The 61,863-nt window shown below is 34.6% G+C and overlaps 1 protein-coding gene and 1 non-coding gene across 2 annotated transcripts; one reads left to right on the top strand and one right to left on the bottom strand.

Moving 5' to 3' along the window:
• Window positions 1-22,215: 22,215 nt before the first annotated feature.
• LOC121210206 (small nucleolar RNA R71) lies at window positions 22,216-22,321 on the top strand. Its single transcript, XR_005905330.1, has one exon. It is a non-coding gene; the product is annotated as a small nucleolar RNA R71 (small nucleolar RNA).
• Window positions 22,322-25,092: 2,771 nt separating this feature from the next.
• Window positions 25,093-35,166, bottom strand: LOC107889910 (uncharacterized). The gene is made up of 6 exons (XM_041082085.1): window positions 35,057-35,166; window positions 34,233-34,570; window positions 33,955-34,100; window positions 33,721-33,847; window positions 33,374-33,573; window positions 25,093-25,266 (listed from the first exon to the last, which is right to left on the bottom strand). The coding sequence occupies exons 1-6, from the start codon at window positions 35,164-35,166 to the stop codon at window positions 25,093-25,095; spliced, it is 1,095 nt and encodes a 364-aa protein (XP_040938019.1).
• Between the last annotated feature and the right edge of the window lie 26,697 nt (window positions 35,167-61,863).

Genomic DNA, 61,863 nt, shown 5'->3' with positions numbered 1-61,863 from the left:
AATCTATAAAACAGAATCAAAGAACGGAGTAAGCATTAGTGCATAGTAAGTTTGAGCGAAGAATTTAAGCACAATTGAAGTATAGCATTCATATAACTAAACGGATAATTTCATATGCACAAATTCTCAATATCATAATTACTTCACATTACCAACCCTTATATTCACACACAAAAGATCAACTTAGCCAAGGCCGAAAACTCATAAATTTACTGAGCGAATATTATTCTAAGGGAATCAACTATTCCAATCCACACACGAAACATACCTCATTGTTGGGATTTTACAAGCGTATTAACTAAAATTTTTACAGTAAGATCGCTCATTCCCGAATCACGTACCTTTGGAATTTAACCGGATATAGCTACTCGTTCAAATGCCTTTGGGACATAGCCCGGTTATAGTAACTCGCACAAATGCCTTCGGGACTTAACCCGGATTTAGTAACTCGCACCAATGCCTTCGGGCTTAGCCCGGAATTACTAACTCGCACAAATGCCTTCGGATCTTAGTCCGGATATGGTCACTTAGCACAAGCCTTCGGGACTTAGCCCGGACATCATTCGAATAACCATGCACATTTATCAATAAATCATGACACATTCGTATTTCATTTTCATTAGCAAAACTCAAACACAAGACACTTATCACTCTTGCAATTTCGGCTCAATAGCCACACACAAAGAGCATGATTTTGATTTGCTTAAAACATGATCTAATCAAATCATAATTTAAGCTCTATTACTCAAGAACTTACCTCGGATGTTGTCGAACGATTTCGATGGCTATTCGACCACTTTTTCCTTCCCTTTATCGGATTTAGTTCCCCTTTGCTCTTGAGCTTAATTTAACAAATAAATTGATTTAATCATTTGAGCATCGAAAAGAGGAACTCAAGGTACTTAGCCCATATATAATTCATTAGACATCAAAGTCACATATGTACGGAATCATGAATCAAACTCAACACATTAGTTAGTATTCTCCTTAGCCGAATTTTCTAAGTCAAGATAAATCCTTCAATATGCTTACCTATGGCCGAACAAACAAATCAACCTATGTACTCATTCATGTGGCCGAATATGCATGTTTATGTTGAGGCCAATTATATACTTAATACCACACACAAATGGCATACATTTTACTAACTAATGTATTACATATTATAACTCAATACGCATCCATCATTTACTCCATAACCGAAACACCATCATATGAAAATATATACCTTGAGATATTATATATGTCATGCCAATACATCATGTGCAAACATATATATATATATGTGTGTAAGAGCCGAATCACAAGGTTGATTATAACCAAACATAAACATAAATCCAAAACACAAATCTTACCTACCATGCAATAAGCATAAATCATACTTATGGATATACCATGGCCGAATACATCACAACACCTTACCATTTCAATTTTGATCATGGTTAAACAAAGAACTTAATGTCTCACTCAAAAATGCTAAAAAGAAAATCCAAGAGTTCATCAATCCACCATCACATGTATCATTAACAAGCTTCACATTTAGCATGCAATGACATTAACACAAATCCACCTTGGCCGAATATCATCCCCATGACATAGCAAAGATTTGAACTATGGCTAATTAGAACTCAAGCTAGCAACTAAAAACATGCATGAATCTCATGGCACAACATCAACATACCTTAATCTAGATACAAGTATGGCCGAACCTCCTCCTAATCCTCTTCCAAACCAAACATGAAGCAAGAACTCCTTCCTTCTTCCTTAGAATTTTCGGCCAAGGATGAACCAAAGGATGAACACTTTTTTTTTGTTTTCTTTTCTTCCACTCACCGCAATGGGGGGGGAGACAATCACACACATTCTTTCCTTTTTTTTCCATTTCTTTATTTCCCATACTCCTTATTTTAATTTTCCTAACATACATCACTAACATAACATGTTTGTGACATGTTTCCACTCATAGCATGGCCGGCCACTAAGCTTAAATTTAGGTAAATTGACATGCAAACCCATCATTTTCACAACATGCATTAATAGGCCATTTCACATTTGCCTAGCACATTTCTAAATTTTCTCACATAAGTCCTATTTGATAAAATTCACTTACAATTGACAAAATTCAAACATGAAATTTTCACACATGCATATATACATATAATAAGCATCAAATATGACAGCTAATTATTTTTATGACTCGGTTTTGTGGCCCCGAAACCACTTCCCGACTAGGGTCACTTTAGGGCTGTCACATGTTAGGCTTAGTTAACTGATAAAGATGAGGCTCAAACAATGAAGAAAAGTTTATGATGATATAGCCAGTATCAGCTTTCAGGTATATTCTAGGTGAGTTTCTGAACTTAAATCCTCAATGATGGTGTAACACCCTATACTGGATCCTATCCATGGGTCCAGGTGCCAAATGTCACAATTAACTCGAATAATTTGACAAAACTTCTAGTCTAACTTTTTAAAAATATTTTGGCTCTATTAAATTACAAGATTTAACTTCAACTATAATCCTCATCATTCGAACTTTTAAATTCCTACAAGTTCATTACATTAGCAAATCTGACAGTATTTACAATTATGGCTTAAGTGTATAACACTAATACATCTGATTTAATCCCTGAGTCCCTAAGGTGTAGCCTCCAGGAATGCCCCTTTATATGCATGTCACGGCTACCACGACTTTTACACAAATATGGCATCGTTTGGCTTGGTCCTCTCCCACAACAATTATGCTAACTTTGATCCTACATCCAAGGTGGCATAATTGTAAATTTAGATGAACTTAGTAAGAATCTCTAAAATAGTGTACAAAAATTATTTTGAAATCTTCAAGATATAAAATTTTTAAAATTATAGATTTCAAACTCCTTGTTTATCCTTGGCCTTTTGCAGGTTTCACTGGCGTGGTCGATGCCTTTCCCGTTTTCCATAACTCACTGCTCGCGAATTACCTGCCGTAAATTACACCATTATTTATACCATTTTTACTCATAACTTTAGCTTGTTTGATAGTTAAATCAAAACATCTTAGTATATATTTAGGTTTTCATACCTAAAGTAGTAATTTAGGCTTTTTAGTAGTTTTTATTACATTCTATATATCCAAATAAGGTTACATGGTCTTGTAGATTAAACAGGAGCTAATTGGGCCAAAACTGATGCCTATGCCGCGTCACCAAGATACTAATGTCTCAATGTCGAAGACAAAAGCTAAAAAAATTCTAGAGAGAAACTGCCCTCGATGCCGTGATACGACCCTCCTGTGTTGTGACATACCCCCTATGGTTGGTCACAAAATTGCAAGCCTATTTTGCAACGAAGCCCCTATGCAGACCAAAAATTCTTGCAGGTTTTAATTCCATTTTTTTCGGGAAATTAGGAGTATTATGTCCTAGTCGAACTGTAAGGGTTTCAAGAATATTTTAGGCACTTTAATATTCCGAGTTTAGCCTATTAAAGGCCATTGTAATCAGTTTAAACACACAATTGGAGGGTTTTGATTCTTAGGTATTTCTTTCATTCTTATTTCTTACTTAGGTTATTTTATGTTCTTATAACCAAAAGATCTTATTCCAAATTGAGACTAACGCGAGTGGAGATTATTTTCGAGCCACACCTTTATCGATAAATCCATAGGCATCTTTTTTCCTTATTCTATTTTTTATATCTCTTTCTTTAACATTGTTAGACAAATGTTTATATAACGATTAGAAGTAATATATGCTTTATACATATTTTGCATGTTTTAATCGCTTTAACTTAATGAATTGGTTGAACGATAGAGTTTCTTAGCGAATCAACTGTTTGGGAAAGGAAGAACTTAAACCCTAGGCTTGACGACCCTAGGAAGTCACTTTAGTTGAATGGCCTATCTGTGAACACCTTAACCCCAAAACTAGTTGACATTTAACTAAATCGATTCCCCATCAACCTGGTGGGTTTGTACTTTACAACCTAGGGTTAAGCTACTTGTTTAATAGATATTTCAACCCTCTACTACTAGTTTAAGCAACTAGATAGTTTAATAGATAGTTTAAGCTACTCGTTTAATAAATCTTTACCCTCTGCTACTTTCAAATGGACTGTCTGCCCAAGGTAACCCTTGGCGGTCTTCTTTTTTTGTAAGCCTTATGTGGCCTATCTAGTGTTACCTAGTCCTGGTCAAACACCCTTCCTCTCTGTTTATTCCTAATAAACTCTACCAGTTAGATTGTTCAAGCAATCATTATCTGCAAGTTAACCTCGGTTGACTCTCCCGGTTCTAGCTACCTGTTTTTCTCGTGGATCTTTAGATTTAGGTTTTCCTTGAGCATCTCATTATCACCTAAATTCTGGTTTATTAGCCAAAATCTATGGACTCATACAAATAGATATTTCATACCTCAGTATAGTTTTTCCCTCCTAATTCCTTCTCATCATTAAAGGTTGCATATTCTAGCAGCAATTTGGCTGATTCTTGACTATCTTGTTTACCTGCAATCTCACATGCACTGCATTCATCCAAGTAAACTACTCTCCGTGTGAGACATAAACGTTCTTCTCTCCTTATCCTATCATCTACCTAGTTCACTGTCTTGGTAGACCTTTATCTATTTCCATAGTTGACCTATAGTCTTACACCTCGTAATCCCCAAGTTTAATGTCTTGGTAGAGTATATTGGTTGCCACAGCTGAGTTATGGTCTTCCACCGTATAATGCCCATGTCTAATGTCTTAGTAGACTCTATTGGTTGACATAGCCGAGCTACGATCTTACACCCTGTACCTCTATTGTGGAGTCACCCCAAAAGACCTTACTGTCATTATGGTGTCACACTATAGATTCAATGGACCATTGTTACAATGTCGCTCTATCGAGCCAGTTGATAATATTCTACGGTGCTGCCATGCTCCCATACCATCCCTTATAAATCCACCCATTCTTCCATTCTGCCAATTATTCCTAACTTCATCTACCCTGTCAAGGTAAAATACCTTCGTACTTCACATACACTTTATTCATGCATTTCATACAACTGATTGTGCTAGTTACTATCACATACATTACATGATGCATCTATTCATCAATTCGCAACCATACAACAATCAACAAATACACTTGCAACCATATGGATTCACGGCCTACTTATCCTCTATTTTCTTACACGACCAAGGTTTTAGACACAACTCAAGTAGACATAAAGGTGGTTCAAGCTAGTAACACAGTAACAGCAATTAGCCAATAGTCGAATGTAGAGACTCACCTTGCTTCCTTTATCCTCGATAGCTTAGCTTGTGTAAACACCGAAGTCTTTCTCGTTCTAGCAGCTAAGCATGACAGCTGCATATATCAGTTGAATTGAAGTCACACAAACCTTAACCCAGAATCCATAACTATACAGAAACTTTTCAAGAATTTTTTCTTCTCTTTCCTCTAACCCACAAGTACAGGGCGTTTAGGACTTACCAACTTACTTTCCTAAATTTGAACCACACATTTACCACCTCATGCAAAGCTTTCTTAAATCTCCTCTTCTTCTTCTAACCAACTGAAGAAGACATTGCAGATGAAAAGGAGATCTTTAACTAAATTTCCCTCTTCACTACTCCTATATATCTTTATATATATACAACCAAATTTTGCATGATCTCCTAGTCTATCTTAGCAAATCATTACTAATTATTTTGTCTCCCACTAGAGAGATAGTTGGTTCCAATCAAACTAGAAAAGAATTGAGACCCAACTAATCACAGCTCAGCTGTTAAAATTCTTGAATTTTCAGATAAAGCCCGTTAATTTGCCAATCCATTCAATTTAAACTTAACTTTCCTTAAATTTTAGGAAAGAAAATCGGAAGTGAAAACTCTCCCATCCTTCACAAAAATATCATCCTTGAAATTTCCTCTCGACAGTAGCTCTAAAAGTGAACTCTGAGTAATTATTGCTTTCACCACTCAAGGGAGTTCACCACTATACTTCCCTGTTTCCTGAGCACTAACCACTGGTTCAATGTTTTCTTTAAATCCATCCCGCTTAAATAACAAGTTCGCCCATATTCCATCTGTAGTGGTTAACGGAGTTAAGGATAATCTTACCATTATCCTGGTGGAACCTCTAGCCTACTCCTAATGCTAGACGTCCCAGAGTAGAAGTTACTTAACTAATCCTATGTAAGTGCACCATAATATGGAGGATACTTGATGGACAACTTAATCTGGCAGATCTTCCCATTATTTGGTTATCATGGGCTTTAGGAAAATCCCTTCCCTTGATCAACAAGTGTCAAAAGTAAGTTCAGGGAGTTGAATAGTTGGTTACCTTGTGAATCCAACCTTCTCCTAGACTTTTGGTTATTTAAATTAAGGCACAAGGGAAAAGAAATCATGTCTTCTGAACTCAACTTTTCACCCAAATTATTTCGTCGACTGAGTTTTTTCTAAACCTTAATTGTTCTTTCTTCAACTTAGTTCTATCATTTATTTCTCCCTTCTTTATTCCCTACAATGAAGTTACTCGTCCCTTGTGACCACTTCTTAGTTTTAAGTAATTTTTCACTTTTATTTTCCTTCATTACACACTATATTGTTATGTCAAGGGTTGCACTCGTGTTTGGAGGAAAGGCTAGGGACTCTACTCTTCGGAGCGAAAGGGCATACCAAAGGAATGCAAATGTTAAAAACAAAAATGTTCTATAGTTTCAAGAGAGTGATACTTCAACGAGAACGACACTGTACTATTGCTTAACCACTCCAGAGGAGATGGTACATTACTTGGTAGCCCAAGGTATCCAATTTCCCAACTTCTTGTATCACTTTGAGTTCGTCATGAGGGAGAAATATCGAAGTGATTCCTATGAAGGCCCCATTCTACCCCTCTACTTGTTGGAAGCTAGCTTTTATATGCCCTTACATCCCTTCTTCTTCACAGTACTCTAGGAATACAGAATTGCAACAAGGTAACTAATTGGTTTATCCTAGTAGACTTTGGTGGCATACTTCTTACAATGCAATAGTCAGAATGAGCCACCATTGCTTGGAGTCTTCCAATGCCTCTACAGATTAAAGGTTCTGACTCAAGAGCCTTCAACTGGAATGGTCTACTTCAGTGATCGTTAGGGTCGCGAACCCGTTCTCATTGGGTCTCGAACCTTCATCTAAACTGCAATAAATATATTTTGGTGAAAAAGAAACCTTCCAACGGTTTTAATTTTCCCATGAAGTGTTCAACTCCTAAATATTCTACTTACCACAAATCCCAGCCCTTGGACACAAAAATTGCGATAGGATAAGTTAAAAGATTAAATAAAAGTCAGACTTTGGAGTTAAAAAGGCTTATTACTGTTAGAAATATCTTTCGTTATTGCTTCAAGGAAAGGAGCCCAAATGGTTGGTGCGCCTGAGATTATTATCTTGGTGTGAATCCTAGAATGGTTCAATCCATCAAAAAGGCGTAGTCGTTTGGGGCTGATGGCAAGTTAGCTTGGGCTCTTATTAGAAAATGGAGGGAGCTGTTTGATTTCTTCTACACCGTCTGTAATATTCTTCCCTACCGCTGACTTTCCTCAACTTTGGGGTTTTTGGGTGAGTCACGTAGAGACTTAGTTGAAAGTGTTACTAACTCCACTATTCCTCCTGCAGGTCCAACCCAACTCTTACCTTCGACACCCCTTCCTTAACCTAGAGTCATGGATATAAAGGATTTGTTTGAGAGTGTACAACAAGACATGGATGCTGTTACTTCGAGTGTGCGAGCTAGTAGTAGTAGACACAAGAGATTGCGACTTGAAAGGGGTCCTTCAGTGCTAGGGAGAGTAGTGAAAATAGGTTGTCCCGCCATAAATCTAGCAAGTAAATATCTTCCTAAAGGGTGAATCCCAGCTTCGCCCTCAGTGCCCATGAGTGAAAGTCCTTGCATGTAGGTCACATATAGTTGAAACGTTTCTAAAATAATTGTAAATGGGGATTCTAATAGAAATTCCATAATTTTTTAAGTAGTTGCTAATGCTGGATTAGGAAGGACAATTGAAATGGAAACTCTAGGTCGAGGTAATGGTAGGTTTCTAGTAAGTCTCTAAACTTGACTTCTACATGATATATTATTATGATTCCTTGTACAGTCGATGTTCATATAGATGTGCATATCTTCTTGTATGTATGTATGCTTATGTGTGTTCTCTGTGAAGCATTCGTATGTATGTACTGAAGTGTATGATGCACTGGATGAAAATGACGATATGTGGTAAGCATGCATGGAAAATTATGGGCTATGAAGTATGATTTTGTTAAGATTATTAGTGAAATCTATGTAAATGCATCCATTATGTTATTGGAGTGATGCATGACCAAGTATGGTTAGTGATAAAGGGGTTCAGGTGTAGTGTCGGGAAGTATATGATATGATAATAGACTATAAACACGAGGTCCATTAGGACGGTAAAAATGAGAAAAGCCCATTGTGGTAGATATCTGGAAGATCATGGCCATGGCACATTCTGGGAATGGAGGATGAGTTGTATTTGTCTACTAGGGTTTCTGCGTGTCTTAGGGACAATAATGAACAAACCTCAAGTGATGCTGAGTTTAGGAAAATCCATATTGTCCAACACAACAATTTATGTGGTGCCTTTATGGAAAATCAATCCAAGCCTTTGTGGCAAGTTATCTGTAAAGCCTTTGTGGCGAATTATCATAAAAGCCTTTGTGGCAAGTTATTTGTAAAGCTTTTGTGACGAATTATCAGAAAAGCCTTTTTGGTGATTTATATGTAACGTCATTAAGGTGAATTATCTAAAAAGTCCTTGTCGTGTGTTGTATGGAAACCTTTATGAAAAATTTTGTAACGCCTTTATGGTAAATTGTCTAAAAAATACTGGTAGTGTATTATAGGGAAAGCCTGTATAATAAATTATGTAACACCTAAGTTGTGAGTGGTTAGACTGCCCTTGCAGTGAAATTTGGATATGGCTTTAAATCATTTTCTAAAAGAATTCTCAGCAGTGTATCCAACAGAGGAATCCAAATTAGTAATGCACTAGGACGGAGAACTTGGTATATCCAGAGCTACAGTAGGGTAAAAGTCTGCCAAACCTGGATATTTTCACATTATGTATCAAAGTTGTTGGAATTCTATTGGATGATCTAAAATATTAAATTCATCTGAGTAAGTACGTTTGTTTGGATTCATTTGAAGATTCGGTGTGAACAGCGTTTTGCTATCCGCCAATGTCAATAGGAGAAACAGTCAATAGTAGTATCTATATAAATATCATCTTGAGAAATGTACCCAACTACTATATTCAAAAAGATTATGTTGTAGGATTTGAACTATGAGGTGAAGTTTGTGATTTGCTAGTTAAATGGACTGTCTATAAGGTGTTCACGTGTAAAGATTAAAATATAGTTACCGCCAACCAGAAATCAAAAAACAATCAGTGAAGGTTTGAAATAAAGTACAGGATCTTAAAGTTGAGGATTTTTTTAGTGACGTTAAAAGGTAAAACTAGTTGAGACTCATTAAGTTCCATTGATCTTATGGGTGTTCATTTGTAGTGTAGGTTTTCTAGTTGAACCATTTCATCGGAAGGGACCAAGCCCAAAATGCACCAAGGTGGTTGATCCTAGTGCAATATTATGCATACAGAGGGACACTTTTAGCAATATGTTTCCAAATAAAACATAGTATTATACATCACAAATATGCATGACTTATCAAAGATTCAAGTTGTAATGATTTATACCACTTTTAAGAGTCTGTTATAAATGATAAATGCTTCATTCAAATCTTTTGACATAGAAAAGATTTTAAATAAATAAGAAGTACATCTAGTATGTTTTTCGACAGTCTTGAAATTTTGCTAAGTATACAAATATTGTGGCGTCCTATATCAAGGTTCGATATATTCAACTTGGGTATAAGGTGTCCCAAGTTAATTTGTACCAGAGCTTTTGGTTTAACCAATCCTCTGAAAGTTGAGTTAGATTCAACCATGTATTCATAATACATCAGACCTAACATAGTACTTTGGTTAAGTTAAAAACTTCTGTTAGACGAATGCTCAAGCACACTATTAGTATTTTAGTAAGTGAGACAGTTGGAAAGAAGGATGATAGTTTTATTGCTAAAAGAAGAAAAATAATACAAACTGAACAATGAAATCAATAAAGAAAAGAAAAAGGTCTTCAGTTTTCCTCCTATGTAGGGTGATCAATTAGGTCAGCAAGCGCTTCTTCTGTTTAGGGGCATTCTCTGCATACTTCTTCAAGATCAATTGAATTTTCCAACTTCTCCTCCTCTATTTCTAATTCACTTGGAATAAAGAAGTTGGTCGATTGCTTCCATTCCCTCTGGAACTTCTCCCAATATTCGACCTCAGGATTGTAGACATTGAAGTTCAGAGATTTAATTGTGACCTTCTATATGCATTTGAAGTTCACCTAACCAAGTTTAAGAGGAGGTTCTATAGCCAGGGCAGGAGCAGAGTAGTGATGGTTGTTATGGGTGCAAACCCTCTCCTAAGCTTACGATGAGTCAACTGTCGGGAGTCACTGCCCTCCATCCTTAGCCTTTTCTGAATCCTAATAGCTGTTAGTGCGGTGACAACTCTTTCATTCTTGGGAACCATATCTAATAATGCTAAGGCGTTCATATTGGCTATTAGAGTTCGCAAAGATGTACTAGATGCACGAGAAGAAAAACACCCTGCAACAACAACAAGAGAGTTAACCAGGTTAAAACAATGAGTGAAAAATGTATCGTAACTAAATATATTCCAATGGCATGGGTGTAGTCCATATGTATCATAGAAGGAGAAGGAAGGCTCCCTCATCCTCCTCACTAGAATTCATGTCAAATAATCATTGGCATTGTAAGGCCAAGCCACATCTACAAAAGAGACATTGTGAGAATCCGTCTAAGGTGAAAGATCATTCACCTTATGACAGTTTGGACTGAACTTTGGAGGCAGTATTGGAAAACATTTCAGACAGTAAAATCCCCTTCAATTTCAAGATATGCCCCTTCCTTAATCGTTTAAATTGTTTCCAAGAAACCTCCAAATCAACGTGTTGGCTTTGTAGGCAAATGTCCTCCTAGGTATGGATCATAAAATAAGAAAGCCAAAACCAGCTCCGAACTTACATGTGACTCTTACGAAGTTGCCTTTTTTGATATGGAGGTTTGAAGCCCAATTCTAGATGATAGGATTGTAACCCTGGTGTGTACTAAAATGGGTCAACCAAGCCAACGCACCTACCTTTTGATCTTTAATTGAAAGATCTTTTGGAAATGAACAACTTCTTTTTAGTCAAATTAGAACTGTGTTATTGGGACCACAAATCTGAAGTCAAAATAATTATTTTATTATTATTTTAGTGTCTATAGCATGAGAGTATGATTGTGTGAAAATTTCGTTAGGAAATTTTATCATTTGAATGCTTAATTCGGTAAAAAGGACTAAATTGCGTAAAATGCAAAAGTGATGTTCTATTAGCTAAAGGTGTCTAATAGCTATGGAACTTTAAAGTAGAGGTCCTTAAGTGGTAAATAAACCATTTTTAGTGTTAGTGAACAAAGATGGACATGCATAAATGAATTTTAATGGTTTATATTAAAGGTTAATATTGTAATTTAGTTATTTAAGTAAAATAAATAAAACAAAAATCAAAATTTTGAAGGCTATCATCTTCCTAGTCGATTTTTAGCAAAGAAGAAAGCCATTTTTAGGGCTTGAAGCATTTGGTCATTTCCTAGCTCAATTGTAAGTCCATTTTTATTCGGTTTTTAATTATTTCTACGTTTTTTAAATCGTTACAACTACATCTAGCTAGCCTAGGGACTATTTTGCGAAAATGTTAATGATTTTGAATGATGCCATTGATGAATACATGTGTGTTTTGATGTCTGATGATAGATTATGAATGTTGGTTGTGAATTATACAAGTTTTATAAAGTGATTTTTATTGAAAATACAAATTAGAGATTAAATTATGAAATATGGAAACTTTGTGGTTAAAATGTGAAGTAAATGAAAAATATGGGCTGCTAGGGGCATAATAGTAATTTGTCTAGCATGGGTTAGAATTGAATTGCAAAATTTTTGATTTTATGAAATAAGGACTAAATTGTAAAATATGTGAAACATTAGAGGCTATTGTGTAAAAATGCCTTAAAGTGAATTTTGGACTAAATTGAATAGAGAGATGATTAAATAAGTTAATTTTGATTATATTTCGATCAAGGAAGGCGTAATACGGATTTAAATCGGAGAAAGAATAAGGTTACACAATAGTTGATTTGTTTCGTCGTTTTATCATCCGAGGTAAGTTCGTACGTGATAAATTTCATTATAAATGTATTTTAAATGCTTTGATATTGTATAAACTATAATTATGAGACTATAGATATGTTTGAAAATGATTCAAAAACAATTCGGCATTCGAAATCCTTATTGAACCTTAGGAATAGATTTGGATACTAGTGACATGTCAATAGGGAATTAATGTGATTATGTGATTCGGGTGCTGGTCCTGTACGTCCTACCGGTGGCTAAGTATACTGGTATGTGTTGTGAATACTTGATAGCTTGTGTGAGCAGCACCATGTAGATACATCTTGACCCACAACTTGTGTGAGGAGGCCTGTTTATAGCTCTAGTGTGAGCAGTATATGTGATATGAGATTGAGATAGCTTCGGCTATATGTGTGGAACTTCGAGAGTGAGTTTCCCATGTATCCAATAGTATTCCGAATTGTTCAATGGGTAAATGAAAGATGTGGTTGTGTACGAATTTAATATGATATAGTACAGGTATGTACATGAACTGTATAAGCTTAATCAAAGAAGTTGTGAAGTTCATATATACGATTATGATTGAAAATGTGAAAGGTTTGTTAGTTAAATGAATTACATGTTGATATGTTCAAATTGATTATTTTTATATTCATGTTAAGATTGAGTTTATTTCATACGAGCTTACTAAGCTATATACCTTACTTTGTTTAAATTTTCTATGTTTTATAGTGACTTTAAAGCTAGCTCAGACTCGGGGATCGTCGAAGACATCGTGTAACACCCCTATCCCGTATACGTCGTCGGAATAGGTAAGGGGTATTACCAGACAAACAAAACATTTCAAACTAATTCAGAATCACAGATATCATATAACATCATTTCATAAGCAATCATCTCCTAAGTTGTTCTACAAGACCTAAAATGTACTTTTAAGAAAAGTCTGGACTAAAACGAACACATTCAAAATTTTCAGAACTTAACCAAGTCTTTCAAAACTGTTAAAGTCACACGCCCGTGTGACTAAGCCGGGTGACACACACGGGCACTAGACACGCCCATATGATCCAACCGTGCTAAAAAGAGGCCCTATACTGACTTTTTCACACGGCCAATAGACACGGCTGTGTGCCATGGCCATGTAGTACTTAGCTAGCTACTAATTTCAGCCCACAGCCATATGACACGCCCGTGTGTCTTAACCATGTGGCACAATGTAGGCTTGGTTTAAGCCAACTTACCACCCTTATATGAGTCTTTCCTACTAGCAATGTTAAACAACATTCATAGAAAAATTTTCAGCCAATTTCATAGTCAAAATATGCTTCATTACAACTAAATCATCATCATTCAATAACCCATTCAAAACCATATCAAAACTTAACACATTTATACCATTTGCTAGCCAACTCTCATGGCATAACATATAATTACAAATCAAAACTTAATACATAGACTTTCTAGCCTATACATGCCATACTTTAAAATATTTACACTTTCAAAAGTACCAAAATAAGATCGATAGTGTGGTGACAATCCTCGACTATCCTCGAACTGTAAAAAAAATAGTAATCACACAGAGTAAGCTACAAAGAGCTTAGTAAGCCAAATACAATTCGTCTAACTACTAAAGCATATAAATACAATTCACCCATATAGATTCATAACCATTTCATAGAATAATTCATAAACTTAACCATGCTCCTTTGTTTGCATATATGTCATGCTTCATTTCCATACATATTTCACAGAGACAGAGTTTTTCATATTCAGAAATTTAGTACAATACAAACATACCTGCATAGTTATACATTTCATATACTTAATCTCAGATTTTGTACACTATCATCAGACGGGTCAGAAACAATATAGATGCTCCTAAACAAGTACAATGCCGATGTCCTGGACATGGTTTTACATGTAATTCAATATCGATGCCTCTGTCCCAGACAGGGTCTTACACAAAATCAGATACGATGCCGATGTCCCAGACATGGTCTTATACGTAAATCTCAATCGAGGCCTGTGTCCGAGACACGGTCTTACACAATGTCTCAGACAGATGTCAACTTTTCTTAGAAATATACAGAGCTTTTCAGATATTAACATATTATCATACTTTACTCCAAAGATATTCATCAGCCACTCAAGGCCATCCAATACAGATTACAGTTTATATGTGCAAAATTTATTTCAATTAACACGTAATTGTAATTTGACTTACCTCGAACGGATTTCAGATAAAACGAGTTCTCTATTCAACTATTTTAGACTTCCCCCGATCTAAGTTCGATTTTCTTTATTCTTGGTCTAATACAATACAAATTCAACCATTCAAGCATTCATTTCATTCAATATAATCCATATACACATATTTAGGGCACTTTGCATTCTAGCCCTTACATTTACACACTTTGACAATTTAGTCCATTTTTCTCAAAATCACCAATATGCAAAATTTCTTTGCAACAAGGGCTAGCTGAATTTTCATGGCTTCTATATAAGCCCATACAACATGTTCAATTCACAATTTTGTCCTTCAAAACCTCATTTTCAAAATTTAACCCAAATAGCTCAATTTAATCAAAAACTCAAAGACAAAACTTATGAACCATCTACCAAGCCTTTATAATTCATTCAAAAACATCACAAAACTCATGATATCAACAATGGCATTTCATGAAATCTTTAACAGAAATAGAAATTCAGACATGGGTTTTGAAGAACACGAAGCAACAATCACAGAAACGTAGAAATTATCAAAAACGGACCAAAGTACATACCTTAATCAACCAAATCAATAACCGAACCCTAGGATGGTCTTCTTCTTTCTATTTCTTTGTATTTTTGGCCATACATGCGTGAAATGGCTTCATTTTTATGTTTATTTTCATTTAATAATTTTAATAATCATTTTCCCATTTTGCCCTTGTCATATATCATCAAATTTTCAACCACTAATGTCCATTATTTTCTACCATTAATATAAATGGTAAATTTTACATGCAAGGACCTTTATTTTAAAAGTCAAGCCAATTAGGTGCTTTAACATTTAGCACTCAACTTTTATACTTTACGCAATTTAATCCTTTTTCATAATTAAACACAGAAAAGCACAAATTAAATCACAGAAATTTCACAGACATAAATTCACATATCACAGACACAGAAACTAATATTAAAATATTCTTCAGACTCAAATTTATAGTCTCGAAACCACTATTCTGACTAGGGTCAAAACTGGGCTGTTACACATCGTCACACTATACTACTATCACTTTGGTACATTTGAACTTATGTTTTGGTTATATGGCATGTATAGATATTTTGAGTCATTGTGGTTATGAGTTGATAATGATTTTGGCCATTTGAATTGGCTTGTAAATGTTTATATTTTGGTTTGTATAGATAGCCATAAGTGATGGTTCATTTTGGGTTATTTTGGTATGTTTGATTATGTATATAAATGTGTACATTTGGCTTATATTATGAAGCTTGTGGATATAAGAATGGTGGATTTTAAGTAGATGAAATTAGAGAACATATATGTTTGTGAAATTGAGTACAATGATGCATATTTGGAAGTGTTTAATTAGTTGAATTGATATGTGATTTTACTCTAAATAGTGTGGCCTATTTTTGTGACTTATGTGTGTGGAAGATGGTGATATAGAATATGCATGATATAGGCTTGAATTGGTTGGTTTAAATGTCTATTTTAATGCCATGAGTTGTGCAATTTTTTTTGTATAGGTTTGTGCAAGTAGGGTGGAAAAATGGCTTGGTAAATAGCCTATTTTTGTCCACACAAGCAGAGACACGGGCGTGTGTCTCAGCTGCGTGTGATACACGGTCATGTACACGGCCGTGTGTCCCCTGGTGTTGAAATTAAAAGAAAGTTAGTATGCTCCACACAGCCTCACACACGGGCGTGTGAGTGTGGCATAAGTTAGTATACCCTACAGGTTTGGCACATGGTCTATTTGGCATTACCTAGTCCTGGTCAAACACCCTTCCTCTCTGTTATTTTTGATAGACTCTATTAGTCAGACCATTTGAGCGATCATCATCTCCGAGTGAACTTCGGCTAACTTTCTCACCTCTGGTTGTGCTTTTTACTTGCGGATCCTTAGATTTAGGTCCTACTTAAGCATCTCATTATCACCTAAATTCTAGTTTATTAGTTGAAATTTACGGGCTCATACCAACGAACATTTCATACCTCAGTATAGCGTTTCCCTACTAATTCCTCATCATCATTAAGTCTTACATATTTTGGTTTCCTTTTTGTAACAATTTGCAAATTATTGACTATTCTACTTACTCATGATCTCAAGCAAGCTGCATTCATCCAATTAGATTACTCTCCGTGTGAGTCATACAATGTTCTTGTCTCCTTATCATGTCATCTTCCTGGTTCATGATATTGGCATACATTTATCTATTTCTATAGTCGAGCTATGATCTTACACCTCGTAATCGCCATGTTTAATGTCTCGATGGACTCTATTGGTTGCTATAGATGAGCTATAGTCTTACCCATTGTAATTTCCATGTTTAATGTCCTAACAGACTCTATTGGTTTTCATAGCCAAGCCAGGATCTTACACCCTTTATCTCTATTGAGGTGTCACCCCGAATGGCCTTACAATCATCATAGTGTCACTCCATAGAGTCGATAGACTGTCATCATGGTGTTGTTCTAACGAGCTAGTCGATAACATTCCACGATGCTGTCATGATCCCTTGTTGTCCCTTATCAACCCGCACATTCTTCCATTTCGCCAATTACTCCTAACTTCGTTTATTTGTCAAGGTAAAATACCTTTGTACTCTGCATACACTTTATTCATGCATTTCATACAATTTGTTGTGCTAGTTACTATTTCAAACATTACATGATGCATCTATTCATAAATTTCCAACCATACAGCATTCAACAAATACACTTGCAACCCTATGCATACACGACTTATCCTTCATATTCTTACACAACATAGATTTTAGACCGAACTCAAGCAAAAATAGAAGTGGTTCAAGCAAGCAACATAACAACAGCAATCACCCAAGAGTCGAGTGTAGAGATTCACCTTGCTTCCTTTATCCTTGACAACTTAGCTTGTTCAAATTCACGTTATTTGTGAGTTGTGCAAGTATACATGTCAAATCAAGTAATAAAGTGATGAGTGAGTATCGTTCCCACAAGGATCGAATTGAGGCACAGAAGTGGTCAAGTTGTTATAGTAAAGTGTTATTAATGCTATGGCAAAAACAACTATAAGTATGCAGTGGCAATTAAAGGAATAACGATGTATGCAATATGTGGAATTAATGAATACTTGGAAATGCTATGACAAGTCAAGAGTGAAAATGCAATGACAATTACGAGGATAATTATGTGAATAATATGTGAATGAATAAATAAAAAACTAAGAATTGTATGGAAAGATACTACGGCAAAGGATAAATGGTCTACGATGTTGTTTTGGAAGGTTGGGATTACTAAGAATCTGCCCTTACTTTCAATAATGCCTCAGCAAAATCGTATTAAATCTACAGCTTATAAGATACCTAAAGTGACCTGCTTCTTTCGAGAGCTAGATCTCAAGTTACCAGGTCTGTGCCTATAAGCCTTAGCACGTTACCCTGCACTATTTTGTCTTCATTCTATATGAAAGTTGCTTTATTTCTAAAGTCTACTACAAGTATCTGTTGAGTACTTGCTCATATCATTTAATTAAGGTCCAACTAATCCAACCTTTTTAGGATTAGATTACTTTATTGGCATGTTGCACAGTCATCTATGTCTAGGGATTGCACGCATACAATTTACAAATAATGACAATTGAATGAAACAGTAAATTAATTCAAATTTACGCTTCAACCATTAAAGAAAATAAAGGTTTCATCATGTAATCCCAACCCTATTAGATTTAGCTCATGGGTTGGCACATAATATTGAAAACCAAAATAACATCCAACACCATTTTCATCATTCAATTCACGAAAGAAAAAAGTAAAAAAAAAATATGGAAGACTTTGGGAAGATAGCTTTCGTGTGTCTTCACACTCCAACAGCATAGTGTCCTACGATGGCTAAGAATGACTACTTTCATCTTCCTATTTTTGTCTCTACTCAGCATCTCTTCCTCTCTTTTTTTTTGTTTAAGGTTTTCTCCTTTGGCTTTTTATAACTTTTTCCCTAGGTTAAACCCAATAAGCCATGTTTATCTTCTCTTTTTAAATTCATTTTTCAACAACCTAACATTATATTCTCCTCTTTTTTAGGCAGATTTTTTTGGTATGAGTACAGTTGGGCTAAAACTAGTATGCGTTGAGTGTTGACTCTGTCTTCTTGGAATTGTCACGGTAGTCTTATTTCTCCAGAAACTTGTTCAAAAGTCAAATGTTGATTTCAACAAAGGTAGTGCAGAAAATTTGTCCCTAAAAACAAAATTTCCTAAGTACTCATGTATGCTTTCTAGCCATCACAAATATCTCCTAATGCACTCAATTCATTAGTTACCTAAACTCAAGTTACTCTGTAACCTTTGCTCACAGCTTTTTCAACATATTTATTCGTACTTGCTTTTTCTCTTCTTTTTATTGTTATTAAGGGATTTAACATTCCACAAAATTTTTTAACTTGATAATCACAAAGGAGCATACATCGGATTACCTAGTACTCATCCATCATGTCACAATTTAAATATAAATCACTTTTAAAGCTAAGGCTTTTGACTAAAAAGATGGATGGAGCAAAAAATTACCATTTTAGCTACTCAACCTATTGCTACAGTGGAATGCCTTTTTCTTTATTACACACTCTTAATCAGACTCACTTTTCTAGTCAACAGCACGATGGAGCAAACAAAGCGATGTTGACTTACTCGACAATTCTAAGCATTGGAGTGTCTATTGTCCTTTATTTAAGTAATGTCCTAGAAAAATAATTGAGTTTGGCTTCAAAAACCCTAAGTTCATCAGATAACACCCGCTATAATCAAAAAGGAAAAGAATTGAGCATAGGACATCTCATTTTTAAGAATTATTTTTCACATAATCTAACTTAATCTAAAATTGACTCATCCACTGTCACATGTTCTAGATATACTGAAGAATATAAGCTCATCATCGAACATTACAAGTAAATATTGAACTTCTCATAGATAAAACAGTACTTAATAGTCACATGGCATTGGCAAACAACTTAACTATACTACGATGTACGTAATGCAACCTAAATGCACAATACAGACCCCAACTTAAGGGATGCATTGTCCTCAATGCATGAATAAATCTATGCAAACTATCTATGTACAGACAAAGTCATGGCAAAATATATGCAATGTAATATGTATGATAGAAAAAGAAAACTTTCCTTGCTTGGACTATATTGTAGATACTTCATTTTGTCTGACGGGTTGATTTATAAGCAGCAACCTTGTACCTCTACTTCCTTTTCATCCTCACAATCAGTCTCAATGCTGACAAACTCTGTTTTCTCTGGTTCTTCCTCTGGTGCTTTGGGTACATTCATTTCATTGGAAAGATTTGTCGCAACGAGCTCTGCGTCACCGACCCTGTCCCCTCCTGAAGTTTATGAAACAAAGGAAATGAAAGAACTAAAAGAAATTTAAATCGAAAAGAAGAAATAAAAATAAAAAGAATTTTCAAGATGTTGAAGTTAAACATTTCGAAGATCAATGGACTGTTTTTCTCGCCCTACATGAGCATCCAAGCAGTGCTTCAAGCGTTGCCCATTAACTTTAAATGTGTCCCCCATTTCCACGTCTTTAACATCAATAGCTCCATGCGGATATACATGAGCTACCAAGCATTGTCCATCAAAATTGAAAGGTCTATTTTGCTCCAGCAAAGTGCACAAGGGTCTTTGCTCAAATGAATCTTCATCATTATCAGAATTGTTGTGGAAAAATCTTCTGAATTCTTCCCCCACTACTGTTTCTATCAAGTCCATGGCTCGGCATCATTTATTCTCTTTTCTTTTCTTTTCTTTTCTTTTTTTGATAAAAAGACCTAAAAGGTCAAAACTTCAATTAATAGCATCATTAATTACAAGGTCATGAATATCCTTTAGGTAATCCATTCTAAAATTCCAATTGTACCTATTTTTAATAGCAAAATCACAAAGAAAGTCAGCCACCTTGTTGCAGGTGCGACTAACCCATACAACATTAGCTGAATCAAAGTTATCCATTTTTTTACAAGCCTCATTAATGCAACTACCCAAAATAGTAATATCATTACCACGCTTTTTCACCTTGTTGACAAAACCTGCATAGTCAGATTCAAACAAAACTTGCGAAATGTTGAAAGCACTTGCCACCTTCAGAATTTCAGGGCATTAAATACATTAAATGTGATCTACTGATCATTCATCCTCATGGTCAATTCAAATTTCTACACATCAACTGAAGTTCTGCCAGTAGCATGAAAAGGCATTCCAAGAATAATTGGCACATCATGATCAGCTTCACATTCTAAAATATGGAAATTCGCATGAAAGATAAATTTATCTACCCTTACCAGTATGTCTTCAATTTTACATTCCAGATGGGCATAGGATCGATTAGCAAGTTATTACGTAACCGTAGCAGGTCTTATTTTCCCCATTCCCAATTTCTTGAAAATAAACAAAGGCATTAGATTTATACTCACTCCTAAATCACATAATACCTCACCAATACAATAATTTCTAATGAAACATGTGATAGTGAAACTCCTTGGTCCTTCAACTTTAGAGGTAGCTTATTCATCAACATTGTTATGCTCCTTTCAATGAGAGCAACTGTCTCAAATCCTCCCAATCTATGCTTTTTCGACAGTATATCTTTCATGAATTTCATGTAATTGCGCATTTGCTCTAAAGTCTTTGCTAGTGGTATGTTAATATGCAATTGCCTCAAGACCTCCAAAAACCTATTGAATTAGGGATCCTGTTTAGAATTATGGGATTGCTAAGAAAAAGGTAAAGGTGGTCATCCTTCATGTTGTTGATATTGTTTTGCCATAGCATTTTTGTTGACAACCTGATCAAATTCTTCCATAGTGTTTTGTTGCTTACCTAGTTGTTGTTCGAGTTATCCTCTCTTACCGTGACATTGTGAACAACGTCATTCAACTGAGTCCCACTTCTAAGAGTGATGGTTTTGCACTGCTTCTTGCCTTGTGTTATTGAATTCTTGATATCACTTGGCAATGCTCCTAGTGGTCTTGAATTTAAAACATTCACTATCTGCCCCACTTGATTCTCAAGTGCTCAGAAAGAAGCAACCTAACTCTGGATTACAGCATCATTTCAGGCAATATATTCCTTTAATAAAGCTTCAATGGAAGTAGAATATGATGCTTGACCGCACTGAATCTTTTGCCTTGACGTAGGTTGAATGTAACTAGGTAGTGCATTGCTGGCATCCTGTCTTGTGGCATTGTTAAAATTCCCCACACCATAATTACTTCAACTAAAAATTGGATGTTGCTTTCACCTTGAATTGTAGGTGTTGGAATAGGGGCTATTATTCTAGTTAAAATTACCCATGTAGTACATTAACCTAGGTTTGATGGGCATTCGTCAAACACATGATTTTCATCGCAATAAACACATGACAGCTCAGCTGATTTCATCTCCTAGACTACAATTGGATTTTTCATTGTTCTATTCATATTAGCTAGAGAAGATACATGGGCTGCCAATAAAGCGATTGCATCAAGCTCTATGGTATCAACAACTCTCTTACCCATCTCAACTCTCGTGATCGGATACTGATAATCATTATTGGCAATCTTTTCCAAAATCTCATATGCTTCATTATAAGTTTTATCCAATAAAGTACCATTGGCAGGCACATCAACAACCACCCTCGTATGTGCATTCAACCCATTATAAAACATCTCCATTTGAGTTTAGTGCTGGAATCCATGCATCAGACATTTCCCAATTAATTCCTTAAATCGTTCCCAAGCTTCATATAGTGTTTTATCCTCCAATTATTGAAAAGACGTAATGTCATTTCTTAGCTGGGCATTCATAGTTGCTCAAATATACAGTAAAAAATTCTTTAATAAAGATGATTCCATAATCCCACTGTTCCCGATGGCAAAGCATTCAACAATGCTCTCACATGATTTCTTAAAGAATATGGGTATAGATTAAGCGTCAGATTGTCTTCAGGAACACTCTATTGTATATGTAACACCCCCTAACCCTTTTTCCATCACCGAAATAGGTTTACGGAGCATTACCGGTCAATACAGTTCAAACATGAATAATACAAAAATATTAACATTCAAATATGCTCAAAAGTTTCTGATTTAAACATTTTATATACCTATCTAATGTTCATTCCTATTACTTCACATGTACTACCAAAACAATCTATTTACATGCTAAATAAACTTTTCTTACTACTTGTGTAACAGTCTGGTTTTGACCCTAGTTGGAATAGTGGTTTCGGGACCACATATCCGAGTCAAAAAATATTTTAATATTATTTTTCACACCTATTATAAGTGAATTGACATATGTGAAAGACTCGTGTGAAAATTTAATTTTTTGTATGCCTAATTTTTAAAAAGGACCTAATCGCGTAAAAGGTAAAAGTTGTGTGCTAGATGTTAAAGTACCTATTTGAGTTGGCTTTCTAAAATAAAGGTCCTTATGTGATTATTTGACCATTGGAAGTTTGAATGGACATAAAAAGGCATGTGTTAGGTGAACTTATATTGGTTTAATGAAAGGGCAAAATGGTCATTTAGATTTTTATGTTAATATTAATAAAACAAAGCTTAAAATAAACTCATTTTCATGCTCATTCAGTGAAATTGAAAAGTAAATAAAAGAGAAAAGCTACGCTAGGGTTCGGCTACTATTTTTGGTGATTAAGGTATGCTTTTGACTCGATTTTTGATAATTTCTACGTCTTTGTGATCATTGTTTACTACACTACAAAGCCCATGCTTCAATTTCTGATTTGGGTGATGATTTTTAAATATTCCATGGATGAAATCATGAGTTTTGTGTTGTTAAATGGTGAATTATGGAAGGTATGTTTTGGGTTGACATATGTTGTCTTCGAATTTTTTATGAAATTGAGTAAATTGGGCTAATTTATAAAAATGTTATTTTAAGGGGCTAAAATATGAAATAAATGAAATGTGTGAACTAATATGAGTACAGGAGAATCTGGCTAAGCTTGTGTATATGCAAATTATGTGTATTTTGTGATTTTGTGAAATAAGGACTAAAGTGTCAAAATGTGAAAATGTGAGGGCTAGTTTGCAAATTGCCCTAAATATGTGTTTATGGATTGAATTGAATTATTTGGTGAATAAAAGGATTAATTTTAAATACTTATAGATCAAGAAAAGAGGAGTTCGGATTTAGATCGGGGAAAATCAAAGATTAGAGAATAAACGTTCGAGTCGACACCTTCAAGTACAAGGTAAGTTCGTACTTAAAATATGATGTTAAGTAAGCTTTGATGCCTTTATTATACATGGGTTGTATATAATTGAATTGGATAATATGATGATGAATCGGGAGTTTTGGCACTAAGTGTGCGATTTAAACTAGCTTTGGCACTAAGTGTGCGATTTAAACTAGCTTCAGCTACTTGAGGCACTAAGTGTGCGATTTCGACTTATTCTCGGTTATTTGAGATGGCACTAAGTGTGAAGAAATATTTAGCTTTGGCTAATCGTATTGCACTAAGAGTGCAGATGTCTAAAATATGAATAAGTTATAGAAAGTCTTATAACATTCAACAAGAGTAAATACGAAAGTGAATAAGTACGGGAAGATTCAGGTATGTATAATACCTAAGTGGTAGATGATGTTATATATGTGAATTTCATTGAGTTGATAGGGTTTTATGGATTGAAATTGGGCAAATATCCATATGTTGTCATTTTATGCTTCATATACTGGTGATGAGTTAAGTACGAGCTTACTAAGCTCAGGGATCGTCAAGGATCGTTGCCACACTATCGAACCTTATTTTGGTATTTTTGAAAATGTATATATATTTAAAGTATGGCATGTATAGGCTAGTAGCTGTGGAAGTATGTTTTGTGATGTATATATGTTTAGCTATGTGAATTGGCTAATTTGTGTTTGAACTCATAGTTGATAATGGTTTATGATATGTGATGTTAATTTGAAATTGTAGTATGCTTAGTTGGATAAAAAAAATGGTAAGTATGGTGAATTTTTGGAATGAGATTGTATGATGATTTGATATAATCTTACACTATGTTCATTGTAAATAGGTAAGGTTTATAAGTATATAAATGGTTAATAATATTATGGTATGAGTGATATGTGTTTTAGCATAAAAAAAGGGTGGCAATTTGGCTTAAAACAAGCCTGCATTGTGCTACACGGCTATAGCACACGGGCGTGTCTATTTGCCGTGGGGGGAAGTCAGTATGTAAACTCTGTTTTGGCACGGCCTGGTTACACGGGCATGTGACCTTAACAGAATTGAGAAATTTTGCTAAGTTCTAAAAATTTTAAATGTGTTCAGTTTAGTCCTAACCTATTCTTAATGCATGTTTAAGGTCTCGTTGACTTAAGAAAGGGACTTTATGTTGATGTTTAACTATGAAGCTATGATGTTTGTGAAATGAATGGAAAGTGTTTCGATATGTTTGGTAATACCGCTTAACCCTAGCCCGGTGATGGATACGGGTTAAGGGTGTTACATTTAGTTGGTATCAAAGCTATGGTTTAGTCGGTTCTAGGACTACCATAAAGTATGTGAGTCTGGCTATACATGCCATATATCTGAAATTACGATAGTGTGAGGAATCCTAACATGGAAATGTGCTTTTCTATAGCAATGGATCCCGATATAGTTGTAGCTGATGATACTGAAAGCAATGTGCCTGCTCCCGCGAAAGGGACGGTGCAAGCTGATTCCTGACCAGCTACAAGTAGCAGCGATGGTGAGGCTAAGCAAGCCTTCTATCAGATGATGAACGATTGGTTCACTCAGTATATTAGAACCAATCCAGCTATACAACAACCTCCTCCCCCGGTTGATTCTCCTCAAACTCCTGTTATGTCACGAGTGAATCCAGTACAGTTCAGTAGACCACCAGTTGACAAGATTAAAAAATATGGAGCTGAAGAATTCTGAGCTACAACAAGTGACGATGCTGAAAAAGCCAAATTTTGGTTAGAGAACACAATAAGAGTGTTTGATGAGTTGTCATTGACTCCAGAAGAATGTATAAAATATGCCATTTCCCTGCTGAGAGACACGGCGTATCATTGGTGGAAAACTATGACATCTATAGTTTCGAATGAACGAGTTACATGGGAGTTCGTCCAAGCTGAATTTTGGAAGAAATATATCAGCCAAAGATTTATTGATCAGAAACGCAAAGAGTTTCTTGAGCTTAAACAAGGTCGTATGTCTATCACAGAATACGAGTGATAATTTGTAAGGTTGAGTCAATATGCCCGTGAATGTGTATCTTCAGAAGCAATAATGTACAAGATATTTGAAGACGGTTTGAATGAGGATATTCGTCTGCTTCTTGGTATTCTAGAAATCAAAGAATTTGTGGTGCTTGTTGAATGAGCATGTAAAGTGGAAGATCTTAGGAAAGAGAAAAGAAAAGCTAATTTTAAAGCTAGAGAGATACGAAAGAGATCACCGGGTAAATCATTTCAATCTGGCTCCAAAAAGTTTAGAGATGATAGCAGTCGTTCAAAGGTTAGTCCGGGGCTTTTGAACAGAGATCGTGTTAGATCACAATCAAATTACAAATCTTCAGCCACATCTGTTGCTAGTGTTGATAATGTAAATAATGAAAGGCCTGAATGTGATCAATGTGGAAGATGACATTTTGGTGAATGCTGCGGAAAGACTAATAATGAAGCTTGTTATAGCTGTGGTTCAAGAAACCATTTTTTTAAAGATTGCCCAGATTTAGCTGAAAAAGATAATGTTCAAAATCCAAAGCAGAGTGGTAATGTTTCTCGTTGTAGACATCCTAGAAATTCAAGAAATGTAAGTGGTAGTCAGAGAGGAACAAAAGACACAGCTATTAGATCTGAGGCTCGTGCACCTGCGAGAGCGTATGCTATCAGAGCTTGCGAGGAACCTTCAACACCAGATGTGATTACGGGTACATTTACTCTCTATGATACTTCTATAATTGCTTTGATAGATTCTGGATCAACACATTCATATATATGCATGAACTTAGTGAACAGTAAGACTTTGCTTGTAGAGTCTACTGAATTTGTGATTAGAGTTTCGAACCCCCTAGGCAGAAGTGTTCTTGTTGATAAAGTCTACAAGAATGGTTTGTTAATGTTTAGAGACAATTGTTTTCTGGCTGATTTGATGCTATTACCTTTTGATGAGTTTGATATAATTCTGGGTATGGATTGGTTAACCTTGCATGATGCTGTGGTGAACTGTAAACGGAAAACTATGGATTTGAGATGCAAGAATGATGAAATAGTCGGAGTTGAATCTAGTGACTTTGAGTATTGTGACAATGGGTTGTGAAGCCTACTTTGCTTATGTGATTGGCTCGAAAGTGTCAGAAAAGAAAGTTGAATCTGTACTGTTGTTCGTGAGTTCCCTAATGTGTTTCCTGAAGAACTTTCGGGATTACCTCCCGTTAGAGAAGTAGAATTTGTCATTGAATTGGTACCTAGTACTAATCCGATTTTGATAGCTCTGTATAGAATGGCTCTAATCGAGATAAAAGAATTAAAGTCTCAATTGCAAGACCTGACTGATCGAGGATTTGCTAGACCGTGTTTCTCACCCTGGGGTGCTCCTGTTCTATTTGTCAAAAAGAAAGACGGTACAATGAGAATGTGTATAGATTATCGCCAGTTGAATAAAGTGACTGTCAAGAATAAGTATCATTTGCCCAGAATTGATGATTTTTTTGATCAGTTGAAAGGAGCTACTGTGTTTTCAAAAATAGATTTGAGATCAGGCTACTATCAGCTACGAGTGAAAGATTTAGATATTCCGAAGACTGGTTTTCGGACGAGGTACGGCCATTATGAATTTTTAGTTATGCCTTTCGGATTGACTAATGCGCCTACTATTTTTATGGATTTGATGAATAGAATTTTCAAACAGTATTCAGATCAACTTCTTGTGGTATACATTGATGACATATTGATTTATTCACGTGACAAATCTGAACATGCCAAGCATCTGATAATAGTGTTACAGAATTTGCGAGATAAACAGTTATATGCAAAGTTTAGTAAATGTGAGTTTTGGTTGCGAGAAGTGGGTTTTTTGGGTCATATTGCATCAGCCTCTGGTATCCGAGTTGATCCGAGTAAAATCTCAGCTATTTTGGATTGGAAACCACCGAGAAATGTTTCTAAAGTCCATAGTTTTCTAGGACTTGCTGGTTACTATAGAAGATTCGTAAAAGGTTTTTCGATGATTGTGACTCCGTTAACAAAATTGCTCCAAAAAGATGTGAAGTTTGAGTGGTCTGAAATGTGTCTGAACAGCTTTGATCAGTTGAAAGCTTTATTGACTGAAGCTCCAATTTTGGTACAACTTGAATTGGGTAAAGAATTTGTGATTTATAGTAATGCTTCGTTAATTGGTTTGGGATGTGTTCTAATGCAAGAAGGAAAAGTAGCTGCTTATGCTTCGAGACAGTTGAAGCCACATGAAAACAATTATCCAACTCACGATCTCGAGTTAGCTGCTATTGTGTTTTCCTTGAAGATTTAGCATCACTATCTGTATAGTGACAAATGTCACGTGTTTTTTGATGATAAAAGCTTGAAGTATTTGATGACTCAGAAAGATTTGAAACTACGACAAAGAAGGTAGTTAGAACTATTAAAAGACTACGAACTTGTAATTGATTATCATCCGGGAAAAGCAAATGTTGTTGCTGATGCCTTAAGACGGAAAATATTGTTTGCTTTGAGTGCAATGAATGCTCATTTGGTTCTGTCGGATGATGGTTCAGTTTTAGCTAAATTAAAAGTAAGACCCTTGTTCTTACAGCAGATTATCGAAGCTCAGAAGATTGATAATGAGATTTAGGTTAAATGAGCTCAGTGTGATGTAGAGACAAATTCAGAATTCAGAGTTGATAAAGATAATTGCTTAAGATTTCGAGATAGGATTTGTGTTTCGATAAATCCAAAGTTAATTAAAATGATTTTGAGTGAAGCCCACAGTAGTCGGTTATCTGTGCATCCGGGCAGTACGAAAATGTTTTATAATCTGAAGCAGCATTATTAGTGGTCCGGAATAAAAGAGATATCTCTGATTTTGTTTCTAAATGTTTGATCTGTCAGCTAGTCAAAGCTGAACATCAGGTGCCATCTAGATTATTACAATCAATTATGATTTTGGAGTGGAAATGGGATCGAGTAACTATAGACTTTGTGTTGGGTTTGCCCCTATCTCTAGGAAAGAAAGACCCAATTTGGGTTGTAGTTGATCGATTGACGAAATCGGCTCATTTTATTCCAGTTCGATCTGATTATTCGCTTGATAAATTAGTTGAATTATACATTTCTGATATAGTGAGATTGCATGGTGGGCCATTGTCTATATTGTCAGACAGAGATCCGAGATTCACTTCACGATTTTGGAAGAAGTTGCAAGATGCTCTGGGTACCAAATTGAATTTTAGCATTGCTTATCATCCGCAAACAGATGGTCAATCTGAATGGATTATTCAGATACTCGAGGATATGTTGAGATGTTGCATTCTTGAGTTTGAACGTATGTGAGAACAATATTTACCTTTGATTGAATTTTCTTATAATATCGATTTTCAGTTGAGCATTAAAATGGCACCATACGAAGTTTTATATGGTCGCAAATGCCGTACACCTTTATATTGGTCAGAGCTCAGTGAACATAAAATTTATGGGGTTGATTTGATAAAAGAAACTGGTCAGGAAGTGAAAGTGATCCGAGATAGTTTGAAAGCAGCTTCTAATCGTCAGAAATCATATGCAGATTTGAAAAGAAAAGACATTGAGTTTGAGGTCGGCGATAAAGTGTTTCTGAAAGTGTCTCCATGGAAGATAGTGATTCAGTTTGGTAGAAAAGGCAAGTTAAGTCCAAGGTTCATTGGACCGTATGAAATCATCGAGCGAGTTTGGCCGGTTGCTTATAGATTGAGGCTACCGTCTGAGTTAGAAAAGATACATAATGTGTTTCATGTGTGGATGCTTCGACGGTACAGATCTGATCCTTCGCATGTAATTCCTCCATCTGAGATTGAAATTCAGTCTGATATGACTTATAAAGAAAAGCCGATCCGAATCTTAGCTCGAGTGGTTAAAGAGTTATATAATAAGAAGATTCCATTAGTGAAAGTGATGTGGCATTGACACGGTATTGAAGAGGCCACGTGAGAATCTAAAGATGCTATGAAACAACAATATCCAAATCTTTTTAACGGTAAGATTTTTAGGGACGAAAATCCCTAAGAGGGGGAGAATTGTAACAGTCCGGTTTTGATCCTAGTTGGAATAGTGGTGAATTTTTGGAATGAGATTGTATATGATTTGATATAATCTTACATTATTTTCATTATAAATAGGTAAGGTTTATAAGTATGTAAATGGTTGATAATATTATGGCATGAGTGATATGTGTTTTGGCATTAAAAAAAAGGGTGGCAATTTGGCTTAAACCAAGCCTGCATTGTGCCACACGGCCATAGCACACGGGCGTGTCTGTTGGCCATGGGCTTAAGTCAGTAGCTAGCTAAGAACCACAAGACCATAGCACACGGGCATGTCTATTTTTCGTGGGGAAAAGTCAGTATGTAGACTTTGTTTTGGCATGGCCTGGTTATACGGGCGTGTGACCTCAACAAAATTGAGAAATTTTTCTAAGTTCTAAAAATTTTGAATGTGTTCGATTTAGCCCCGACCTATTCCTAATTCATGTTTAAGGTCCCGTTGACCTAAGAAAGAGACTTTATGTTGATGTTTGACTATGATGCTATGATGTTTGTGAAATGAATGCAAAGTGTTTCGATATGTTTAGTAATACCACTTAACCCTCGTCCAGCGATGGATATTGGTTAGGGGTGTTACAACCTGCTAATACTATCTCCCAAACTTATCTATTTCATACTCATTTGAGCACCAAATTAAATACCATATTAAACTTCAACAAACACATGCATTATATATTAATCGTTTCCTTCAAATAACATAGTTTACAATCATATCCCAAAATATCAACATTTGTCATCCTAGGTACATGCCATTTATCAAAAAGAAGTATACATCACCACATTGAGTTTGGGATCGGCTCTGGATGCTGATTCAACAACTTGACTTTACCTAACCTACGCACGGAAACAAACCATAAGCTGAGTATGCACTCAGTGGTATTTCTATAACTGAACACTTAAATAATTATAGAATATATATAATAAAACTATTCAAATTCAATAAATATTCAAGCATCAAGTTCTCAACCAATGTTCTATTTTATTCCAGACTCAGTATCAGACAATATTGTTCGATATTCAGCAACAATCAGTCATTCAGTAACAATCAATTATTCAGTAACAATTAGTCATTCAGTGCATTTATCTACCCTATTAACATGATTCAGATAACGAAGGATACACGAATTCAACCAACACACCAGTACAGCACTCAGTGCCTCATCGGCTCTGCCAAAGTAAAACAATACTAGTACGGTACTTAGTACCTCATCAGATTAAACCGCAGTAACAGCACGACACTTATAGTGCCTCATCGACTCAAGGTCGAAATATCCCTGAACGCTTCCAATCCCATTGCATGCAACCTATATCTGACTTAGACCGATACTGTTAAGAAGGTTTTTCAATCACTTTTCAATTCAACATCAACAATTAATATCCATTTTAATTCAAATATTCACAAGTCAACACAATAACCACACATAATAATAATAATAATAATAATATATCAAAAAACTATTGAGTTCGATTATAGAAATACAAATCGAAATTCTTGGATCACTCCTCGTTGACTTTCTCTTTTCCTTTCTTAGTTGAAATATCTGATTCAACGTTATCTACGGAATTAAAACAATTAAAATTATCAATACACTACAATTTCATATTGAATTTTTTCAATTTACATTCAACATTCATCCTAATCAAAACTAACGTTGTTTTATTTACAATTTGTTCATTATTTTTCACTCAATTAACACTTACACTAAATTTAATTCTCTAATTTTCATCATAATTCCCTAATTTTGAATTTTTTTCAATTTAGTCCCTACTATTCAAAACTTATGGTTTATTTAACAATTCAATCTCATTTCTATTTCTAACTTAAAATTCTATCAATTTAACCCGTAATTCTTCAACTTGTTCAACATGAACAATATCTAAAAATCTACTAACTTTCAAAATTTCCACATAAATCGAGTAATATTGTTTCTAAGATTCCAAAAACATCAAAATTACAAGAAAATGGACTAAATTGACTTACCAATTAAGCTTCAAACTTCAAAACCCTAATTTTCCCTTTTTCTTTTCTTTCTGTTTTTCTTTTCCCTGTTTCGTTCTTCAATTCTGTTCCTTTCTCATTCTTTTGTTTCTTTATTCTTACTTTATTCTTTTATTTACTTTTTATTAATTGTTTATTATATTATTATAATATTATATTAACTTAATAATTATTATTTCTTATATTATAAGTAAATCCATGTGTATAATACAAATGTATGTATATTAATATTACACATGTATTTCTTTATTACCATACAATTTTCATAATTTGATTTATTTATTTACTTTATTTAATTAATATAATATAATAATAATAAAATAATATTTACTTAAAGTATAAGTAAATATAATAATTACTAATATATGTATATTATTTATACCCATGGAAATTATTTTTACCACACATATGTCAATTTATAGTTTAATTGCTTATTTAGTCCTTAAAGTTTTCTTCATTTTACAATTCAACTTTTACTCTATATTCAATCTAGTCTTTATATCAAATTAACCTTATTTTAAGCTAATTTACCTAACTAAAATCTAATTAACCACTCAATTAACTTTGAGTCCTTATATCTAATTAACCTTATTTTAAGCTAATTTACCTAACTAAAATCAAATAAACCACTCAATTAACTTCGTAAATATTTCTAATAAATATTTACAAATCCGTTTTATGAAAACAATGACCCATAAATACACTTTTCCTATAACCACAAATTTTGGGTCGTTACATTTCTCCCCCCTTAATAAGTTGCGTCCTAGAAATTTACCTGAAAAGGGGTGAGGGTACTAAGATCTCATTGTTTCTTCCGGCTCACAGGTTGCTTCTTCCATATTATGGCTTCTCCATAACACTTTCACTAAGGGAACTCATTTATTACACAATTCTTTCACCTCTCGAGCCAGTATTCTAACCAATTCTTCTTCGTATGACAAATCAGGTTGAATCTCAATATCTTCTACTGAAATCACATGAGGGGGATCAGATCTATATCTTCTTAACATAGAAACATGAAAAACATCATGAATCTTCTGTAATTCTAGAGGCAAAGCTAAATGATATGCTACCAGTCCAATTCTTTCCACAATTTCATATGGCCCAACAAAACGAGGACTTAATTTTCCTTTCCGACCAAATCTCAAGATTTTCTTTCAAGGTGATACCTTTAGAAATACCTTATCACCTACTGAATACTCAATGTTCCAATGTTTCAAATCTGCATACGACTTCTGTCTGTCAAAAGCTGCCTTCAGTCTTTCTCGAATCTTCTTCACAGTATCCTCTGTTTCTTAGATTAATTTTGGTCCAATTATTTTTCTTTCATTCAATTTCATCCAACACACAGGTGACTGACATCTCCGACCATATAATGCTTCATACGGCGCCATTTGAATACTTGATTGAAAACTATTATTATATACAAATTCAGCCAATGATAAATAACGTTCCCAACCAGATTCAAAGTCAATGATACAAGCTCGAAGCATGTCTTCTAAAATTTGAATACCACGTTCATATTGCCAATTAGTTTGTGGATGAAAAGCTGTACTAAAACTAAGTCGAGTACCAGCCTCGATGTAAACCGTGGATCCCGATCAGAAATTATCGATACTGAAATACCACGCAATCTCACAATTTCCCGAATGTAAGTTTCAGCCAGTGTTCGAAGTGACCAATTAGTCCTGACAGTTATAAAATGAGCTGACTTTGTAAGCCGATCGACAATCACCCATATAGCATTTTTCGTACTCGCTGGTAATGGCAAACCTGTCACAAACTCCATTGTAATACAATCTCATTTCCATTCAGGAATATTAATAGGTTGAAGTAATCCTGTCGGAACTTGATGTTCGGCCTTAACTCGTTAATAAGTCAGACATTTTGCAACATATTCCACTATATCTCTTTTCATACCTGGCCACCAATAAGATTCCCGTAAATTACGGTACATTTTTTTTCCTCCTAGATGCATTGCAAAAGGACTGTCATGTATTTCACGAAGTATCAATTCTTTTACTTCTGAAACAGCTAGAACACAAATCTGATTACGAAATCTCAGAAAATTATGCTCATCAATACTAAAATTTTCTAGCATATTGTTCTAAACCATCTCTCTTTCTTTATCAACTTGCTATCTTTTAATTGTACTGACTTAATCTGATCAAACATCGTTGGTTTAACTCTCAATTCAGCCACTAAACTTCCATATCCACTGATACTAAGTTGTGCAAAAATTGCTCGTAATTCAATCACTGTTTTTTTACTTAATGCATCAATTACAACATTTGCCTTCCCTGGATGATAATCAATAACACAGTCATAATCTTTCAGAAGTTCTATCCACCGACGTTGTCTCAAATTTAACTCTTTTCGTGACAAAAGATACTTCGAAATTTTATGGTCTGTGTAGATGTAACATTTTTTACCATACAAATAGTGTCTCCATATTTTCAAAGCAAAGATCACAGCAGCTAACTCCAAATCATGTGTCGGATAATTACTTTCATGTGGTTTCCATTGCCAAGAGGCATATGGTATTACCTTCCCATTTTGCATCAGAACACACACAAGTCCATTTAAGGAAGCATCATTATATACAACAAAATCTTTATTCGTTTCCGGTAAAGTCAGAACAGATGCCTCAGTGAACATCTGCTTCAAATTCTCAAAGCTTTCTTGGCACTGATCATCCCAAACAGATGGAACATTCTTTTGCAACAACTTTGTTATCAGTAAGGTTATCTTTGAAAATCCATTCGCGAACCTTCAGTAATACCACATTTTTGGGAGCTTTCCACTGGAAAATTGCTTCAATCTTCTTTGAATCAACTCTAATTCCATCTGCTAATACCACATGACCAAGAAATACAACCTTTGATAATCAAAATTCACATTTACTCAATTTCCCATACAATTGCTTCTCCCGTAATACTTGCAAAACTATTCAGAGATGCTATGCATGTTCAGATTCATACTTTGAATAAACTAAAATATCATCAATAAAGACAACCACAAACATGAGATTAGCCGGAAAACAATGACCTCTAATCATTAAAGGGCAATTCTTACATACTTTGTCAACTATCAGATGCTTGCCTAAAGGGTTTGACACTTTTATCACAAATTCTGTAGACTCAATGGGCATATTCATGCTAGACACCAATTTTACACAAACATAAGAATGGGTAGATCCCGGATCAAACAAAGAAATAACAGAAGTATCATAGAGAGAAAAAGTACTCGTAATCACATCAGGGGATGAAGCCTCTTTGCGAACGCGAATAGCGTAAGTCCTTGTAGGTGCTCTACCCTCAGGTCTCCCAGCTGGATCTCTAGGTGCACTCTTTCTACTCCCTCCATTTCCCGAATTCCTTTATGGTCTCCCTTTAGAAGTAGTATTGCCCGATCTTACACTCTGAAATTTTTTTTTCAACCATCTCAGGACAATCCTTGATAAAATGATCATGTAAACCACAATTGAAACATGTTCAGCTATTCATCCAGTATTCACTGGGGTACGTCTACCACAATGTTGGCACTCAGGTCTAATAGGTCGAGCATTACTCACACTCGCTATAGAAATAGTTTAAGCCTTATGACCCGAATACTTTTACCCATGGTTTCTATTTGAAAAGCTAGCTGAAACACTCAATCGAGTATTAAACTCTATCGGTTTCTTAGTTGTGGGCTGAAATGATTTACCCATCTGTCTCTTCTTCGAATCTCGAGACTCTAACTCAACTTTTCTCTTCTCTTTAGCTAATTCCTCTACCTTACAAGCTCTCTCTACGAGCACAACAAATTATCTCAGTTCAAGGAAACCCACCAACAATCGGATGTCTTCGTTTAACTCATATTCAAATCTTTTACACATGATGGCCTCAGTCGATACACATTCTCGAGCGTATTTGCTCAGTCTCACAAACTCATGTTCATATTCCATTACCGTCATTCGGCCCTGTTTTAACTCGAGGAATTCCTTTCTCTTCTGATCAATAAGCCTTTGACTAATATACTTCTTACGGAATTCTTCTTGGAACAATTCCCAATTAATTCTCTCTCTTGGTACCACCGACACAAGGGCATTCCACCACTAATAAGCTGAGTCTCTCAAGAGGGACACAACAAATTTCATGCATTCCTCAGGTGTGCATGATAACTCATCACGCCTTAATGGCATTCTCGAGCCAGAACTCTACCCTCTCAGGGTCATCATCTTTACTGGCTCGGAACTCTTCAACTCCTTGTTTTCTAATCTTATCAACTGGAGGCCTATTCAATCTCACGAAGTCCATGCCTTGGGGTAATACGGTTATAGGTTGAGGAATAGGTGGGGGTAGAGGGGGTTGAGCATTCGGGTTCGTTCGAATAAACTTCGTATACAAGTCAATTATCATATGGAGAAAGGCTTCCCTAGCCTCATCTCCTCCTCCTTGACTCACAATCACGGGTCTACTCTAAACTGGTGCTGCCCCCAAAGCGAGAGCCAACACATTACTTTCTACATCATCAACTTCTAGTCGATTGGGATCCATTACTATACGAAAACACAATTTAAAAAGGTCAAGAGTTATCACACTATCATAAGTTATTTATGGCATGTATAGCTAGACTCGCACATATACTATATTAGTCTGAAAATCGACTAAATCGTAGCTCTGATACCACTAAATGTAACACCCTTTACTCGTATCTAACGCCAGGATAGGGTTCGAGGCATTACTGGACTTAAACGTAAACAAACATACAAAATCGAGTCATAAAATTTCATTCAAATTAAATACACTCATACATATGCATGTTATCCCTTATATGGGCCTACAAGGCCCAAAAATATATCAAGAATGGTCTGAAACTAAACCGAGAACTTTAGAAAACTTTAGGAAACTTAGAAGAATTTTCATGAAATAGGATCACATGCCCGTGTGGGTAGACCGTGTGGTCACACATGCCCGTGCATCTTGGGGCACATCCGTGTCCTCAGCCTGTGTAACTCTCTATTTATGACGTCATCAACACAATTAGGGTCACACGACCAAGTCACACACCTGTGTGCTTAGGCCATGTGGCGAATTAAATTCCAAAAATTAAGTACAGACTTCACACGGCCTAGGCATACGCCTATGTCCTGCGGTCGTGTCTTTCACACAACTAAGACACACGGTCGTGTCTCTGCCCGTGTGTTTACTATTTAGTATTTTATTCTACATTTAATAGGGTGCAGCGGACACACGGCTGAATCACACGCGCACAGGGCAGACCGTATGTCACACATAGTCTAGACACATGTCCGTGTGTCTACCTGTGTGGACAACTTTGAGGCTATCTTCTAAGCCTTTTTCACCCTCAATAACACATGCACACTCACTCATCTCGATGACATCTTACATGGCATAAATGAGCACTTACACATTCATAAACATAACTCGTGCATGTCAACTTCTTATCAATTTATACTAGCTTAAGGCTTCATATTCCATTTAGGCCAAGCTTACCAAATTCACATGCAATATAAAACATCAATTTTACTTTCATTTTACACATTCATGCTTTAGTTGTTATTATGTCATTTACTCACAACTCCATCACCAAACATCAATGGTGACATCCACAATTCATCCATGCTAAATGATTTTAACCACATCAAGAGTGATCTTAGCACATGCATGCATATATGAATAGGATTATATCCCAATAATTAATATGAGCCATATCTCATGGCCATATACAAAATGAATCATCAAATCATTATAAGCCAACACACTTGGCTAAACCAATATGACATATAACAAAAACACCAAGTCCCTATACATGGCATACTCAAAATCCTTAAATTCACTAGACCCAAAAGATTAATTTGATAGTGTGAATCGAGCTCCAATGTCCTTCAATCCCCGAGCTAGCTTAGCAACACTATAAGGAAATGGAAAGGAAAGGGAGTATGCATAAAGCTTAGTATGTTCACATGCAAATAAATAGCAACATAATCATATATATATATAAATACCATTAACATAACATAGTTTACATATGGGTCATCATGAATTCATAGGCATAACTTAAATTTGTAGACATAACTACACATTTCCAATCTTACCAAAAGTTCATCACATACCGAGGTCATTTAGATGAGCTTTTCGTACATACATCACATACCGAGGTCATTTAGATGAGTTTTTCTTACATACTTTTACCAGTTCATAACACATTGTCATATTTCCTCATCATTGACTTACTTGTCGAATAACTCATAGGTTTACCTGTTGAACACTCGGAATACTTTCGGATACATGGAAAACTTGCACATAGTGCTTCAAACGTAGCTACATGCTACCTTATATCACAATCACACATTGCTCGCTCTTGAGCTAATCACGTGCTTGCTCATACAAGCTGACAATCAGGACGTAACTACTCGAGCTACTCACACAAGGTAACAGGTACCCGCAACACAAGCCGGGCTACCCAGCCACCGGTAGAACCTGCAAGACTAGCACTCGGATTCACATAATCAGATATACACATAATTTCATGAGCTCATAATCACATAGTTCCTAGTGACATGTCACATTGTATCCTAAATTATTCCTAAGGTTCAAACGGGATTTTTCTCGATATCACATATTAGTCAAACTCATTCATAAAGTCATACTCATAGACTATAACATCGTTCATACACTTATCATAATAATTAATCATAGAGATTCATAAATTAATAAAATATTAAAACATGATATATCATTGCGTTAATTTCACATGAACTTACCTCGGTACAAAATATGGACAATTAATTCGATTTGGTCCAAAATCTTGTTGTTTCCCCGGTCTAGGTCCAGACTCCATTTTTCTTGATCTAAAATAGCAAATTCAGCTCATTTAATCATCACATTATTCAAATCAAACCAAAAACTATATTTTGGAAAAATTACAATTTTTTCCTAAACTTTTACATATTTACAAATTAGTCCCTAGGCTCGTAAAATGAAATGTGTTCATTTTTTTTGTTACTCAAGCCTAGCCGAACCTATGACATACTCATAGCAACCCATATTTCTTATAAAATCATACATCTTACCACTCATTTTAGACCTCTTACAAAAAGGTCCTTTTTAGGTGTTTTCATGAAAAACTACTTTGTAAAAGATATTGATCATACATAAAACTTTCATATTCCGCCATTAAACATCAAAATACATGCATGTCACATATGGATCACTTTTTAAACATGAACCTTAACTCAAAATAAGGCTAGAAATAGGTAGATCTTGCTTCAAGGATCTTAAAAACATAAAGAACATTAAAAACGGGGCTAGGGAGTACTTATAATCAAGCTTGAAAGTTGAAGGAAAAACCCTAGCTATGGCTCTTCAAATTTTCAGCACGCACATGAAGAAGATGAACACATTTTGACTTATTTTTCCCTTTTTATTCTTTTATTAACCAAATGAAAAAAATGCCCTTAAGGCTTTTTTTAAAATTTTTCCTATTCATGCCCATTTTTGTCAATAATTATAGAAATTGGGCAAATTAATATTTAAGGACCTCTAATTAATAATTCATGTTTCATGCCTAAAGCTCCTAAAACTCACATTTTTCAAATTTTTCAATTTAGTCCTAAATATCAAATTGGACACTTTATTAATAGAATTTCTTCATGAAACCTTCACACAAGCATGCAATCATATCATAGACCTCATGAGGATCATAAAATAATTATTTCTACTTTTTATTTGTGGTCTCAAAACCATTGTTCTGACTAGGCCCTAATTCAGGATGTTACACTGATACCACTAATTGTAACACCCCGTAACCCTTTTTTCCGTCACCAGAATAGGATTACGAAGCATTACTGATCAATACAATTAAAACATGAGTAATACAAAAATAATTAACATTCAAATATGCTCAAAACTTTTCGATTTAAACATTTTATATACATATCTAATGTTCTTTCCTATTATTTCACATGTACTATCAAAACAATCTATTTACATACTAAATAAACCTTTCTTACTGCTAATACTATCTCCCAAGCTTATCTATTTCATACTCATTTGAGCACCAAATCAAATACCATATTAAACTTCAACAAACACAGGCATTATATATTAACTACTTCCTCCATATAACATAGTTTACAATCATATCCCAAAATATCAACATTTGTCATCCTAGGTACATGCCATTTATCAAAAAGAAGTATACACCACCACATTGAGTTTGGGATCGGCTCTAGATGTTGATTCAACAATTTAACCTTACCTAACCTACGCACGGAAACAAATCGTACGCTGAGTATGCACTCAGTGGTATTTCTATAACTGAACATTTAAATAATTATAGAATATATATATGTTAAAACTATTCAAATTCAATAAATATTCAAGCATCCACTTCTCAACCAATGTTCTATTTTATTCCAAATGCAGTATCAGTCAATATTTTTCGATAACAATCAATTGTTCATTGTTATTTAGTAACAATCAGTCATTCAGTAACAATTAATTATTCAGTAATAACCGATCATTCAGTGCATTTATCTACCCCTCTTAACATGATTCAGACAACGACGAATACACGGATCCAACCAACACACCAGTATGACACTTAGTTCCTCATCAACTCTGCCGAAGTAAAACAGTAATAGTACGGTACTTAGTACCTCATCAGATTAAACCAAAGTAACAGTACGACACTTATAGTGCCTCATCGATTCAAGGTCGAAATATCCCTAAATGCTTCCTATCCTATGGCATGCCAACTATATCCGACTTAGTCTGATACTGTTAATAGGGTTTTTCAATCACTTTTCAATTCATCATCAACAATTAATATACATTTTAATTCAAATATTCACAAGTCAACACAATAACACAATATCAATACTTACCTTATTCTCAATAACCACACATAATAAAAATAATGTATCAAAATAACTATTGAGTTCGGTTATAGAAATACAAACCGAAATTCTTGGATCACTCCTCGTTGACTTTCTTTTTTCCTTTCCTAGTTGAAATCTCTAGTTCAACGTTAGCTACGGAATTAAAATAATTAAAATTATCAATACATTACTATTTCATATTCAATATTTTTCAATTTACATTCAACATTCAATTTTTACTCACACTTTAATTAACTCCTAATCAAAACTAACTTTGTTTTATTTACAATTTATTCATTATTTTTCACTCAATTAACATTTAAAACTAGATTTAACTCTCTAATTTTCATCATAATTCCCTAATTTTTAATTTCTTTCAATTTAGTCCCTACTATTCAAAACTTATGGTTTATTTAACAATTTAATCCATTTTCCATTTCTAACTTGAAATTCTATCAATTTAACCCCTAATTCTTGAAATTGTTCAACATGAACAATATCTTAAAAATACTAACTTTCAAAGTTTCCACAAAAATCAAGTAATACTTGTCTCTAGGATTCCAAAAACATCAAAATTACAAGAAAATGGACTAAATTGACTTACCAATTAAGCTTCAAACTTCAAAACCCTAATTTCCTTTTTTTCTTTTCATTCTCTTTTTCTTTCCCTTGTTTTGTTCTTTAATTCTATTTCTTTCTCATTCTTTTTGTTTCTTTATTCTTTTTTTATTCTTTTATTTACTTTTTATTAATTGTTTATTATATTATTATAATATTATATTAACTTAATAATTATTATTTCTTATATATAAGTAAATCCATGTGTATAATACAAATGTATGTATATTAATATTACACATGTATTTCTTTATTACCATACAATTGTCATAATTTGATTTATTTTATTTACTTTATTTAATTAATATAAAATAAAAAATAATAATATTTACTTAAATTATAAGTAAATATAATAATTATTAATATATGTATATTATTTATACGCATGGAAATTATTTTTACCACACACATGTCAATTTATGGTTTAATTGCTTATTTAGTCCTTAAAGTTTTCTTCATTCTACAATTCAACTTGTACTCTATATTCAATCTAGTCCTTATATCTAATTAACCGTATCTTAAGCTAATTTACCTAACTAAAATCTAATTAACCACTCAATTAACTTCGTAAATATTTCTAATAAATATTTACAAATCCGTTTTACGAAGATAATAATTCGTAAATACACTTTTCCTATAACCACAAATTCTGGGTCGTTACAGTCTAAATGAGTCACAGACTTCTAGAAACAGTCTTAAATGGAGTCTTGAATCTTCAGTAGGTAGTCCCCTAAACTATCCTACCGTTTGCAACATCTAAAACATTATTGGTTTCAGTTCAAATTGCTGAGCCTGTATGGTTGGTCTAACTATCCCTGAATTCAAATCATCCAGCATCAGGACAACGTGCTCTCGAATTGGCCTATCTCGGTCATCTATCCCATGAACTATAGGAGGATTAGCATCTCCAATAATTGGATTTTCGTTGAAACCAGGACCATTCAAATTGTCATTAGGACCGGGATCATTCCTGTTTCTAGCCATATTTCTTAGTTCTTTCTCCATTCTTCTCAAACTTTTATCAATCTCTAGGTCAAAAAGATCCTCTTTATGAGTAGAAATGCCTCTTCTCATACACTTTCAACAAATCTGTACAGATTAAATTGAACTAAGTTAAATAAAACTAATGGAATTAAGTTAAATAACAAAACAAAATTTCACCAAATTATCGATCCCCGGCAATGGTGCCAAAAACTTATCGCGTGTGACTATGATATGCGAATTGTGCAAGTATACATGTCGAATCAAGTAATAAAGTGATAAGTAAGGTGTCTCCACAAGGATCGTATTAGGTATAAAAGTGGTCAAGTTATTATAATGAATTATGATTAATTCTATGACAAAACAAAGATAAGTATGCAATGGTAATTTAAAGGAATAATAATGTGTTTGATATGTGTAACTGATAAATAAAACTGAGAAATAATGGAAAATGCTATGACAAGTCAAGAGTGACAATGCAATGGCAATTATGAGGATAATTATGTGAATAATATGTGAACGAATAAATAAATAACTAAGAATGTTATGGCAAGACACTATGGCAAAGGATAAAGGGCCTACGATGTTGATTTGGAAGGTTGGGATTACTAAGAATCTGCCCTTACTTTCAATAATGCCTCAGCAAAATCATACTCAATCTACTATTCAAAAGAGACCTTAAGTCATCTGCTTCTTTCGAGAGCTAGATCTCAAGTTACCTGGTCTGTGTCTATAAGCCTTAGCACAGCACCCTGCATTATTTTATCTTCATTCTATATGAACGTTGCTCTATGTCTAGAGTCTACTACAAGTATCTATCAAGTACTTGCTCATATCATTCAATTACGGTCTAACTAACCCAACCTTTTCAGAATTAGATTAGTTTATGGGCATGTTGCACAGTCATCTATGTTTAGGGATTGCACGCATACAATTTAGAAATAAAAACAATTGAATGAAATAGTAAACTAAGTCAGATCTACGCTTCAACCATTAAAGAAATTAAATGTTTCATCATGTAATCCCAACCCTATGAGATTTAGCCCATGGGTTGGCACATAAAATTCAAAACCAAAATAACATCCAACACCATTTTCATCATTCAATTCACAAAAGAAAAAAGTAAAAAATACAGAAGACTTTGGGAAGACAACTTTTGCGTGTCCAATTCACACTTCAGTAGCACAGTGTCTTGCAATGGCTAAGAAGGACTGCTTTCATCTTCCTCTTTCTGTCTCTTCTCAGCTGCTACTATCTATTTTTGCCTATGGATCTATTCATTTTTTTGTTTTTTTTAGGGTTTCCTCCTTTAGCTTTTTATAGCTTTTTCTCTAGGGTAAATCCAACAACTTATGTTTATCTTCTCTTTTTTAGCCAGATTTTTCTGGTATAAGTGCAGTTGAGCTGAAACTGTATGCGTTGAGTGTTGACTCGGTCTTCCTAAAATTTCCACGGCATTCGTGTTGACAAAATGTCCAACCTTTTACCCCAGAAAACCTTCACTCATTTATTTCTTGTTCCTCAACTTGCACCTGCCAAACCACCAAACAAAGCCTTACCACAAGTAATTAAAAGTACCTAATATTGAAACACAGCCCAAGCTCCTAATGAAATGATGAAAATACGAATGAAATGTCCTAAAATGCAACTAAATGTACGTAAGTACAAGCAATTAGCTAGGTCTAAAGGCATGAAATATAATTCTTTTCAAAAATTATCATCCAAACACTAGAGTCTCCCTCATCCTGACAGCTAAACATGACAACCGCATATATCGGTTAAATTGAAATCACAAAAACCTTAACCCAGATTCCATAACTATACAGAAACTTTTCAAGAATTTTTACTTCTTTTTCCTCTAACCCACGAGTACAAAGGGGTTGAGGACTAACCAGCTTATCAAATTTTTGGCTTTCCTGACTTTGAACCTCACATTTACCACCTCATGCAAAGCTTTCTCGAACCTCATCTTCTTATTTGGAGCAACCGAAGACAACATTGCAAACAAGAAGGAGATTTCTAACTAAATTTTGGAGAATTCTCTCCTCACTATTTATATATATAAATATAGCCAAAGTTTGCATGGTCTCTTAGTCCATCTTAACCAATCACTTCTAATTATTTTGTCTCACACTATGGAGATAGCCGGTTCTAATCTAATAAACAAGAATTAAGACCCAACTAATCATAGTCATCCAATAAAATTCCTGAATATTTGGATAAAGCTCATTAATTCACCAATCCATTCAAGTTAATCCAAACTTTCCTTAAATTTTAGGACTTAAGAGAAAATCAGGCGTGACAGGTTGTTTACATATATTGTACTTGGTTGTTATAGTGAAATAAAACATGAAAAATTGGTTTTTATAAGTGAAAAAAACGTACTTGGTTGTTATTGTTGTTATAAGTGAAAAGCTATTATAGAGGGTTAAAATAAAACATAAAAATTTGATTTTTCTAGAAACTTGGTTGTTATAGTGAAATGTTATTATAGCATGTGGTCGTTATAGAGAGGGCTGATATTATGTGTATATATATATTCTAGCTTTAAGATCTACTTACACCGATATAGACATATGTGGTTTTACACTAGAGGTGAGTATGGGCCGGGCCGGGTTTGAACCGAGCTCAATTAAAAATTTAGGCCCGTTTGCTAGGCCCGGGCCCAACCCGGCTCGAAAAATGGGCCTAAAATTTTGTCCAAGCCCGACCCGGATAAAAATGCTAAAACCTAGGCTCGACCCGCCCGCCCATATTAATTTTCATATTATTTTTTATATAATTCTAAAATATATATAATAACATCAAAAATACCAAAAACATCAAAAAAAATATTTCCCAACAAATTGAAAATAAATTTTAAAAAATATATATACTTAAATAACACTAAGATAGATGCAATTTTAACAAGAAAATATCTCTAAAATAATAACAAAATTAACAAATCTCTTTAAAATAATAACAAAATTAACAATAAAATAAGTTTTATACAATATCCAAACAATAACAACAAAATAGTAACAACATAATAGTAAAATAGTAGCAAAATAGAGAGAAAACAACAAGAAAATAATAATACATTAGTAAATTTTTTGTCCTTTAGTGGATTCGGGCCAGACCCAGGCCAAGCCTGGGCCAAAAATGTCTTCCCGAGGCCTGGCCCATTTTTTAAATGGGCTTTTTTTTGTCCAAGCCCATTTTTCAAGCTTATATTTTTGCTCAAACCCTCCCACATTTCAGGCGAGCCTTCGGGCCGGGTGGCACGGCCCATGATCAGGTCTATTTTACACCCTTCTATAACTTTTTATACCATAAATATTTTAACAATCTAACTGTCATATTTAATGCTCAATTCATGTAGATCATTCACGTTATGTTTGGTGCAAATTAAAATTTCTAACTATTTGTTTTATGAAAAAAATACAACTATTAAAGATATATTAATATAAACAATATTTTAGATTAATATTATAGAGATATCAAATCGATTTTTAAAATTTTATATGCATGACAAGTAAAAATATCTTGATAAATCTAATGGTTGGATTGTGAAAATATTAGTCATATAAAAAAGTTATGGAAATGTAGCAGCCCACCCAGTGTAGACCATATAGATATTGATTGTCGTATAGTCGTATAAACCAAGGGTAGTAAAAGGATTAGACTAATAACTAGTTCATTAAATGTTTGGGTGGCGTGTTGTGAAGATTCTTTTATGACAAATGCCTCACTGGAATTCACCATTTGATGAACTCTAAAGGTTCCACAGACTATTTTAGTAGACAATTCGTCAACCCCAGATACTTTAGGCAAACTTGTTAGTTCGCGAAGTGATAGAATTGTTTTTCGTACTTAAGCGAGAAAACGATGACTCGATGAGCCTTGTTAGAATCTAGTTGAGACCTAGTTGAAATTGAACTAAAGTATTGTAGATAACAGTTTGATGTATTTAGGTAACTAAATCACTGGTTTAGTTGGCCTGTTTTAGTGTACAATGAACGTTTACTACTCAGTAAGTTGATTAGTGGTAGTGGATATGCTTGGTAGATGGTTAGGCAAACCTATTCTAGGGTTACAGGGATATAGTGGGATTTTCTGACCCTTCCACTAAGTTTTGTCCCCTCTGTCTGTGCTATATATGTAACACCCTCTAACCCCAAATCGTCGTCGGAATAGGGTTACGGAGCATTACCGGACCTATCAGACAATTTACAATTAATATACACATAATTACGAAACATAGCATAAAATACCTATATTTAACCAATCTAAACACATTTAAATATACTCAAAACTTGCCAAATTTAGACATTTTATATATTATCCAATACTCAATTCTATTCACTTATCATATATGATCAAATAGTTCAGATTCATACTTATTACCCTAATTCTACCATATACCATTACCAAGCTTAATTCTACTTATTTCATTAATACATTAACAATCCAAAATGACACACACATAAAACATACTAGGCACATGCCATTACCAACTATTAACACATTTTACCTCACTGAATTTGGGATCGACCTGGGATGCTGATTCAACGTTCTAACTTTAATTTAACTTGCACAAGGAAACAAACCTTACGCTGAGTATGAACTCAGTGGTATTTCTATAATCCAAACATTAAATAGTAAAACATACACTTAATATCATTTAATGATCATAAATATTCATTTATTTATTTCATGGATCAATTCTTTACAACTCATTCAATTTTTATCATCTATTAACCCAATTATCTTTTCAAATAAATTCACAATCATTTAAATAATAATATTTTCCATTCATATGTCTCACTTATACTTTTGTTCACTATTCAATATCAGTAAATAATTTTCAGTATCGATCAATTTATCAGTTTCATTCAGTAACATTCAATCATTCAATAACAATTAGTCGTTCAATAATACTCAATCACTCTTTAACAGTCAGTTATTCAGTAACGATAAATTATTCAGTAACAATCAATTATTCAGTAGCAGTCAGTTATCCAGTAACAGTCAGTTATTCAGCAGTAGTCAGTTATTCAGTATCTTTATTTACCCCTATTAACATGACTTAAACTCGGACGAATACACGGATCCAACCCAGAGTCGGAATACAACATAACGATAATAGCAACAGTAATAGTAATAGTTGCAGTACACAGATTACCTTATTGGAACAAATCTGGAACAATAACAGTAACAGTAAGGTATGAAGTACCTCTTCGGAACGAATCTGGAACAGTAACAGTAAGGCGACACTTATAGTGTCTCATCGACACAAAGTCGTAATATCCCTGAACACTTCCAATCCTATGGCATGCCAACTATATCCGACTTAGCCCGATACTGTTAATAAGGTTTCTAATTCATTTTCTAGTTTCCAATCGTTACACATCTCAACAATCATATATATTCATAATTTGATATAATTCATTTCACTTTTTCAATAACAAATATTCAATTTTCACAGCAATCACATATATTCGTATAGATTCAATAAATTTAACACATACCTAATCAATCCATTTCAATTATAAAACATACTCACCTCAATTACTATCATAATATTCAATCAAAATTCAACAATTAATAAATAATTTCACTTTTCAATTCTAACCGATATCTATTCTAATTCAAATATTCATTTAAAGCACTTTCTATACATATTAAGTAATAAATTCAATAATTAAATATTATGTTCGCATTATAGAAATACAAACCGTAATTTCCTAGCTAACCCACGTCGACTTTACCTTTTTCTTGCTTAGTCGAGATTTCCGGCACAATGTTAGCTACGAAAATTAAAACAATTAAAAATTCATCAATATACAATTTCATTTTATTTATTCCAATTTCAACTCAATATTTACATAACTTCTAATTTAATCCCAATTCAAACTAACTTGTTTTCTTTACAATTTATTCCTATTTTTCACTAAACTATCACTTAAAATCAAATTTCAACTCTCTAATTTTACCGTAAAACCACAATTTCAAATTTTCTTCAATTTAGTCCTAAAGCATAAAACTTATGAATTACTTTACAATTCAATCCTTATTTTACTTCTAACTTAAAATTCTATCAATTTAATCCCTAATTCAATCATTTTATTCAACATAAACCATATTTGAAAACCTATGAACTTTCAAAATATCAATTTAATTTCATCAAAACCTTATTTCAAAACTTCTAAAATATCAAAATTAAATAAAAAGGGCTAAATTGACTTACTTATTAAACTTTCAAACCTTGAAACCCCAATTCTCCCTTTTTCTTTTCTTTCTCCTTTCTTTCTTTCCTTCCCCTGCTTTTCGTTTGCCTATTTTGTTTCTTTTCTTTGTTTCATTTCTTTTTCTTTCTTTTTTTACTATATATATATATAATAATAACAATAAAATATCTATATTAAAAATCTATTTAATAACAAATATTTATTTAACACTTGTAGCATATATATTATTACACTTGTACCAAATCATTTTTATACACTTGTACCAAATCATTTTTATACACTTGTCTTTCTTTTATTTATTTTATTTATTTCATATAAAAATCTATTTACTTAAATAAAAAGCAATTAAATAAAATATATTACAATTGTACAAATATATGTATTACACTTGTATATTTTATTTACCATACATTTGTCTTTATTTAATTTATTTCATAATATAATATCAATTTAATAATAATATTTACTTAAATAATAAGTAAATACATACATATATTACAAATGTATGTATAATATTTATTACACATATATTTTATTTTTATCACACACTTGTCACAATTTAATTTATTTATCATATAAATATCTTATAATATAATTATAATAAATTAATTTAATATCATTTATTACTAATAAATATATATATATTATAATTAAAATCTAAGTAAAAATCTTAGATTTTTACTTTATATTTCGCCTCACTTATGCTAAATGGCATAATTGTCATTTTGGTCCTTTTTATTTTCTTTTAATCTATAATTAAACTTTCACACTTTATTCAATGTAATCCTTTTATCCAATTATCCTTAATTAAGCTAAATTCACTTAATTAAACTCTAATTAACCACTCAATTAATTTTTTAAATATTTTTTATAAATATTTACGGATCTGATTTTTAGTAACGGAGACTCGAAAATATACTTTTCTGATAACTGTAAAATTCAGACCATTACAATATAAGGATGTCGATAACCGACATGTTTCACCTTTGCTTTTCTCTGAGTTCTTCCTTAAGCCTCTAGGAATTTTTAAGTTATCTTCGCTAGAGAAGATAAGGAAGGTACCCATAGCTAGTAAACGCAATTGATATGTACCAGCTTATTGGTAATTTCTGGAAAGCCCTTAGGTTATTGTCAATGGGATTTACGTTCTTGCATTAGTGCATCCATGATTAAATTTTAGTAGGAAATGATCTGATGATTAAAATTGTTTCTTATTTAGCTCAAGAAACTAGTAAAGGTCTGAGCAATCGAAGCAAAGGACAAATATAGTAGATTATGTTACGAAGTTTTCTGGTGAGTTCCTTCTTACTTGCTTTGAATTATTAGAATTATATGATATGTAAGTTGTCTCTACTGAAGATGGGTCGATGTGTTGTGTGTAACATCCCGATTTTGGGACTAGTTAAAACGTGGTATCGAAAACCACTATTTTGAAGCTGGAGAAATTATTTTACTATTATTTTATGTGTTATGGCATGATTATATGAATGCATGAAAGTTTTGGTGAGATAATTTAGCAATTTCATGCTTAATTACGAAAAAAGACTAAATCGCATAAAGGGCAAAGGTTTTGTTTTACTACCCAAATGTGTTAAATAGATAGAGAACAAAAATCTAAGGCCTTCAAAGGGAAATTAGACACTTTTAAATAGAGGTGGTCGGCCAAAGAAAAAGAAAAAGGGTTATCATCTTCCTCACCTCTCCACTGAAATTTTCACCATTCTAGGGGTTTTTGAAGCTCAAAATTTCAAAAACTTCTCATCCTTGTAATTAAGTGATTTAGATGGTTTTTATTGATGATTTTTGCATTTTTAGGACCCTTGTAGCATGAGCTAGCTAATGAGGAGACTACATTGTAAGATGGTTAAAAACCTAGGGTTTTGCCATGAGAGTATTCATGTTGTTTTCTAAAATTTTATGGAAGAAAATGAATCATGGTTGTGAAATAAACAACTTCAGTGAAGTAGTTTTCATGAAAACCCTAACTAAGGACTATTTTGCATAAGCTATGAAATAGGTGGTAAATGTGTGAAATAATGAGAATTTTGAGATGCTATAGTTATAAAATGAATTCAGTTAGGCTTGGCTAATAAGGAAATTTAATAAAAATTGACTTTTGTACCTAGGGGTAAAATTGTAATTTTTACGAAGTTTAAGGGTAAAACGGTCATTTTACCAAAGTATGAGTGTCAAGTTGAATTGAATGATTTGTGTATTAAATAAGCTAAATTTTGACATTTTAGATCAAGAGAAACGTGATTCAGGTCTTGATCTAGGGAAGAACAAAGTTTACGAGGATTAGGCTCGTTCTCATCATTTTGTGCCGAGGTAAGTACATATGTAAATAATGTGTCATTGTAGCTTATTTTTTAAAACATTTTACCGTTATCATGTATTATAATCTTATTTGTTACCATAGAAGCATAAACATTGTGATATAAGAGTAATATACATGATGAATAAGTACGACGACATCAGGTTAAATATGAAATCCCGTTGAACGTCAGAAATAGTATAGGATACAAAAGGTATGTCACGAGGAACTATATGGTCTGAACTCATGAGTCATGTCTAAGTTCATGAGATAAATTTTATATGTAATGTGAGTCCGGGTACTGACCTTGAGTGCAGACCCGTGAATAGCTCAATGAGCGGGTATTACATGATAGAGTTATGGGGTTCAGGTACTGACATGGCAAAAAGGCCCGTGAGTAACTCAAAATGCGAGCATTACAAAATATGAGGTAGCTCTGACTACTCGTATGACACTTAAGTGTAAACTTTTCGTGTATCCATTAGTATTTCGAGTGTTCAACGGGTAGTTTGAAGAACAAGTTAGGGAGAATTTCAATGAGGTATGTTATTAGAGAGAATGAAATTGAGATATTATATGGATGATTACAGGTATGTATATTAAACCCATGAACAAGACCTTAGTGTGTGATGAGATGTAGTAAGTATGCATAAAGGAAGTGAAGAGTAAGACAGTGAGCTTAAAATGAAATATCATTTAAGTGTGATAAGCCATTGTTTGAGGAATGTTTTTTTTTACACTTATTTACATATATGCACTTACTAAGCTCCCATGCTTACCCACTTTCATTTCTATTTTCTTACAATACCACCAAAGTAGCTTGTAGATCATCGACTACGTTGGGGAAGCCAGCCACACTATCCTTGAAGCACTTGGTACAGATAGTTTTATCATTTTGATTATGGCATGTGTAGGAACTTTTGATTTTACTTTGGTGTCACATTGTTTTGGAGCCAAATGTGTTGGCTTGTTTTAGTATTTTGACTCATTTTGTATAAGGCCATGAAAATGGCTAATTTTGAATGTTATTATATGAATGCAAGATAGTCTTTCATGAATGTGAAATTATTGGCATGGTTGAATATATGAAATGTATATAGGCTTTAGCTATGGTTGTTGGTTGAGAAATCATATTAAGTTAGACTTTGGGTGAGTTTGGATGGGCGGTGCATTTACCTGCGGTTAGTGTAAAAATAGCGATGGCGGTGAGATTAGATAATGTAGCGATACTATAGCGTGAGACAAAAAGTAAGCTAAACGTACCGCACCGCACTGCACCGCTGTCCTAAACCCACCCTTTGATATGTTGGTTGGTATAAAATTTTGTTTTAGAGTGGCATAGGGCTTGGTAAATAGCCTTATATTGTCCACACGGGTAGACACATAGGCATGTGTCTAGGCCGTGTGTGACACACAGTCAGCCCCATGGTCGTGTGTCCCCTGCACGTAAATTTTAAAAGTCAATATGCATGGTAGTAAATACACGGGTAGAGACACGGCCATGTGAAAGGCACGGCCTAGCACACGGGCGTGTGCCTTAGCCGTGTGACCCTTAAAGGTTGATGATGTCAGAAATAGAATGTCAAGGTTTTTAGTCACGGGTTAAGACACGTATGTGTCATGGCCGTGTGAGGGACATGGGAAATAGACACGAGCATGTGTCAGGCCATGTGAAAACCCCTGTAGGTTTGAATTTAGAATTTAATTCACACAGGTATGGGACACGGGCATGTCCCTAGATGCTTATTTAGAATTTAATTCACACGGGTATGGGATAGGGGCATGTCCCTAGATGCTTAGGCTGTATGTGTCACACGGGTCATCAACACGGCCATGTTATAATGACTACACGGGCGTATGCCCTGTTTCATGAGTTATTTTTCTAAAGTTAGCTAAAAGAGCTAAGTTGGACCCGAATGATTTTTGATGGATGTTTGGGGCCTCGTAGGCCTATATTAAGGAGTTCAAAAAAAATTTTAAATTTGATCAAACCTTGATGATTTGAAAACGTTGAAAATGCATTTGTTTAAGTTTAGTAATGCCTCGTATTTCATCCCAACGTAGGATACGGGTGTGGGGTGTTACATTTAGTGGTATCAGAGCTATAGTTTAGTCAGTTCTCGAAAAAACCTAGCGTGTGTACGAGTCTAGCTATACATGCCATAGATAAATTGTGATAGTGTGATGGCTCCTGATTTTTTTATTATGTTTTCTTATAGTAATGGATCCCGATCGAACTCTGGCGGACTATGTAGAAAGTAATGCACTGGCTCCTACTGAAGGGGCAGTGCCATCCGATAATCAACCTCTCACGGTTAGTCAGGAAGGGGGAGAAGGGGCTCTGAAAGCCTTTCTCCACATGATGAATGAATGGTATACGGAGTTCATCCAAGCGAACCCGAATGCTCAACCCCCTCCACCTTCCCCTACTCCTCAACCAGTCCCTGTAGCAACCCAGGGCATGGATTTTGTGAGATTAAATAGACCCCCAGTAGACAGGATCCGAAAGCATAGAGTCAAGAAGTTTCATCCTAATAAATATGATGATCCCGAAAGGGTAGAGTTCTGGCTTGAGAATACCATCAGGGTATTCGATAAATTATCTTGTACTTCCGAAAAATACCTGAAGTGTGTCATATCCTTGTTGAGGGACTCGGCATACCACTGGTGGAAAACGTTAGTTTCAGTGGTACCTCACAAGGGAGTCACATGGGAATTCATCCAAGAAGAATTTCGGAAGAAATGTATTAGGGAGAGATTCATGGATTAAAAGCGTAAGGATTTTCTTGACTTGAAACAGGGCCGCATGACGGTTACTAAATATAAAAGGGAGTTCGTCCGACTTAGTAAGTATGCTCGAAAATGTGTGTCCTCCGAAGCTAAGATGTGTCGAAGGCTTGAGAACAGACTTAATGAGGATATTAGGTTGTCAGTGGGCGTCCTTGAATTGAAGGAGTTTGTAGTGTTTGTTAATCGGGCATGTAAAGACGAGGATTTGATCAAGGAAAAGAAGAAAACCGAGGCTGAGATTAGAGATGCAAGTAAGAGGCATGCAAGCAAGTTATTTTTGTCTCAGTCTAAGAAACTTAGAGACGTTTACTCTCGTTCTCATGACCTGACACTCGTGCGGAGATCGTAATAAGCAAGATTTGGGTTTTAAATCTCAGACTACATCAGTAGCTAGTGTGGGTAATGTCAGATCTTCTCGACCAGAGTTCCAACATTGTGGTAGAAGTCATTTTGGCAAGTGTAGAATGAACAATGGATCCTATTTCCAATGTGGTTCTCAAGACCATTTCATCAAGGATTGCCCCGAGAGGAACGTGAAAGAAAATTTTCAAAGTGTAAGGCCAAGTGGCACAAATTCTAAAGGAAAACCTCAGAGGAATGTCAGAATTAGGACTAGCAGAAAGAATGTGACGAGAGACACCACAGTGAGATCAAAAGATAGAACTTCGGCTAGAACCTCTGCCATACATGCAAGTGAAGATGCATCTTCTCCCCATGTGATTACTGGTACATTTTCTCTCTATGATAATACTGTTATTGCATTGATTGACCCTAGTTCTACTCTTTCATATGTGTGCATGAAATTGGTGTCTAGCATGAACATACCTGTCGAGTCTACGGAGTTTATGATTAAAGTTTCGAACCTTCTAGGCAAGCATGTGATAGTCGATAAAGTATGCAAGAAATGACTTTTGATAGTTAGAGGTCACTATTTTCCAGGTAATTTGATGTTGTTACCATTCAATGAGCTTGATGTCATTTTGGGTATGGATTGGTTGACACTCCATGATGCTGTAGTAAATTGTAGGCAAAAGGTTATTAAATTGAAATGTGAAAATGGTGAAACTCTTTAGGTTAAATCTGATAAACTGGAGAACTTGCATATTGTGATATCCTCAACGTCTGCCTAGAAATGTTTGAGAAAAGGTTGTGAGACTTATTTGGCTTTTGTAATGAATACTAAGGAGTCTGAGTCGAGGGTTGAGTCAGTGCCAGTTGTAGGTGAATATGTGGATGTATTTCCGGAAGAATTGCCCGAGTTACCCCCTGATAGAGAAGTTGAATTTAGTATAGAGCTAATGTCAGAGACAACACCTATTTCGATTGCTCCGTATCGAATGGTTTCGACTGAATTGAAAGAACTAAAGTCACAATTGCAAGAGTTGACCGACAAAGGTTTTGTAAGACCAAGCTTTTCACCGTGGGGTGCTCCTATGCTATTTGTGAAAAAGAAAGATGGATCCATGAGGTGGTGCATAGATTACCAGTAGTTAAATAAGATGACAATCAAGAATAAAAATCTGTTTCCGCGGATTGACGACTTGTTTGATCTTTGAAAGGAGCAGCATGGTTTTCTAACGTGGACTTGAGATCCAGCTACTACTAACTAAGAGTTAAAGAGTCAGATGTGCCTAAGACTGCTTTTAGGACGAGGTATGGTCACTACTAGTTCCTCGTCATGCCTTTTTGCTTAAAAATGCTCCCGCCATGTTTATGGATTTAATGAATAGAATATTTTGGCCATATTTAGATAAGTTTGTGGTTGTATTTATCGACAATATTCTAATCTATTCTAGAGATAAGGTAGAACATGCCGAACACTTGAGAATCGTTCTGCAGACTCTGAGAAACAATCAGTTGTATGCCAAGTTTAGTAAGAGTGCGTTTTGGCTTCAAGAAGTCGGATTTTTGGGTCACATTGTCTCAAATGATAGCATTAGGGTTGATCCCAGCAAGGTTTCTGCTATTGTTGAATGGAAAACACCAAAGAATGTGACCGAGGTTAGAAGGTTTTTGGTTTGGCTAGTTATTACAGGCGATTTGTAAAGGACTTCTCCATGATTGCTACTCCCATGACGAGGTTACTGTAAAAAGAAGTTAAGTTTGAATGGTCAGATAAGTATCAGCAGAGTTTCGAGAAGTTGAAGAAGTTGTTGATTGAGGCTCCAGTATTAGTACAACCTGAATCAGGAAAAGAGTTCATGATTTATAGCAATGCTTCTCTAAATGGCTTGGGATGCGTAATTATGCAGGAAGGCAAGGTTATAGCTTATGCCTCAAGACAATTGAAACCTCACGAGAAGAATTATCTGACACATGACCTAGAGTTGGCCGCCATAGTGTTTGCCTTGAAGATCTGACGGCATTATTTGTTCGGAGAGATATTCCATGTATACACCGATCATAAAAGTCTTAAGTACTTGATGACTCAAAAGGATTTAAATCTGAGACAATAGAGGTGGTTGGAACTATTAAAACATTATGAGTTGATTATCGACTACCATCCGGGTAAGGCGAACGTGGTTGCAGATGCATTGAGTGGAAAATCATTATTTGCACTGAGAGCAATGAACACCCAATTGGCCTTGTCAGAGGATGGTTCGATTCTAGCCGAGTTAAAAGCTAGATTGAAGTTTCTCCAAGAAATTTGTGAAGTTCAGATGAATGACAGTGAATTACTAGCCAAGAGAACACAGTATGAATCGGGTGTTGAATTAGATTTTTGAATTAATTCTGATGGTTGCTTAAGGTTCTGGGGTAGGATTTGCATTCCTAAAGGCACTGGGTTGCTTCAGAAAATTTTACTTGAGGTACATAGTGGTTGTTTTTCAGTACACCCCGGAAGTACGAAAATGTATAATGATATGAAGAAAATGTATTGGTGGCTAGGGATGAAAAGGGACATTTCAGAGTTTGTGTCAAAATGCTTAGTATGCCAACAAGTGAAAGTCGAACACCAAGTACCTTCGGGTTTACTTCAGCCTATCATGGTCCCCGAGTGAAAGTGGAATCGAATTACTATGGACTTTGTGACGGGTTTGTCGGTAACTCTGAGGAAGAAAGATGCAATATGGGTTGTGGTTGATCGACTGATAAAGTCGGCTCACTTTATCCCAATGCAAACAGACTTTTCACTTGATAAGCTAGCCGACTTATACATTTTTGAGATTGTGATACATTTCCAAGATTGTAAGGCTTCATGGAGTACCCTTGTTAATTGTTTCAGATAGGGACCCAAGGTTTACTTCGAGGTTTTGGAAGAAGTTGCAAGAAACTTTAGGGACAAAGTTGAATTTTAGCACAGCTTTTCACCTGCAAACCGACGGTCAGTCGGAGAGAGTAATTTAGACCCTTGAGGATATGTTGCGTTGTTGTGTTTTGGAATTCCAAGGCAGTTGGGAAAAGTATCTACCACTGGTCAGATTTGCCTACAACAATAACTATCAGTCGAGTTCGAAAATAGCACCTTACGAAGCTTTGTATGGGCGTAAGTGTCGAACACCCTTGTATTGGACCGAGTTTAGAGAGAGTCAGATTCACGGGATCGACTTCGTCAAAGAGACTGAAGAAAAAGTTAAGGTGATTCGTGATTGTCTAAAGGCCACTTCGGATAGACAGAAGTCCTACGCGGATTTGAAATGAAAGGAAATCGAATTTCAGGTCGGTGATAAAGTATTTTTAAGAGTGTCTCATTGGAAAAAGGTTCTCAGATTTGGTAAAAAGGGTAAATTGAGTCCGCATTTTATTGAACCTTATGAGGTGATAGAGAAAATAGGGCCGGTAGCTTACCGGTTAGCCTTACCATCAGAATTGGAAAGATTCATGACGTGTTCCATGTGTCCATGTTACGTCGATACCGCTCTGACCCTTCACATGTGATTTCTCCAACTGAAGTGGAGATTAGATCGAACATGTCTTATAGAAAGGAACCTGTTAAGATTCTAGCTCGAGAAGTTAAGCGATTAAGGAATAAGAGCATCCCTCTTGTGAAAGTGTTATGGCAAAGACATGGAGTCGAAGAAGCCACATGGGAAACCGAGGAAACTATGAGAGATCAATACCCGAACTTATTCACTGGTAAGATTTTTGGGACAAAAATTCCTAATAAGAAGATTGTAACAGCCTGATTTTGGGGCTAGCCGGAATAGTGATTTCAGAAACCACTATTTTGAAGCCAAAAAAATTATTTTACAATTATTTTATGTGTTATGGCATGATTATATGAATGTATGAAAGTTTTAGTGAGATAATTTTAGCGATTTCATGCTTAATTGCGAAAAATGACTAAATTGCATAAAGGGCAAAGTTTTTGTTTTACTACCCAAATGTGTTAAATAGCTAGAGAACCAAAATTTAAGGCCTTTAAAAGGCAATTAGACTCTTTTAAATAAAGGTGGCCGCGTAACACCCCTTACCCATATCCGAAGCCGGGACAAGGTTCGAGGCATTACCAGACTTAAACATTTACAAACATTCAAAATCGGGTCATAAAATTTCATCCAAATTAAAAATTTTCAAACACATGTAAATCATCCCTTATACAGGCCTTCGAGGCCTAAAACATACATCGGGGTGGTTCGGGACTAAACCGAGAGCTTTAGAAAGCTCTGGGAAAACTTAGAGAAATTTTCATGAAATAAGGTCACACACCCGTGTGTCTCTAACACGCCTGTGTCTTCAGACCGTTTAACTCTCTGTTTATGACATTAGAAAAACAAATTTAACCAAACAGCCAGGCCACACACCCGTGTGCTAGGCCGTGTCCTCCACACGGTTGAGACACATGGCCGTGTCTCTGCCCGTATGGCTAGCACTTAAGCTATTTTCCAAGCCGTTTTATTACCATTAATACTTCACATACTTAAGTACATTATAGACACATATGATGTTGCATCAAATAAGTGATTAAACATCCTCCATTAAGACTCAATTATACTATTCCTATGTCATCATACATGTGTTTTGCTTACTCATTTTAATACCAAGTCTAAACACACCAATTTCATGTTCAAGCATTATTAACTTTGTCATATCACACTTTTATTCTCTGGTTATGACCACTTCGTTTGGTCATAAGACATTCATAAAGCATACATACCGTAATACTAACCATTCATATCAAGCAAATATCATCACATGACCACATCACCAGGCATCAATACATAACTTGGATAAATAGGCTTACAAGCCATAACCATCATAAGCCACATCTCATGGCTATATACAATGTACTAATATAAGCCAACATCTTGGCCAAAACATACGAACACATATCAATAATTAAGTCCCTATACATGCAACTCACTTGAAGACATTAAAATTCATCAATTCTCCAAAGGAGGTAGCTTGATTGTATGAGGTTTCCTCCGACGATCTCCAACCCTGAGCTAACCTGTCAACACTAAAGAAATGGAAAGGAGGGAGTAAGCTTAAAGCTTAGTAAGTCCATATGAAAATAAGAAGCAAATTATCAACATGATTCCATGGAAATATAATCATAATTACAATTTTACTTATTTTCTGGTCATGTTGTTTTCTCGAGTCATAGTTACTAATTTATTTATATCTGGAACTATAGAACTCCAAATTAAGATCTATATTTTTTTTCCTAAAACTATACTCATATATCTTCTTATCATAAAATTTCCAAAATTTTTGGTCTATCCAATAAGTACAGTTTATTCTTTAAATTTACCCCTATTCTGCTACTTGATATCTTCGACCTTTCTTTACTAAAAATCAGATATCTCATAGTACGGGTTTTGATTAATGTTCCTATCTATTTATATTAAAAATAGATTCATTAATAATATTTTCATATAAATACTAGCCCATAATCATTTTTTTTACAATTTTTAGTAATTTTCCAAATTCGAGACAGGGGAGCCCAAAATCAATCTGACTCTGTCTCACAAAAGTTCAAATATCTCATAATATGAAATTCTTTTCATACATCGCTTCCTCTATATGAAACTAGATTCAATAAGCTTTAATCTCATATCTTATTCAGTCTCTAATTCAATTTCCACAATTTTTGGTGGATTTTCAAACTTACACAACTTCTAATGTCCAACACTGTCTTAGTACAATATAATGGTAGCTATCATAAGTTCATTTTCAACTAATCATGGACTTTACCATTTCATGGATTTCATGTTCAATTTCACAAAGACATTATAACATAACCATAAAAATTATTCATCATTCATTCCCTTTTGGCTTACTTATCGTAGACACATATATACTTGCTCATCATAAATCAATCTTTACCAAGGCATTATTCATAAGTTTAGCATACGTACCTGTACTCATCGTAGTGTATCATATAGCCATACCTCTTTAACATGCCCTCCTTAGTACTTTCATTGTGTTCATTACATTACCCGTTGAACACTCGAAATACTATTGGATACATGAAAACTTGCACCTAAGTGCCACATATACATACGTAACCAAAGCTACCTCATAACATGTATACAACCATAATGAACTCAGACCAACTCAACGAGCTCGGATGTCACATGCATCGCATCCATAATAAACTCAGACCAACTCAACGAGCTTGGATGCTCGTATCCATAATGAACTCGGACCAACTCAACGAGCTCAGATGCTTCACATATATCATGAACTTGGACCAACTCAACAAGTTCGGATTTCTCACATATATCACAAACTCAGACCAACTCAATGAGCTTAAATTTCTAAATTCCTAATGACATATCACTTGTATCCTATACTATTCCTAAGGTTCAAACGAGCTTTTCCTTACTTGCATATAACATCTCCATCGTACTTGCTCGTAATGCCGTGGATAACGACCATAATATCATTCATGCTTACAAATTCACCATTCTCATATTCATGAAATAAACATGGCATTGCTCATAATTACATTTAGGCATTTGTCACATAATACAATCATATCAACTATATAAATATTCACCACATAATGTTCACACATCAATTTAAGTTCAAGCATAAACAATGATATTATTGCATTATTATTGACATACGAACTTACCTCGAATGCGAGCACGGCTATATATTTTCCGAATTAGTCCACAATCGCATTCATTTCCAATCTATGCCCGAATCTCATTTTCCTTAATCTATAATATCACATTTAGCTTACTAATTAGTCAAATTATTCATATGGGTCTAAAAATCATATTTTTACAAATTTGCATTTTGACCCTTAAACTTTCACATATTTACACTTTTTCCTCAAGGCTCGTAAAATGATTTTTATTCAATTTTCTCATTCTATAGGCGTAGCCGAACCATTTTCATAACTATAGCAAACTACAATTCTCATCATAACACCCTTTTATACCATTTTTACAACTTTTGCAAAATGGTCGTTTCGGACTTTTTCGTCGAAAATCTCTTAGTAAAAGTCATTTATTTAACACCCAACACTCATTTTCTACCATTAGAAATCAAAATAAAATCATGTCACTCATGAGTAAATTTTTAAACATAAACCCTAGCTCAAAATAATGGTAGAAATTAATAGATCATGTTATCGGGACTTCAAAAATGTAAAGAACATTAAAAACGGGCTCGGGATTACTTACGAATGAGCTTGGAAGCTTGAACCGAACCCTAACCATGGTGTCCATGCTAGTTTCGGCTGGACGGAGAAGATGATAGCCAATGTTGGCTTATTTTCCCTTTTTAATTCTTTTAATTATTAGATTACCAAAATGCCCCTAACTTAAAAATATTTTATTACACTCATTTCATGTCTATTTTTTTCCAACAATTAACCAATGTTCTAATTACCATTTAAGGACCTCCAATTTAAAAACTCATAACAATTGGACAGTTCTAATATGTGGAACTCAACTTTTGCATTTTTACAATTTAGTCCTTTTAACTAAGTTGAGTGCCCAAACGTCAAAATTTTTTAATGAAATTTTCACGAAATCATTCTGTGAAATCATAGACCATAAAAATATAATAGAAATAAATTTTCTTACGTCGAAATATATGGCCCCAAAACCAATGTTCTGACTAGGCCCTAATTCGGGATGTTATAGGCCAGCCATAGGGGACAAGACTGGTCAAAATGTCAAAGTTAGGTGACATTTGGTGACTTAATTGATTAAAATAAAACAAAAGAAAAAGGACTATCATCTTCCTCACCTCTCCACCGAAATTTTCAGCCATTCTAAGGGTTTTAGAAGCTCAAACTTTTAGCCACTTCTCATCCTTGCAAGTAAGTGATTTAAATG

This window comes from Gossypium hirsutum, chromosome A11 (assembly GCF_007990345.1).
Source record: "Gossypium hirsutum isolate 1008001.06 chromosome A11, Gossypium_hirsutum_v2.1, whole genome shotgun sequence".
NCBI lineage: Eukaryota > Viridiplantae > Streptophyta > Magnoliopsida > Malvales > Malvaceae > Gossypium > Gossypium hirsutum.
The sequence above is the reverse complement of the archived record's forward strand: the minus strand, read 5'-3'. Positions and strand labels throughout refer to the sequence as shown.

Coding starts and splice junctions, on each gene's coding strand:
- LOC107889910 (XM_041082085.1), bottom strand. CDS start 35,166: ATGGAGGGAGTAGAAAGAGTGCACCTAGAGATCCAGCTGGGAGACCTG. Junction 34,101..34,232: donor ATGGAGACACTATTTGTATG/GTAAAAAATGTT, acceptor ATTATCATCCAG/GGAAGGCAAATGTTGTAATT. Junction 33,848..33,954: donor TGTTTGATCAGATTAAGTCA/GTACAATTAAAA, acceptor TTTCGTAATCAG/ATTTGTGTTCTAGCTGTTTC.